Below are 72,089 nucleotides of genomic sequence, written 5' to 3'. Positions count from 1 at the left end.
AAAGTTCTTAGAACTTTACTTCCCATTTATGTAATCAGAGTCCCTACAATTCAAGAAAGGAGATGTGAGGCAAATCATAAAATAAATTTAGAGGCCATAGTTGGAAGATTGACCGCATTTCAGCTAGACAACTATGACAACTATGTTCCAACAACCAAGAATGTTGATTCTACATTTGAAGCCAAGCTTTCACTCAAATAAAAAGGGAAAAAGATGAACGAACCACAATTAGAAAGTGATGAAGAATTAGAACAAAGTTTAGATCAGATCATTGGTGATAAATCAGAAGGAACAATGACAAGAAATAAGTTGAAAGACACTTGTTTACTTGCTGATTTTGAACCTAGAAATGTTAAAGTGCACTAGAAAATGAAATTTGGATTGAAGCTATGAATGAAGAAATAGAATAGATAGAGAAAAACAAAACATGGAATCTTGTACTTAGACCCAAAGATAAGAATGTGATTGGAACAAAGTGGGTATTTAGAAACAAACTAAATGAAGATGGTAAGGTATCAAGGAACAAAGCTAGACTAGTGTGCAAAGGATACTCTCAAGAGGAAGGTGTAGACTATGATAACCTTTTTCTCCTATTGCAAGATTGGAAGGTGTCAAAACCTTACTTGCACATGCAGCATTCAAAGGATACAAAGTTTATCAGATGGATGTCAAGTTAGCATTTCTTAATGGCATATTGGAGGAAGAGGTCTACATTGAGTAGCCTGAAGGTTTTGTTGATCCAGACAAGAAGGACATGGTATGCAAATTACATAAAGCATTATATGGTCTGAAACAAGCCCCTAGAGCATGGCATGAAAGATTGCATAACTATCTTATTCAGATTGGTTTTCAAAGAACTAATGAAAATAACAGTTTGTACATAAAGGAAGGACCAGATAATAAGATTGTTTTGGCAAAAATATTTGTAGATGATACTTTTTTTATAGGAAATGATGATCTTTGCAAAGAATTTTCAAAACAAATGAACAAGGAATTTGAAATTTTGATATTTGGTGAGATAAAATTCTTTGTTGGTCTTCAAATTCAATAGAATAAGAATGGCATCTACATCACTCAATCTAAATACATCAAGGAGATACTGAAAAAGTTCGGTATGGAAGATTGAAAACCAGTTGGGACTCCTATGTGTACTGGATTAAAACTCACCAAGGATGATGAATCAAAGGAAGTGGTTCAGACATTGTATAGATCTATGATTGGAAAATTGAAATATGTAGTGCACACAAGACCAGACATTGCCCTTGTAGTAGGAATTATAGAAAGTTTATCAGAAAAACCAAAATAAAATCACATGATGGCAATCAAAAGAATCGTGAGATACTTGAAAGGAACAGAAGAATATGGATTATGGTATAAACTTGGAGGAAAATTGGATTTAAAGTTGTTTATTGATGCAGATTGGGTAGGAAATATTGATGACAGAAAAAGCACAAGTGGAGGAGCCTTCTTTCTTGAAAAAAGGTTGGTTTTTTGGACATGCAAAAAGCAGAATTGCACATCTCAATCCACATCAGAAGCTGAATATGTTGCAACAACAATAAATTGCTCAAACATTGTGTGGTTTAAACAATTATTGAAAGGTATGAAGCAAGAAATCATAGAACCAGTTGTTATGTTTTGTGATAACACTAGTGCAATTAAAATCTCCAAGAATCCAATGATGCATTCAAAAACCAAACATATTGCCATAAAGTATCACTTTGCTAGAGAATTGGTGCGAGAAAAGGAAATAAGATTAGAGTATGTGCATACAAAGGAACAAATTGCTGACATATTCACAAAGCCTTTACCTAAGGATGCATTCTTGTATCTAAGAGGTAAGTTAGGGGTCATTCCCCTATTTGAAGCTCACTAAAATATAGTTTTAGTGATGCATCAACAGGAATAGAATTGAAGATCTATCAATTGATGCAGCAAACCAATGAAGACATTGCATATGAATCAATACATCATGTACAATGCTATTTAGTTGTTTTGTCTTTGGCATGTGTTGTCAAAGAGGGAGAATATATTTTATCATATCTTTCTGAAATTTACAAATAATAAGAGTTTGTATAAGAGGGAGAGATTATATGTAAGAGAGAGTTTTGTCATTAAAAAGACTTATTTTCAAATTTCATTCTGCTATGACATGTGTTTCCATCAATGCCAAAGAGGGAGATTGTTGGATACAATTGTTCAATTATGTGTTGTCTTTGATGTCACACAAATGTTATATCAGTCATTAGACAGTGTCTACCGAGCTTAGAAGGTCAGCAAGGCAATAGATAGTGTCTACCGACCTCAGAAGGCCAGCAAGTCATTAGACAATGTCTACCAAGCTCAAAAGGTCAGCAAGGCAATATACAGTGTCTACTAAGCCCAAAAGGTTAGTAAAGATAGCTTGTAGTGTCTACCAAGTAGACAACTAATTATCAAGCCTTCAAGGTAATCAAAGAAATTCAATTCTTACCAAGCTCACTTGGTAATCGAAGAAAATATGATAAGAGCAGCTCTTATTGAGCTCACTCGATAATTGAAGAAAATATGACAGAAACAGTTCTTACCGAGTTCACTCGGTCATCAAAGGTAATTTGGTAAAAGTATTTCTTACCAAGTAAACTTGGTAGCCAAAAGATTTTAAGATTTTGTAATGTTAACCAAGTCAAGAAGGTTAACTTTGGAAATCCCTGGAAGCAGTATTTACCAAGTAGGGTTGGCTAGTAAAAGACATTTATTTGTTTAAGAATAATATCTGTAGCTGACTGATTAATGGTTTATTGGTAAATATAACATGTAAATGGGCTGACTTGAAAACTTGAATGGTATAAGAATTCAAGTTGCGAATTCAAAATATGATATGGAGATATGAAAAGTTAATGTGATATGAACACTGATTATTGTGGAAGTGAATTTGAAGAATGACCAGAGATCATTAAGGAGCAGCAGAGTCGTATTTAATCAAGGAGAATCTAATGATGCTGAACAGAGACTTGTATCTAGAAAATTTAGTTACATCTTGTTCAGGTCAATTCATTGTTTCTTTCTAACCATTGTAGCAGTGATTCCAAATCTCTTAATAGAGTTGGTTTAATAGCCATTTTGTAAATCCTCTAACAAGGTGAAAGTTTAGTTGAATTGTTATAAAGACCTCTAGCAAGGCCACTCCTAATAGGGTGATTAAATCCTCTAACAAGGTCACACCTAACAGTGTGTATTGTAACCTTTAATAGGGTTGGCTCCTAACAGGGCTCACTTCAGAAGAGTGAAAATTGGTGACTAATTACTTGGTGGTTTTTCCCATATTGGGTTTCCATGTTAAATCTGGTGTCTCTTGTGTTCATTTTTTTTTCAGCTACATTTATGAATGATTAAAGATAAGTAATAGCTTAATCTACTGAGTTGCAACATTTTTTTACCAAGTATTAGTAGTAACTAGTTCATTAAGACATCTAAGGGATTTTTGGATTAATTTTTGTAAGTAACTAATTCACCCCCCTCTCAGTTACTTTATTTTTAATTCCAACACTTCTATCCTTTTCTTGAGGCTTATCTTCCTAGCTATTAAGCTAACCTAGCAATGTAGAATTTCAATATCTAATACAATGGTAAGAAAGTATTAGAAAGGTTTTGGCCTGATAAACATTGCAACTCTAACCTTGCAGATTTGATATCACTCTTTGGTTCTTTTCTTTGCTTGGATTTTCTTCCTTGCAGTGTTGATAGCTTGTCCACCCTTCAAGATCTATCTCCTTGAGTTCTTCCACTCGTTATGCCAATGCACTCTATGGTCACTTGATCAACTCAGAGTCTTGATGCTCTATACTTACTCCTCATTGTTTCCTCTTCTTGACACTTCACACTAGCCTTCTCTTGTCTTCTTCGCATGACCACACTTATGACCAACTACCCCTACAGTTTTGATCTCTCACCTATAACTCCTTATAAAGAAGTTTTGTTCTTCATTTATCACTCAAATCTTCTCGCTCATCAATTTGATTTGATCTGGGAAAATGATATTATTTTCGCTCCAAATTATTTCTTCGAGAAACTTCATAATAAATCCATCAACATTCACCTTGAATTGGTTTTCATGGTTTACATAAAATTTTGTGACATCTACTCATCATCCTTATCATCCAACTAATTCACAAAATTCAATGTAACAAACTTATCATTACTTATCTGGCGAATCTTTTGACTTATCAAATAATGTAGCAACTCAGCATCATTGGTTTACTGATGCTCAGCTCCTTCTGTGTTACTTGGCTTCTACTACATTTACTGATGCTTGAAACCATCTAGTTCTAGATTTCTTGGAATCCTCTATAGTTTTTTCTTTACCCGGAACCTGAAGCTTTCCTATATTGCTTCACTTCTACTACATTTAATAATCCTCAGCACCTTCTATGTTACTCAACACCTAAAGGATTGCTTGGCTTCAATTAAGAATTTTCTTGGTTCTAACTAGCTTGCTCAGCTCTCTCAAATGAACTTAGTTAGGCTTTACAAATGACTTAGTTAATCCTTACATCTTTGATATGTCTCAGTGTGTCCATCCTCTTAGAGTATGTCATCAATACACTATTTTATCAATGGCTTAGCTGATCCTTATACTTCATCATAACTTCAACCTTTCTAGTTACATCTTATTGATTGCCTCCTCCTTCTTAATCAACCCATTCATAGTATTTGGATCACTTAGGAAAATTTCATTCCTACAAGTAGCAAGTTTGACATCAATGAAAAAACAATGATTGAAAGCATTCTTTACCAGTTCTATCATTCTTTATTCATGATCTTTTCAATCATTTTCAACAATCTCCCTCTTTGGCATTGATGGCAAACCAAACTGATCAATTCATTGAGCTGATCAACTTAGTTACCACCAAAATTATATACCAAATAGAAAAATTTTTGTCATTACATATCTTCCTTTTTGTATCATGTCTCCCTCTTTTTTTGATACAAACTGAATCCTTTGTTCTACTTCTTCCTCTTGATTGTTGCATCCTTACTCTATATTCCTGATCCTTCCTTCATAGCTACTTGCTGATCAGTTTCTTATCTCTTCTGAATCTCCCTCTTTCATCTCTCCTTTCATACATTCTCATAAATCTCCATATCTTTACCTTTCATTGATCAATTTCTCATAAATCTTCCTCTTTGACATAAATGCCAAAGATGTAGCATCTTCAACATGCTAAATATAAGCTTTGCATATCATATTATCTCCCTCTATCACCATGCTTGTGATTGATCTAGAGTTTCTACTCCTATTAATATCCTCTACATCATTCTTCTGATATTTCAATGATCTATTCCTCTTTGATGTACGATAGCTCCTTGTTTGCTTTAGACTGATTGAGTTAGGGGCATTACCCCCAACTTTCCTCTAAGATATTCATAGGTATCCTTGGGCAAAGGTTTGGTGAAGATATTTGCAATTTGTTCCTTTGTGTGAATATACTCCATCTTCACTTATTTTTCTTCCACCAATTCTCTAACATAGTGATACTTGATTGCAATATGCTTGGTTTTTGCATGCATTATTAGATTCTTGGATATATTTATAGCACTTGTATTATCACAATATAGTATCATAGGTTTGAATACCTCTTGTTTCATTCTTTTCAATAGATGTTTGAGCCACATAATGTTTGTGCAATTGACTGCTGCTACCACATATTCTGCTTCTACAGTGGACTGGGATGTGGATGTTTGTTTCTTACTAGTCCAAGTAACTAGCCTTTTACCTAAGAATAATGCTCCTCCAGTTGTGCTTTTCCTATCATCAATGTTGCCTTCCCAATCTATGTCTGTGTATGCATTGAGCTCAAACTTCTCATTCTTTTTGTAGTGCAGGCCAAAATAATTAGTTCCTTTGAGATACCTCATTATCCTTTTTACTGCTATGAGATGATTTTCTCTAGGATTAGAAAAGAATCTAGCCATTATTCCAACTATTAATGCTATTTCTAGTCTACTATGTACAACATATTATAGTTTTTAATTCATGGATCTGTACATTGTTTTATTGACTTTAATTAATTCATCATTTTTGGATAGCTTATGTCCTATTGCCATCGGTGTGTTGACAGGTTTGGAGTCTTCCAATCCAAACCTCTTGAGTATCTCTTTGATGTACTTTGATTGTGTCATGAAATACCATATTTTAGTTGATGTACTTGCAATCCAACAAAAAATTTGATTTCTCCAAACAGAGACATCTCAAACTCATGTTTCATTTTGTCAACAAAAATTTTGCAAAGTGCTTCCTTTCCTCCAAAAACTATGTCATCCACAAAAATTTTAGATACAAGAATATCCTTACCTTCTTTTGATTTGATGTACATGTTGATGTTATCATTATTTCTTTCAAATCCTATTTGCACTAAATACTTGTGAAGTCTCTCATACCAAGCTCTAGGTGCTTGCTTTAATCCATATAGAGCCTTATGCAATTTGCATACCTTATTTTTGTTATTTTCATCAACAATTCCTTCTGGTTGCTCTATGTAGACTTCCTCTTCAAGTATACCATTCAGAAATGTGGACTTAACATCCATTTGATAGACTTTAAATCCTTTGAAGGCTGCATATGCCAATAAGGTCATTACTCCTTCCATTTTGGCAACTGGAGCAAAATTTTCTCCATAGCCTAGTCCTTCTTCTTGTGCATACCCTTTATAGACTAGTCTTGCCTTATTCCTTGTGATTTTACCATTCTCATCTAACTTGTTTCTAAACACCCACTTGTTTCCAATTACATTCTTGTCAGTTGGTCTTGAGACTAAGGTCCATGTCTTGTTCTTTTCAATTTGTTCTATTTCTTCTTTCATAGGATTGTACCAATCATCATCTTTTATGGCTTCACTTACTATTTTTGGTTCCATTTTTCTAAGTAGATATGTCTCACTTCTGATTCTATTCCTTATCATTGGTCTTGCCTCTTTGTTTCCAATAATTTGATCTACAGGATGATGTCTTATTACATACTTTGCCAATACCGATTCTCTCCTTGTTTGCATGTTGTCTCTTTTAGAATCTGAATCTTCATGTGTATTTTCATCAGATATTTCTTCATTTCCTTCTTCTTGACAGTTCTCAAAATTTGAATGAAAATTATTTGTATTCTATATCTTAGCTTCTGAATGTGTCTATTGCTTGGCATTCACTATCTGTGACTTGGCAGATACTAGATTTTGTTGCTGATTATCATTCTGAGTTGCAACTTCACCATTATTCAGTATACCTTCATAAAAGTATACAAAGGTCTTGTATTCTTCTACTTTCTTGGTGTTCTCAACACTTTGAACTTCTACAAGCTCATTAGATTTCACATTTGTGCTTTCTACTACTTTGTTAGTGTTAACATTCAAGCACTTATAAGCTTTGCTTCTAGTAGAATAACCAAAAAATATGCCTTCCTCACTCTTTGCATCAAACTTTCAATTTCTATACTCTTTATATATATAGCATTTGCATCCAAATATTTTGAAATTTTTTACATTAGGAGAATGCCCATACCATAATTCAAAATGTGTTGCATTTGTACCTTTCTTGACTTGAAGTCTGTTGAGTGTGTAGACTACAATACTTACAGCTTCTCTCCAGTACTTGAGTGCAACATTTTTCTCCATCATTAAGGTTCTGGCATAGTCAATAAATAATCTATTCCTTCTTTCTGCTATAGCATTCTAAGGTGGAGTCTTGGGTGCTGATGTCTACCTTTTCATTCCTCTTTCATTACAGAATTCTTCAAATTCTCTCAATGTGAATTCACCTCCTCTATCAGATCTGATACATTTTAGGCTCTTCCCAGTCTCTTTCTCAACTCTAGCCAAGTACCATTTGAACATTTGGAATGCATCTAAATTTTGTTTCAATAACATGATTGTCATCATCCTTGAATAGACATCTACAAATAGCATTATGTATTTTTCACCTTTGTAGCTTTGCACTACAATAGGACCACACAAGTCAGTATGAACTAGCTCTAATACTACATTAGAAGTATAAGCCTTTCTTTTGAAAGTTGACTTGGTCATCTTCCCTAGTTGGCATTGTTTGCACATGGTGTTATCAAGCTTCTTCAACTTTGGTTGACCTCTAACTTTCTTCATTTTTCTAATGCTTATTAGATTGTCAAAATTTACATGACATAGCCTCTTGTGCCATAACCATACATCATCAGTTTGACAAATGAGACAAGAAGCATCTTCCATGTCTAGGTAGAACAAATTACTCCTAGTTTGGTCACCTTTTCCTATTAGACTTCCTTGAGAATTATAGATCTTGGCAACTCCATTTTCAAATTCAACCTTACAACCTATGTTGCCTAACTGTGAGACACTTAACAAGTTATAGTTTAGGCCTTCAACATAGTATGCATTATCACATGATATATTTTTAGTAAGCTTGATACTACCTTTCCCTTTGATTTGACATGGTGCATTGTTATCAAATCTAACACTATTTCCTTCATATCGATTAAAGGAAATTAACTTACTTTTATCTCCAATCATGTGATGAGAGCATCCGCTATATATGATCCATTTTTTATTCGTGTTCATGTAGGTTACCTAGGTAGTTGCTTCATCTTCATCTGATTCATCTTTCATAGCCACATAGACTACTTCATCATAATTCTTGTCAGAGTCTTCTTCAACAACGTAGCATGTTTTGCCTTGACCTCTGTAGTCCTTGTTGTCCTCTTTCTTGTTCTTGAAGTTTCCTCCATCCTTGTAATTTTTCTTTTGTGTGCATCTGGCTGCAATGTGACCAACTTCATTACACTTGAAAAAAATGATTGGTAGCTTACCTTTGAATTTGCCTCTTCCTCTATGAAATCTTCTTGCTAGTAATGCCTCCAATTGGTCTACATCATCTTCATCAATGTTTCTATCACTAGATACATACTTTCCCTTTCCACTCTTTCTCTTTGTTTGCACCTCCTCATTGTCTTTTATTGTCATCTTGGCTTTGAATGTAGATTCAAATTTTTCTTGCTTGTAGTTGTAAAAGTTGGATAGCTCAAAGGTAGTGAGTCTTCCAATTATTCCTTCAAATGAAAATGTGTTGCCTAGTACACACCTTAGCTCTTGGATGGATGATACTCTTATAGCATAGATGGGAAGCAAAGTTCTTAGGTATTTTCTACATATTGTTTCTTCTGATAACTTTCATCCTAGGCTTCTTATGGAACTTAACACTTCTTTCATCCTTACACCATATTGAGCAACATTCTCTCCTTCTTCCATTTTCATGTCATCAAACTTTCCTCTTAGGATCACTCTTTTGGCTCTCTTGACATTATCATCTCCTCCATAGATTCTTGATAATGTTTTCAACATCTAATGTGTAGTACCACATTCTTTGATGTCATCATACTCGACATAGCTTAGTGCTGAAGCAATATCTAACATTGCTTGATTGTGCTCCTTCTTCTTGCTCATGTCTTCTATAGTGAGGGCTCCCTTAGGGTCTACATGATCAACTATGATTGAGGTTTGTGCATTGTCACCTATTGATCCAAGGTGCAACTTCATCAAACTTTTCCATGCAACAAATTTGTCTTTGTTTAGCTTGGGAACTTCTCTCCTTGACATGATGATCTTCCTACTGCCATTACCTTGAAACAAATCAGCAGTGGGCTTTGATACCAACTGTTAGAATTCTTTAGAATAACTAAGAGAGGGGGTGAATTAGTTATTCAAGGTACAATAATGTCCAATACAAATTTTCCTTTCTAGCCTTTTACTTTCTTGTCAAATCTTTAATGGCATACAATTGAAATTATCATACATGCAGTTAAACATTAAACAATCATGAAAAGTAAACATGCATCACACCATAACACAAAGGATTTTGATGACCTATATACCCTTCAAGAATAAAAAGGTAAAACTAGGGTGGGGATGATACCTACAAAATAACTGTGCAATTTATTTCAACCACTTCTGATGGTTTTCCCTATTAAAGGCTTTACACACTGTAAGATGTGACCTTGTTAAAGAATTTCTACACCCTGTTAGGAGTGTTCCCTATTAGAGGACTTAAGAACATTCAACTTAGAATGCCACCCTATTAAGGGATTTACATAGAGCTGTTAGGCCCACCCAAGTCCATGGGATTTATAGTCACCTTCTCAAAAGAATCTTTTATCCCTCTCTAAGGATCTCCTATCCTTCTCTTGAGGATATCTTATCCTTCTCCTGGGGATCTTCTATCCTTTTCTTGAGGCTTATCCTTCTAGTTGTTAAGCTAACCTAGCAATGTAGGATTTCAATATCTAATAAAATGGCAAGAAAGTATTAGAAAAGTTTTGACCTGCTAAAGATTGCAACTTTAACCTTGCAGATTTCATATCACTCTTTAGTTCTTTTCTTTGCTTGGCTTTTCTTCCTTGCAGTGCTGACAGCTTGTCCACCCTTCAAGATCTATCTCCTTGAGTTCTTCCACTCGTTATGCCAATACACTCTATGGTCATTTGATCAACTCAGAGTCTTGATGCTTTGTACTTACTCCTCACTGTAGCCTCTTCTTGACACTTCACACTAGCCTTCTCTTGGCTTCTTCGCACGACCACACTTATGACCAACTACCTCTGCACTTTTGATCTCTAACCTATAAATCCTTATAAAGAAGTTATGTTTTTCATTTCCCACTCAAATCTTCTAGCTCATCAATTTGATTTGATCTAGGAGAATGATATTATTTTCCCTCCAAATTGTTTCTTCAAGAAACTTCATAATAAATCCATCAACATTCACCTTGAATTGGTTTGCATGGTTTACATAAAATTTTGTGACATCTACTCATCATCCTAATCATCTAACTAATTCATAAAATTCAATGTAACAAACTTATCATTACTGATCTGACAAATCTTTTGACTTCACAAATAATGTAGCAACTCGACATCATTGGTTTACTGATGGTCGGCTCCTTCTGTGTTACTCAACTTCTACTGCATTTACTGATGCTCGACACCATCTAGTTTTGGATTGCTCGACATCCTCTGTAGTTTTTTCTTTACTCGACACTTGAAGTTTTCCTATATTTCTTGGCTTCTACTATATTAATTGATGCTTGGAACCTTCTATGATAGTTGGCACTTGAAGGATTGCTCAGCACCTTCTGTGTTACTCGGCACCTAAAGGATTGCTTAGTACATACTGAAGTTGAACTTTCTTGGCTTCAACTAAGAATTTGCTTGACTCTCTCAAATGAACTTAGTTAGCCTTTAAAAATGACTTAGTTAATCCTTACATCTTTGATGTGTCTCAGTGTGTCCATCCTCTTAGAGTATGTCATCAATACACTATTTCATCAATGGCTTAGCTGATCCTTATCCTTCATCATAACTTCAACCTTTCTAGTTACATCTTATTGATTGCCTCCTCCTTGTCAATCAACCAATTGATAGTACTTGGATCACTTAAGCAATTATCATTCCTGCAAGTAGCAAGTTTGACATCAATGATAAAAAAATGATTGAAAGCATTCTTTACCAATTCCATCATTCTTCATTCATGATCTTTTCAATTATTTCCAACAGTTTCCCTAGATCAAAAGTCTAGATATTGGCATGTGGGACAAAAAGGTTCCTCTCTGAAAACCATTTTTTGAACAAAACAAGACCAGTCTGTGAAGTTGTTGCATCCCTAACCTAGTTTCCCTTGTCATAAAGCCCATCCGCTATTCTCAACCTAGAGTTTAATGAAGTTAGCTTTTTAACTTCTACAGATTCAATGAGCGAGCAGTTCAAGCAAATCATCATGGTCATTCCTATCCAAATAGTTCTCTTGACCAGAAAAAACCTTCTGCTTTGGAGCCATATTTGATTAACTCTTGAAGAAACCTAAATAGTGCAAGGATTATAGTGCAAATACTTACTTTGAATTCCACTCTAGTTCTTCTCAGTATTCTTGCAATCTTTCTGCGAACAAACTACTTCACAGTCTTACCAAATTCAGCACGATCTTCTCAATAACTACTTCTTCTTATAAAATCTTGTGTTTTATACTCTATTTTTTCTCACATGAAAAGTTTTCATTTCTCATAAAGGCATAGCATGGAATCACCTTCTACATTCAAATTTACACCGTAGATTTTTGAAAAATCCTACGATCCAAGGATGCAAGAAAAGATGACTCATGTTCCACTTGAAAAGTTGGCAATCAACCCAATGAAAATTTTCCATGTGTACCTTTCCTTCATTTTTGGCACTTTTGAACTAGACCCATAGAATTCTGAGGACACATGTCGTTGAATTTCTATCTCGCTATACATAAAAAGTGAGCACCTTGCCATAGCGAGATAGTGACCATCATTGATTCTACATTGATTTTGTGGGAAAAATTTGATGCTTTACTTAAGAGAAATATGGTGGGCCCCTTTTTGCTATGTCACTATTCGTAACCTTCGTGCAACTCACCATAGCAAGATAGTGACGATCGTAGATGTGAGATTGATCTGACGATCAGAATATTTCATATGTTTCATGAATTAGGGCATGGGTCTAGTTATTGATGACATGAGAAAACCTTGCACCGCTGGCATATAAATTCATATTTTAAAAACTTGGCCATATTACCACACTGCTTGGGTCCCACCGCGTGTTTATTTCCCAGCTAGGTGCTATGTCACTAACGACAAGAAGAACAAGTTTCCCGATAGAAATATAGCAACCTCTGGTGCCATCACTTTTCTGAGTGTATATGTGTATCCCACTAGATGCCATCATGTGCAAAAACTTCATAACTGATATCTAATTGAGCATTGTCTGGGACCCACTTTCTCTAAAATGTTACCACAGTATTACTTTCTGTCTGGGCACTATGTCGCTAACTGTTGAGAAACACAAATTTTTTGATAGTGACATAGTGACTTCCAAAGACTTATCAAAATTTGGGGCCAGAAAGATAAATGCAAGTGAAGTCATAACCACCCTCATTAATGCTTCTGACATAACAATAAAACTGCACATCCATCACACAGCTTGGAAAACTTATGGTCACCAGAAAACTTAAAAGTGACTATTGGCCATTACTTTCGGTGAAGGTTCCATGTCGCTAACGACAAAGCACTCAATTTTTTTGATAGCGACAAAGTGACTAATCAGAAAAGTTGAGATTTTTGTTGACACCTTTTGTACTTCAATGTTCTAACCCCTTTTCAGGTTTTGATAGGTCTATCATAAAAATGTGATCAAATATTTTTGAAGCAATACAATCTCTGATCACCGTATCTCCATTTGATGGGACCTCTCTTCAACTTAGCGACAGTTGCTATGTCACTAAGAGTAAAACACTTGCATCTTTTCATAGTGAGATAGTGATCATCATAGATCTTTTAGGGATTGGGCAATGAGAAACAGAAAGAAATGGGGAGACTCGAGGCGCAAAAAGTTTGAAAAGGATGGAGAATATTTTCATATTTTAAAAAGGTTTCGCACCTAAAAAAATAAAAGGAAGTGAGACCTAGGGCTTTGACAAGAAAATTCAAATGCTACCAAGATTTTGCAAGATTAAAACAAAAACCCTAGTCTCCACTTGACAAATTCAATTCTGATTTTTTTTTTAAAAGGAAAAATATCTTGCAAAAATCAGACCAATAGTGGCTCTATCTAGGGACATTGAATCCTCTAGATTGAAATGAGGGCTCAAAATTTTTGGGAGAAGCAGATCACACACCTGAGCTTTAAACTAACAACTTAGAGAGAGTAAGAACACATAACAAAAGAATATACAAGGACTATACAGAAGAAAGAAAAATTATACAAAATGTACAAAGAAACCTAGACTACTGTTCATGGAGAAAATAAGTATTTTTCAAGAAAAATACCTCTTCAAGAACCATCCATGAACTGGCATTTCAAGAATGTTTCTAATAGATCTTTGATAATATAAGAATCTTCTCCCCATGTGTTTTCAATCAGATAGGGACCTAACCATATGGAAGCAAACTTACCATGTTTTTCTTTATCGTCTATCCTGACATTCCACATAAGGACCAAATCTCCACTTTCAAATTTCTTTCTCACTATCCTCTTATCATAGAGTGTTTTAACCTATAGTTGCAACTTTTGGTTTTTGATTGATGCTTATTTCCTAGTCTCAGTTAGCCCAACTAGTTCATCCAATCTTTCTTGCATATCATCAATGATATCCTCATCATACATTTGAATGTAGTTATACAAACCTACTAGGTTGTTCTAAGGCATTCTTGCTTGAATTTCATACACCATATCAAATGGAGCTACGCCAATGGATTTCTTCACAATTACCCTATCAACCCATATTGCTAATTGTAACTTTGAATCCCATGCTTTCTTGTTATCATCCAAGGTTCTCTTAATAACTTTTAATATGATCTTATTTGTGGATTCAACTTGTCCATTTCCTTTTGGATGATAAGGAGAAGATGATGATCTTGTTATTCCATATTTATCACAAAATTTGATGAATTCCTCAGACTTGAAGCACATTGCATTCTCTGTTACAATTTTCTGAGGACAACCAAATATGGAGATAATATTATTCAGTAGGAAATTATTGACAACTTTAATTTTTGCATTTGTTATGGGGATAGCCTCTACCCACTTTGTAAAGTAGTTAGTAGCCACTAGAATCCAAGAATAACTAGTACTAGACTTGGTGGAAATCTCTCCTATGAAATCCATACCCCATTGTTGAAAGGGTGCTTGGACCTCCACTGGCTTCAATGGAGTATTACCTGAGAACTTCAGTTTTCTAGCAAACCTCTGACAAGTGCCACATTTCCTAATCATAATTTGATCATCCTTAAAAAGAGAGGGCCAAAAAAATCTATCTCTCATCACCTTATGTGTAGTGGTCTTGGCCATATAGTGTCCTCCACAAACTCTTGCATGCATTTCGTTTAAAACTTCTTTTGCCTTTTCTTGATCAATACATTTCAGTAACACTCCCTTAAAATTTCTCCACCATAGACCACCTTTGACAATTATGTATTTGATGGCTTGTAATTTAGTATTCCTTTTTCCATTTTCTATCAAATGGGAAGGGGCTTCCATGTGTTGAAGATAATAGATAACATTTACATACTAATCACAATGATCCATGTCACATAAGTTAGATCTTAGGTCATCAACTACTACATTTATTTGATTAGCATCCAAATTAGATTCAGCCATGAGTTTAGCCAAACCTTGACCTCTTACTAAATTAGTTATCTATATTCCAATATTGAATTCTTGAATCCTATTGATCCATCTACACCTTCTTCCCGACACTTGTTGCTAAGAAAATATGTCTTTAACAGTAGCACTAGGCACAAATGTAATGAAAGTAGCACCTATGAAGTAGCATCTCAAACCCTTAATAACCTTTACTAAAGCATATGCTTTTTTTTCATTTATGTCATATTTCAATTCAGTAGGTTGCAGTGACTTACTAGAAAAAGCAATGGGTTGTTCATATCCTTCTTCATTTTTCTGCAACAAGACTACAGCTACAATGTGAAAGGATGCAAAAGAAAAAATGTGCATAGGCTTTGTATAATTTGGGGTTCTAAGGACTGGGGTATTTTTTATGGTAGTCTTAATATCTTGAAATGACTATGAAGGTTCTCCATTCCAGTCAATAGCAGCTCCTTTTTTGAGCATTTTAAAAATAGGTCTACTAATTTCCGCAAAGTTTGTAGCAAACCTCCTCAGAAAATTAACTTTCCCAAAGAAAGACTGTATTCCTTTCACATTTTTGGGCTTAGAAACCTTATCAATGGCTGCCACTCTTTTAGGGTCTATCTTCACACCATATTTAGACACTATATGTCCTAGTAATCTACCTTCTGTCACCCCAAATGTACATATTCAATGCTGCTCCATATTCCAAGGCTTTGATAAAAAATTTCTCCAAATGCCTACAGTGATCCTTAGCCTTCTTAGAATAGGTTGTAAGATCATCCTAGTATACAACCATAAATTTGTTGATATAATAATGAAATGCCACATCCATGGCTCTTTGAAAAGTAGCTCTTGCATTGATCAAGCCAAGTGAAATCCTTACATATACATAGGTTCCCCATGGGGTTGTGAAGGCTTTCTTAAATTGTTCATTTTCCTTTACCAAGACTTGGTTGTACCCAGAGAAACCATCCATCATGGACATTAGCTCAGAAGCAGTTACTTGCTGCAACATGGCTTCCATATTCGGTAATCCATAATTATCCTTCAAGGATGCAATGTTCAAATTCCTGAAATTCACACATAATCTTATGTCTCCATTTTTCTTTCTGATAGGTACCAAATTTGAAACCTAGATGGAATGTCTAATTGGTTTGATTATCCCCCCATCCCTTAATTTCATCAATTCTTCTTGTATTTTGGAAGCTAGGGTAGGGTTTACTGGTCTATGTTTCTGCCTGAAAGGTTTTACATTATCATTTAGTGGTATGACATGTTGGAACAAATCTTCCCTATAAGTCTTAAGGTCATCATATGACCATACAAAAACATGTCTATACTTCCTAAGCAAGTCAATTAATGGTTTTCTCATTTCAACAGGCAGATTTTGGCCAATATAAACCTTTTTGAGAGCTTCATCTACACCAAGGTTTATCTCTTCTAATTCCTGAGGCTTATGGTCTTTAACTCCTAATTTGAATCTATCTTGATTATCAAAACTACTTTCCAAAACCACTAACCCTTTAGGCACCTTGTTGGTTTTCAACTGCATAATCTCCTGGCCAAACATGGTTTCCTTACCATCTATAGTTTCAATTAAATCACTGCAATCCATTTCTTGACCATCGTATTTTTCTTCATTTAACAAAAAATTTATAATGTCTTTGTCATCTTCAAAGACTTGCCAATTTTCAATATTATCAGGTATTGAAGGTCTGCTCTTTACTTCAATTTGAGAAATTCTTGCAAATGATATCTCCTTAGGTTTGATTGCTACATTTGCCAATAAATTTGCCATCTTATTCTGATTCCTATCTCTCCATGAGATACCAAATGCATCAAAAGATTCTATCTGATCCCACACAACATTTCTATACTGTTTCAGCCTTGTGTTCTTGGAAGCATATGTTCCCCTTACTTGTGAGATAATAAATTATGAATCATATAATCAATTATTAATCACCTATAACATGTAACTTCTTGATTCCATGATGTGTAGCCACTTTCAATCCTAATAGCAAGGCTTCATACTTGGCTATATTGTTGGTGCATGAGAAGATTAATGTAAAAGAGTATCTAAAAGTGTTTTTCTCAGGAGATACAAAAACTACCCCTACCCCTGCACCTTCCTTAGAATTGGCCCCATCAAAGAACATTGTCCATAACTTTGGTGAATTCATACAACACTCAACTTCATGTTCAATTACAATAGGTAAATTCTCAACTTCTTGGATAATCAATTCAACTCTGAATGCATTCACACCAATATCTAAAAATCAAGTAGCATCTTTATCAATTTCTTTACCCAAGATGTGACTAACCCTTGGCTCTTTGTCTACTTTTACAGCCTTATCACCTATGTGGAAGGTTGCATAAGTTAAGTCACATTGTAGGCTACCCCCCATAGTGGCACTCCATTTTCTAGAAAGAAAAATTCCATACTGTGGAGGTATATCAACTACAAGGACTAACATGGTCAACTCTACCTCAAGATATGTAGCTAGTTTAAATGGCAAAGCATTTATAGTACCTATGATTGGGACTTCCCTAGCATCCATACCTCTGAATCTACCCTGCTTAGTGTCTACTTTCAACCCTAAGGCTTCCATTACTTTGAAAGACATCATGGTGTTAGAGCCTCTTGAATCTATCATGCATTTTTTTAGGGTCTTTCCATTTATGATCAGACTAAGGAAAAATGGGTCAATATCTTCTATATATGCCACTAAGGAATCATCTAAAAACATTATGGAAATCTGAGATATGATACCACTATCTTCTACTACCAATGAGTTTTTCTGGATAACACTTTGTTCTACGATACTAGTGTTGTTTCCTACCCCTCCCAACCATGATAAAGCCTTTCTTTTATGCTCTTCAATTCTAAGAATTTTAGACGAAGGCACTTTTATAGTTATTTGGGACAACATGGATATCATATCAAAAGGTTCAACAATAGTGGGTTTTACAAGAATACCTAGAGTTGAATTTTTTGAATAATAGGCACCATTGTTTGCTTGATAGTATCAGGTCCTAACTTCTTTCCTTGCACCATTGCTTTTTTTGTTTCATTTGTTTGAAATTGGACCTTCTTTTTTGGTTCCCACTTCTTAGTCTTGTTATCTTTTATCTTAGGCACATCTATATTGACCTTCTTACTTTCATCATTCATCTTATGGGTAATGTCTTTAATGAATACACTAGATGGCATTCCTATATCATTATTTTCTATTCTATTCCTCAAATTGTAGTTACTATGAACTTGGGAAATCATTTCTACTATGATTCTATCAATTTCCTCTTTAGAGGACATTAGGACATTCTTAAGCTTATATGACCTACATCAAAAGATGTAACACATACCTTATCTTCATCATAACCCTCATCATCTAAAAGCACTTGTTGATGATGTAAATGATAAGCAATTCTCCAACAGGTAATATCATTTTCAAGTTCTTTAGAATTAGAATCTATAAAATCATCACACATGCTTACCATATTGCAACTTATATCATCATGGCTTTTCTCTTCATTTTCTTCTTCAAGTTGCACACCTTGATCCAGGGAAAATGATTGAGCAACATCACAATAATCAAAAGAATGAGGTGATTGACATACAATGCACCATGGTACATCATCATTCATATTTATAGTGTTCCTTTGCAGGGGGTCTGGGGTACCTTATCCTTCACATTTTGTGTCTGGTTAGGGACTGGCTTACCATCTTTCCACTAGGTCGTGTAAGGGTAATTTTGCATTCTAGGTTTCCTATTGAAACTATTGTTATTCACAGGGGCCTTTTCTCCAACATTAGGCTTATATGCATTGAAATTAGTTGGGTTCATCTTTTTCAGCAACTCTAGCACTTGACCTATTGTAGGTTCTTCAGATTTCTTTCCTGCAAGAGTTTTATCAGCTTCTTTTGTATTATTATTTTTTGGATTAAATAATTTTAGATCATCCCTTCTCCCAAGCTTGCTCGAAGCTTTCCTATTATTCTCAATATTTACTGTAACCTTATAAGAATCCCTCAAATTTTTAGGATCTTTCTCTCTCAATTGATAAGCCATTTTTCTATCAAATGCATTAAAATATGTTGTAAGGCAAACATCCTCATTCAATGTCATGACCTGAAACAATTTATACATACCTTTCTAGAATCTTACATTGAAATCAAATGTAGATTCATTAGGGTTTTTCTTGATGTTATTAAATTCATTCAAGATGAACCCATCATTGGTATTATCTCTATACTACTCTTTAAACAATCTCTCCAAGTCACTCCATGAGGGGATACTATCATTAGGCAACCTTTTGAACCAATCCCTTGCATCCTTAGTTAGTGAATGAAAAAATAACTTAATTATCATGTCTTCATGTTCAACTTCATAGTCATTTAGCATATCTATGAAAATTCTCAAATGTTCTTCACTAGTAATTGCGTTATTTCCAGAGAACTTGACAACCTTATCTCTCAAATCAAAAGATATGGGATGTGGAGCACTAGGGATACTGGCAAACGAAATTTGTCTATATTTTTCTATGTATATAGGATTCTTCTAAAAATCAACAACATTTGAGGTACTTTCTACATTGGCTTGGTTAGGAAATACATTTTGAGTTTATTGATGTTGGACAGAGGGGACTTGGATGCTAATGGTGGATGATGAGGTAGGAGCAGATTGAGATATTCCCTGAATTGAGATTATTGGACCACTAGCTAGTGCAAAAGTTGTAGATGGGATAGACAAATTTGGCCATGAAGGTAGTGTAGAATTAGATTTTATAAATTGGATTTTTCTCCTAGTTTTTGCAGCTTGAGCTTCATTCTCCACTTTCTCAAGCTCTTTTCCAAGATCTTCCTTCTCCTTTCTAGCCTTTCCCAGATCTAGATCCATTTTTGACATGGAAATGTTTATAGATTTGATTGGTAGAGCTTGAGGTTCATTTATTTGGATTCCTATGGCTTTGCCTTTTCCTTTATCTGTAGCTTTCATGGTGGATTCTACAAGGTCTACCTAAATAGGTTTATAAGTTTGAACTTGAGTAATAATAGGTTCTTGTTGCTGGCTTAAGAGTTTTTTTTGTTCTTGAACTTTAGATTTCAAAGTATCTACATCTCCAAACACATTAGCATGAAGGACTATAGTCCTCTCTTCTAATTTCTTATTTTGTTCTTTTAAAATAGCCATCCTTCTAAGTAGAGTACCTCTTTCTACTATATAATTCAAGATGGCTTGTTCTCTTTCTTTTTCCAAATGAATATGCTTAGCTTCTTCCTCACCAACCCATTTCTTCAGAACTCCTATCTAAGATTGCACTTCTTTAGGGTCTATAGAAGTAGCCTCTGAATAGGCAAGATTGTCTAGATCTATAAGATTGGGCTCTATCTATGAGGCTACTCTAGGATTAAAAGGATCATCAAATGAACTCCTAAATCCTAGCCTACAGTTCATATTTGCTATGAGATCTGGCCTTGGTGAAGCATTTCATACTAGTGTCATGTCCTTGTCCTAAAAAAATCTCTCATCTAGTAATGCGGTACTAAATATTCCTCCTAAGAGTCTTGTGGTTTCTAATTTAGAGCTAAGTGAAGAAGATTATCTCCCTACCACTGGTTAGTATTGGGAATTGACTGATGCATTACTCCTTAGTTTCTAGGTAGGATTTGGGTCTGTCCTTTTCTTATTCAGGTTCTTCCTACCACCTTGGGGTAAATTAGTATACATTGGCACATCAGGATTGGCTCTCATGTAAGCTTTGTGTTCTTTCTCTTGTCAATCATATCCACCTTTTGTTAAAACAAGCACTAGCTTCAAAACCTTGATTGAGTTGCCACCCTATTCTTGGGAAAATACACAATGAAAATTATTCTTGACTTCAAGGAAAAAACACACAAATAGAAAAGAAACATCTGACATAGATGGACCAATCATTGAGATTATAAGACTACAACTCTTTCTCATTAGATAAGACACTTGGAACGGCTAGATACGTTAGTGCATCTCTATGGCATTTGGGTTTTTCTTCTTTCTTTTTTAAATTCTCAAAGCTTGTCACTAAAGCAGCCTCTTAAAACCCACCAGCAGTACTAATTAGTCTGACACACACGTACACAGTAGGAACAAAGAGAACTGCAGTTCTTTTCATACAAACGTTGGGATGCTCCCAGTAGAGTCGCCATTTTGTTGGAGTTTTAAAACTACTAAGAAAAAAAATGCTTAATACCAAAATGATATCACTCACACAATCTAAGGATTAGCCAATTCCTATTAACAATTATATGTGCAAACATTTGGACCCAACTTCAACAAATTCCAAGGGTGGTTTTCTACTCTTTAGGCTCTGCAAAACCAGGGTGGGTATACCTAGGGATGATTCAAGACTAGAATACATTGTATGAGAATTATTTTAGTTTAATTTTGATTCTCATCTAAAATTCTCAAATATGTGCATAATTGTTGACAATTTGATAAACACATCCCATATAATAGATCTGGCCAAAATTCTTCTATAGATCTACACGTGTTCTCAGTAATAGTGGCTAACTGAAGCTAAAATATTTCATGCAAACAAGTACTGGCCAACTTTGAAGTTCTTTAGGAAATAAAAGTAAAATTGATTATAATTCTACATTTGAAAACCATTTATGACATACTTCTCTTCCAGCTAAATCAATTCGACCAGAGCCTAATCCATTAGGGATCAGAGTCCACTACAAATCCATAGATCTAATTTGTTGCCTTACAAAAAATACTATCAGCAATTCTTATCATAATTCATCATTCAAAAAGAATCCTTCCTACTACTATAACAACCTTATCAAATTCATTAAAGCTTTTACTTAATCCATTGAACTAATAGCAGTGGTGAACAGATATACAACCTAATTGGATTGCATTCAATTGCACAAGCCTTTACTCATACAATATCAAGATGACCAAGTAACTAAAAGGAGACAAAATTCAGAAAGAACTGATATGGGGGCAACTCATAATTTGTATTCATTTTCTTTTAAAATTGTATACATTTGTAGTAAACTCAGAATGACATTAGGGAAAACACAGAGATCAGTCTATATTAATGTATTCTTAGGAACTAATAGAGATAATACATCATAAAACATGCTCCAAACATTGGACCAAAAACAAACTAAGTATATCACCTAAGCATTAGAGAATTGGGCCTTTCTCTAGCCCTGAGATCTCACTTATATAGTATGAGATGCAACAAGCTTTAGGCTAAGAGAAAATTGATAGGTGTCTCTTTCAAAAAGATATTTTCAAACACCTGTCACAAAAGACAAAATTGTGAGTAATAGAAAGACTTATACATCAAACATTCCTTTTTGTGGGTCCACTTCTGTTACATCCTCTATGTATTCAATTTCCAAGCTAGCCAATGATGAATTTTTTTATCATGATTGCACATTAATCTCGACCTGTGGGTTTTCACCATCTTTATCCTGTATGGTAGGAGTAACTTCTACTTTTTTCTCTTCTTCAATTGTATCAACATCCTATGGGCCTGGGCCTGCAAATGAAAGTGACTAATTATTCTTGTCTTCTTCTTCCTATTGGGCTTGTGTATTGATAGTGTCAATTATTTGGATCTACTCACCCTGCACCTCATCACTGCTAGTTTCATCTTCATCAAACTGTTCATTGGGAGCTATTTCTACCATCCACTTGTCAAACATTGTCTCATCTGGCCAATTAAATTGCAAATATCACTCTGCCTCTTGAGTACATACTCAGCCTCATTATCAATAGCAACAAATTCATGTTTTAAAGAATCAAAGAATATTTGGGCCTTCACCATTTCTTCTATTGTGGTAGCCCACCATGCATGCCCTGTTTCATTTATAATTCTATTCATCCTTAAACAAAAATAATCATCAAGTTTCTTTGCCCATTCATCTTTGTTTTTCAAATTATTATTTTTATCTAGGGCATGATGAAACAAACAGAATTTTTGGGTTTGTACTTGTTCAAGTAGCTTACTATTATTCTTTGTAAATGAATCCTTTTATTGTCAAAATCAGCAAGATCAGAAACAATATCAAAGGTTTTTTTAAATTTGATCATAAGAATTATTTATGATAGGGAAACACAAAAATGTCATTTCTTTCTCCCTTCTCACCCATTTATTCATGATAGGCTTTAAAGCCTCATCGTTGGCTTTCAACTCCTCCAATATATTGATCACCTTGACCAACTGATCATAAACTAGTGGCCATTAAACTTTATCCCCCAAATACATGAGAGCTTTTCTTAATTTATCTTCATATTTTGCCTCCAACTCTACATGTAAGGCCCATAGTTTATTCTTTTCTTCTTCAATGTCCTCAACAGTGTAGTACTGTGGCCTTTGGGGTGTATCTAGTATTTCTATGAGGTGGGTGGATTTGAAGGGTTCAACTGGGGGATGAGGGTATGTTATTTTAGGCCTAGTGGATCTTCCTAATAGCTTGTTCTCAAGCTCAATTCTCTTTTTTACTTCTTTATTGTAGGCATCCACAACTGCCTCATATTTTTTCTGTAATTCCATCATTTCCTTTTCTTCCCTTTTTGTAGTAGCCAAGGCAAATTGAGAATAATCTACATTCATGTGGGCTGCCTATAAATGTGAGGTATCAGCAACTCTCCTTACAATGATATTCCCTATTGGTCCTGAATCATCAGCATGTAATGATACAATCTTGAATCCTCTTCTTAGTGACCACATGAGAAGAGCAGCTTGGTCATTACTAAAAGTAGTCCCTACAAACTCCTTTTTATTTGGGTCTTGTAACTCCAATTTATTAGAAACAAAATTGAAAATCAATGCATCTGCAATATCCCAATTAAGCAACAATAGTATGTTAGAAGTCTTTACCATTTGCCTTCCTTCTGCAGGGGTAATGTTCTGGAACTCTTTCATCATTTGTTTTTTTTTTTTTTTTTGGATGGAGGCTTCATCCATTTCTAGATGCTCTGTTTTCATATTCTTACACCTTTCCTCAAAATTGCTCATATTTTCCCTCCAACTAAACTAGTGGAAAGCCCTAGACTTTACAAAAATACCATCTGACAAAAATTATTGACTAGCTTGTTCCAAAATAGGATCCAATTCCCTTCCCCTGAAATCTACTACAGTCAGCTCAAAGCTTGGCACAGGTGGCTCCTAGGGATTCTCTTCATCAATCTCTGCTTGGGTAACAAAAACTCCCCCTTGTGACCCAATTTGTTCAATTTTCTCATCAGTGAGTTGCCCCTCCTCAATTCTCAAAGGGGTTGATGAAGGTGAATACTCCTCAACATGAGGATCCTCCTCCCTTATTATTTTTCTCCTCTTAGGTGAGGGCTCAAAAGGCCTCTCTTCCAAAAGATTACTAGTGGACTCAATTATTTGTTTGCCTTCCTCCACAGTATTCCTTTTATTTTGAATAACAGTATATCCTAGCCTTTTTTGGATAGTTAATTGACCTGCCCCAATATTGGGAGTAAAACCCAATCTTTCCATTACTTCCCTAGCCTTATGCGGGTAAAACCTAATAAAGAATTGCTTCTTCTCATTCATTGCCTCTATTATTTCAAGAAAAGTATTCATATGTTTTCTCATCTTATCTACATTTGTAACTGCATCATCCAAAGGACTATAATCTGGATCAAAACAATGAATGAAATCCAAAATTTTAGCAAAGACTCTCCACTTTTCTTTTCTAGTCTCTTGCTCTTGCAAGGAGTACTCATTCCTTATTAAGTCTTCAGGAAAATAAAATTCATACTCGATTTTACCAAGCTTAATTCTATGCCTCAGAGCCAACTAATAAAAACCTCCAGAATCACAAAAATGAGGGTGAGAAGTAGCCATGATATAAGGATTCAAAATCTTGTGTAGAGAAAGCTAACCCCCTTTTGTGATTACAAATTGATGAGCCATTATGCAAGTAGGAAAAATTGACCCCTTTTGTCTCTTCAATAGAAGGGTTTCCTCCACTCCTCCTAGCTGCCACAATATTTTAGCTACTCCTACCTTCAAAGGCACTTGGTAAGGTAGTACATGAGGGCTTCCTTTAAAACCATATACTCTAAATACAATAGAAATAGAGTATGGAATAACATCTCCCCAATTATGTGAAACTTTCATATTATGGGGTTTATCTATAGACCTAACAAGGTGCATTAGTGCCTTAGGGATCTTGGGATAGTCACTAAATATGAGGCATCTTAGCTTTGAAGCGAAATACCTATCAAACCTAACAAAATTGGCATTCTCTACAACCCATGTCATATCTGCACTCCACAAATGAATTGGTAGTGCTTCCCCATTCTCTTCTCTATTTAATTCCATTTCTTTACCAAAATATGTAACTCCCTTGAACATGAACATGTGCATCAACAGAGAATAGTGGCCAAAAATTTGTTCCACCTTGCCCTTAGCAATTCCAATTAGTCCAATGTGAATCTCCTCAGTTAAGTAGGAAGAAAAATCAAAAATTATATCAACACCAAAAGAGGAAATATGAGTAATCATATACATAGAATCCACAGGCATAAACTCCTCTTCATCTCTCCCAAAAACTTTGCACAGGGAGCTATATATTTCTATAGGCCTGGAATTGAAATAAGCCCTTTTAAAAGGTTCCTTGGAGGATGTTGTTATTGCTATTAGGGTTCCAATTTTACCTATGTGTGCCCTAAGCACACCTTGCCTAACTACATCTTTCTTAGACATATATTTGTTCTCTAACCCATTCAAATCAATGGGCACATTATAATCAGTGATAGGCCCTAAACTGAAAACCTCCCTAATTTCCTCTAGGCTGATTACAATCAAGATTTTTCCATCAGCTCTCCTCACTACTCTAAGGGCTTTGTTTTAGTTCTTAGCTATAGCTTCCAAAAGATCATAGTCCATGAAAACATTGGGAACCACAAGTTTCCCTAGATCAAAATTCCATATATTGGCATGTGGGGCAAAAAGGTTCCTCTCTGAAAACCATTTTTTGAACAAAACAAGACCAGTCTGCGAAGTTGTTGCATCCCTAACCTAGTTTCCCTTGTCATACAACCCATCTGCTATTCTCAACCTAGGGTTTAATGGAATTAGCTTTTTAACTTCTATAGTTTCAATGGTGGAATGAGGGAGCAGTTCAAGAAAATCATCATGGACATTCCTATCCAAATAGTTCTCTTGACCAAAAAACACCTTCTGCTTTGGAGCCATATTTGATTAACTCTTGAAGAAACTAAAACAATGCAAGGATTATAATGCAAATAGTTACTTTTAATTCTGCTCTAGTTCTTCTCAGTATTTCTACAATCTTTCTACGAACAAACTGCTTCACAATCTTACCAAATTCAGCACGGTCTTCTCAATAACTACTTTTGCTTAGAAACACTTGGAATATTTTTTTGCATAAGGTGGAATTAAGAAAATATTCTATGTTATACTATATTTTTTCTCACATGTGAAGCTTTCATTTCTCATAAATGCACAACATGGCATCAACTTCTACATTCAAATTTACACTGTAGATTTTCAAAAAATCCCACTATCCAGGGATGCAAGCAAAGATGACTCATGTTCCACTTGACAAGTTGGTAGTCAACCCAATGAAAATTCACCATGTGTACCTTTCCTTCATTATTGGCACTTTTTAACTAGACCCAAAAAAATTTGAGGATAGGTTTTGCTGAGTCGCTATCTCGCTATACATAAAAAGTGAGCACCTTGCCATAGTGAGATAGCGACGATCGTTGATTCTGCATTGATCATGTGGGAAACATTTGATGCATTACTTAAGAGAAATATGGTGGGCCCCTTGTCACTATGTCACTATTTGTAACCTTTGTGCAACACACCATAGTGAGATAGTGACAATAGTAGATTTGAGATCGATTTGATGATCAAAATATTTCATATGTTTCATGAATTAGGGCATGGGTCCAGTTATTGATGACATGAGAAAACCCTGCACTGCTAGCATATAAATTCATATTTTAAAAACCTAGCCATATTACCACACTGCTTGGGTCCCATCATGTGTTTATTTCCTGGCTAGGCGCTATGTCGCTAACTACGAGAAGAACAAGTTTCCCTATACCAATATAGCAACCTCTGGTACCATCACTTTTCTTGATGTATATGTGTATCCCATGAGATGCTATCATTTACCAAAACTTTATAACTAATATCTGACAGAGCATTTTTTGGGACCAACTTTCTCTAAAATGTTGTCGCAGTATTACTTTCTATCTGGGAGCTATGTCACTAACGATGAGAAACAAAAAAATTTTGATAGTGACATAACGACTTCCAAGGAATTATCAAAATTTGAGGCCGGAAAGATAAATGCAAGTGAATTCATAACCACCCTCATTAATTCTTCTAACATAACAATAAAATTGCATGTCCATCATGCTTCTTGGAAAACTTATGGTCATCGAAAAACTTAAAAGTGACTGTCGGCCATTACTTTTGGTGAAGGTGCCATGTCACTAATGGTGAAGTGCTCAATTTTTTTGATAGTGACAAAGTGACTAATTAGAAAAGTTGAAATTTTTTTTGACACCTTTTTTACTTCAATGTTCTAACCCTTTTCAGGTTTTGACAGGTCTATCATAAAAACTTGATCAAATATTTTTGAAGCAATACAATCTTCGATCATCGTACCTCCATTTGATGACACTCCTCTTCAACTTAGTAGCAGTCACTATGTCACTAAGAGTAAAACACTTGCATCTTTTCATAGAAAGATAGTGATCATCGTAGATCTTTTAGGGATTAGGTGGTGAGAAACAAAAAAGAAATGGGGAGACTCAGGGCACAGAAAGTTTGAAAAGGATGGAGAATATTTGCATATTTTTAAAAGGTTTCATGCTTGAAAAAATAAAAGGAAATGAGACCTAGGGCTTTGACAAGAAAATTCAAATGCTACCAAGATTTTGTAGGATTAAAAAAAAAACCCTAGTCTCCACTTGACAAATTCAATTTTGATTTTTTTTTAATAAAAAAAAGGGGAAAAATATCTTGCAAAATCAGACCAACGTGTTCAATGGAATATGGACTTCTTGTTACTTTCATTTTGGGAGGTATAAGGAGGTGTGTGAAGAAGGAAGTCATTGTAAACCTCAAAAGGGCATGTTGAGAATGAGAATATGTGCATATTGTGAATTATAGTTTGGAAATCCTGCTCATGGTGAGATCCCACCTTCACCCTATAACTTGATTCAATTGTTGAATCTTTGCGCAAGCCTTGGGATGGGTTGTATTGTGTTGTGTTGAGATGTTTTATTATGGTTATGCATGGTATGTGAGCTTGAAGTGTGAAACCATTTGTTCCTTTTTTCCCTGAGCTTAGTGGGTGGCCTCCTTGAGGCTTAATTTGGGAGGTGAGCCTCCATGGTTCCCCATTTTTGTCTCTCTTTTGTAGGTTTTTACTTGATGAGCTTGGAAGCTTGGAGTTTCATGTAGTTTAATCATTGCATAGGATAGAAAACTCTATTGTATTGTGTTGGAATGGAGAAATAAACTCCATCTTGTTATGTGATTATATTGTGTTGTGAGAGTGTTGTCTTGTCCTATTCCATTTTTCAATAGAGAGATTGAGAGTCACCCATGTAGTGAGAAAAAATATTTCTATTATGTATATATATTTTAGAATAATGCCTTCACCACCCTATGTTCATGTATGGCAAGAATGTAGTATGGAGGAAATGAAAGAACCTTAGAAGAAAATTATGTTGAATTGTAATTTTAGTTCCATTTTCTTGGATATGATCATGTTGAAGAAAAGAATTAAGCATCATGGTAGACATTAGAAGGATAAATAGGAGATTATCATTTTTGTTTTCTTATTTCCTCAAGTCTTACTCTTGAATCATATCTGGTGTAGAATTTGTTACTAATTGATAATGAGTTCGTAGACATGAGGAATAATTCACAATAAATTTTGAATAATGGAAGTTCATGAAGTTACAAGTAAAGGATTGTATTGTGTGTGATGCAAAGTATCTTGCAATTTAATTTGAAAGTTTTAATGCATTTGTCATATTTCAATCATGGATTTCATTATGTGGAATAAGCTTCAAATTCATAATACAAAGTTCAAATTAAGTTAGTTCAATTTATGAGTTACCATATATAAAATTGTAAAGAAAATAAGGCAATAAGCTACTTAAAAGATAAACAAAGAGCCTATAGATGAATATTAGTTTCTGGAAAATGTATGGGCAAAACCAAATAATGTCTCATCCTATTATAGTCCATCAAAATAGTAGACCCTAAATAAAATATTAATATCTTGAAAATTGATGAGTTAGAAATAAATCATTTTCAAATATTTCCCATTAATAAGGTGTCAACCATGAGTTCTGATGTCCTTAGACCATGACAGGACATTGTACAAACAAAATATTAATAATTAAAACAACAAATTTAAAATATATTAGTCTAGGTCATAAGAAAATATAAGAAAATATAAACCTTGAAAGCACCTTAAATGCTCCCACTTAATAACAAAGTGCTTTAATTATAAAAAAATGTATATGACCACCTACCAAGTGCTTGCCTTGTCTTGTAAGCTTGGGCATAGGAATCAAGAAAATCATGGCAAAGGAAAAAAAATGTCAAAACATCATTATCACAAAACAACCCCAAACACCTTGTCAACTTCCTCCTTGGATCAAGGAACTTTTCCTCCATAGAATAATGTGCCTCCATACCAAGTGGGACTCTCCTTCCTAGGCACTAGAAGGTGGAGTGTTGGATTTTTTTTAGATAAAAAAAGGTAATCCCAGGTGAATGCAACAAGGTGCCTTTTATGGAGCATAGGGATGGTTTCCAAAAAGGGGCTACTTGGAAGGTGGCATCTTGACTCATGTGTGTTACATGCAATTTGGAGGACCATGCCTCAGAATGAGTGAGGGAGTTATGTGTTAGGAGGAAGGGTGCTAAGGAGAAAGGAAGGGTTGGAAGATTAGTATAATAGTTAGGTTTAAAATTGAAATGTGGTTATGAGTGATGGTTAGTGTTCAAATATAGTTAGAGTTAAAGTTAATATATGATTTTTTGTTAGTAGTTAGTAGGTAATTTTATAAGATAGTTATTAGTAGTTAGTGATATATTACATAGAATTTAGAATTAATTTAATTTATAGTAAGTTAAATTAGTCCTTGATCTTATAATAATATTAAGAATAAAGTTAGCTAATAAAAAAAAAAGTCGTTAGTAGTATTATGGTTATTAGGTGAAGTATAATAGAGTAATTATTTGTAAGTATATTGTGATATATTTTAATAATAAAATTACATGCATATATCTTAGATGTGAATTATTGCATAGATTTAATAATGATATCATATATGTGGTTAGAATATATATCTTATATCATGGGGTTTAATATTATATGATTGAAACAAAAAATGTATAAGACTAATATTTTCTTGGGGCTTTCATTAAATATAAATGTGTGTAGTATAGTATTTAATTATTTTCTTGTTCATTGTTATGTTTAGTAATGATCTTGGGTTGATGCACAATTCCATTATCAGAAGAACAATTAAATTTTTTGTAGCTGACAATTGAAATCAAACCTCCTAATAGTATCCACCCCATCTAGGAATGACCCATATGTTTCTAGATCATAATATTACCTAGACCTTAGTTAGAAAGGTTAATGTAAACACACCAATAGCTAGTAGTTTTTAATTGCTTGGCTATCAAAAAAATGTTTATGTATACCTAGTCTCATGGAGATTCTTAGTAAGTGTTTTTAAATTATTACTTATATGATTTTATTAAATTACCTCATAAGTAAGCATAAATTAAATTTCATGAAATGAGAAATCTTGTGGAATTAACATATGCATAATTGAACTTAAATAATATATAGTTAGGGAAATTAACTTTAGTCTCCTTCAAGCTAATCAAATTATTGAGATGCCCTATAGAAAAGTATGTGATTTTCAAGAAAACTATTATGTTCCACCACCCTCATAGAATATATATTGTATTGTTAACAAATCCCCTTGTGTATCTAATTTAGAAGTAAGGACAAGACCTTCACCATATTGTTTAGGATCAATTCATTTAAAGATTTGAGTTTCTGATGCAACCCCAAAACCATAACATATAGGTATTCCTAACTTTTAGTCATGATAAACTAGTATAGTAAAGTTCCAATCCTTATATTTTATCCTAAACATTATCACAAAACAAAAACTATATATATATATATATATAGGTGTGTTTTGCCTTGTAAATTTTTTGGCATGACAAGCATATAGGATTCACATTTTATCTTGAGTCCTTTTCATTGTGAACTATTCATTCAGTTAGGGTATTCGTTATGAAAAAGATAGTAAAAACTATCTTGATATGAAATATCCATAATGATTCCTTGATCGATATCCACTTGAGACACTATGATCTTCCATTGATTATCAGTAGTGATTTTGTTATCAAATCTAATTTTATTGTTAATACCAATCTCATTATCAACTATCATCTTAGTTAGCCTTTTCCCTCTCACCAACTTCATTGGTTGAATCTCTAGATCAAATTCTTGTAATGTAGTCATCTATTTTCTCTGTCTCTCACCTAATTCATTATGTATGAGAAGTGTTTTGACTAGAGGGTTAGGCACAATAGCATAAACCTTTCTCTTGAGTATGTAATGGAAAAATTTATCACATGCTTTTATCAAGGAAAAATATTGCTTATAAAGATTGGAATAGTTCAATTAATAATTCTTTAGTGGACAACTCATGAATGTGATGGGTCTTTCATCTTCTTTGTCTTTCTTATGAATGATAATTCCAACACATTAGTGCTTTGAAGGAAAAGAGTAGATTTTGAATGGAAGATCATAATCTAGACTCACAAGTACTAGAGCCCTAGAGATGGCTACTTTGATGTCTTCAAAAGTTTTCTTTATTTTTGTAACCCATTTAGTCTTTGCTCCTTTCTTGAGAAAGTCATAAAGGGGTAATACTATCTCAGCAAACTTTCTAATGAACTTGCGCACAAAATTAATTTTCCCGAAGAAAGATTTGAGTTATTTGTGACTATGAGGAGGTGATAAGTTGAGAATTACTTCTATTCTCTTAGGATCAATGGGTATCCCTACTTCAAAAATGATAGGACCCAAAATCTTTCCTTTTGTGATGCCAAATGAACACTTCTTGGGATTAAGAGATAGGTCATACCTTTGACATCAGTTGAATTTTTTTCTCAAATAAGCAATATGAGTATTTTGATCTTTCAAAAAGATAGTTAAGTCATCCATATAGATAACTATACATTTTTTTATCATCTCTTTGAATGATTCATCTATCACTCTTTAGAATGTGGCTCCCACATTGATTAATCAAAAAGAAATCCTCTGGTATGCAAAGGTTTCTCATTTCATTGTAAATGCAGCCTTCAACCTATCTTCTTCATCTACCATTACTTGGTTGTATCCAAAATATCCATCTAGAAAATACATCATTTTAGACCCATTCACAATTTGGAATACTTCACCAAGCTAGGGAAACTGGTAGTTACCCATCTGGGAAGCTAGGTTCAAATTGCAAAAATCCACACAAAAGAAAATTTCTCTAGGCTTTTTCCTTATTGGAACCAAATTAGAATGTCATGTAGAATGTTGGATTGGGAAGATGATTTTTTCATCAAGTAAATTTTGGAATTCTTTCATTATCAAAGGCTCAATAATAAGATTCACTCATCTTTGTCTTTGATGAAAAGGTTCAGCATCAAGCTTCAACAAAATCTCAAAAATGATGATTTAAGGATCATATGTCTTCAATTATTCATAACTTCATCCTATGACATATTTTTATTCTATAAGTAATTGAATCATACTTCTTAGTCTTGATGGTTGCATGCCTTACCAATTCTTATTAACTCCAGATCTTCTTTCAAAACCAAATTATATGAATCACATTCTTCAATCCTCTTTTTTTCAACATTTATATTACTACGTGTTTATTCATCTTGATCAAAGATATGTTTCAACTCTACCATCCCCTTAGGAATAGTATTGGTCTTTAGATTTAAAATCTCATCTTCATCCTCTAGATCATCATCCTTAGGTTTGTCATTGGGAGTATCATCAATCTCTTGACCTTTGATAAGGCTTTTGCACATAATGAACTTGAGAATTGTTGGTCATCTTGGAAGACTTGGAAGTTTGTAATTTTCTCTAGAATAAATAGGGCCGCAACAAATTCAACTAAAAACCTCTTTAGTTTTTTTTTCTTTCAAAACGTTGTAATGCACTTGCTAAAATATAAAGGGCATTGATACCATATTATTCTTCCTCAGAATGGACCTTATGTTCAAGGCCTCAAAATATTCCAATAACTCACAAACATTTTTTTGGTATGTAAGTAATCTTCTATCATTGCAAGAATAAATTGATTTCACCTATCTAACGACCAACTAAGAGTCTCCTTAAATTATGAGTGCTTTGACATCTTTCTCTAATGCGAAAAGAAGTCCAAAAATCAAGGCTTCATGCTTTGCAACATTATTTGTACATCTAAATTGTAAATGATATGCTACATAAAAAGACCTACCTTTGGGATTAATTAATTTAATACCTACACCAACTTATAATTTTAATTTAGAGCCATCAAACTTGAGTGTCCAAATTGGTTTTTCTTTGGGCTTTTTAGACTTGTGTTTATTCATTCAAATCTTTTCTTTCACCTAAACTTTGAAGGATACTTTCTCTAGGATCCATTGCAATCTTGCATGTGGTGGACTTGGAAAGTTTTTTATTTTTTACCTTTGATATTGGGGTTACCCAATTTTATTGTTGACTTTAAATGTCCCCAACTAGTTCAATGATTTTATCAATTTGGAGTTTAGGATGAACAACCCTTGAGGTCCAACCTTGACCTTTTACAAAATGTCTTCTCTTTTAGAATTTGATCATCCCTACCCACCATATGAAGAAGTGTCACTATATAATCTTCTTCTTCTTCTTAATTAATCCCTAGAAATTCAAATATGCCTGTATAACTTGAACTTTCCCTTTGCAACTCATTTGGAGTTTGACCATTTTTAGATACATAATCTAGGTGAGTACCCTAGCAACTCCTTCCTGTCAATGTGAGCAATCAAATTCCAAATGACTAACTTTGAGCAATGTACAAAATCCTAGAAGAAGAAAAACATTTGGCTATTCTTCTTCAACTAAACATTGTAGGCTTCCAACCATACTATCTATGAATTGAGTCACAATCTCTTCTTTTGGGGTAGGTATCATAGATTCTTTATTCAAATTTTTTGGTCTCTTAGCTGAAGTTATGTCAAGATCCATCACTTTTTAGGAACCTAAATCAACTTGAAAAATGTTGCGTCATTTGGTGCATTGTACTCTATGATCATAGTCTTTAGTTTTGGCTCTCAATATCAATCTTGATCTAATTATTTAGTCTCTTCCAAGGTAGCCATAGTTGAGTAAAATAAGTTGAAAACCGCCCTCTTAAGAATTTTTTCCATTCTCTACTCAGCAATAATCCATATATTTTTGAAATCTCCACCACATGTATATCTATGATGTCTTAAATTCTAGGGTTTTTAGTCAAAAGTATTTGAAAATTTTTCAATACCCCAATAATATTTACTTTTGTGTTGTCAAGTTGAATCACTATTTGATTCATGGGTTGAGGAGTAACTCCCAACCTTTGAGCTATCAAAAGTGGCATGAAATTACAAGAAGCTCATGAATCAATGAGACAATTGTGAAGGTCTCTTCTAAATATTTTTATGCTTAGCAAGAAAGGAGGAACTTCAGCCTTGTCTTTATACATTGTTAGCATTGCCTCATAAGTGTTGACTTCTTGTGATACTATCTTTTGAGGGACTATGTTTGCATTAGGCTTTGCCTTTGTATAATTAAGATTCTTTACTAGTGCTTCCCTTTGATTAGGACAATTTTGTAGCATATCAAACATGAAATATTAGCCTTGGTCCTCTTTAAATCTTCCATTGCACTATACTTTTCCAATGTCCCTATAGGATTTTTCAATATCATAGGCACATTCCCTTGATTTTGATTATGTTCCCCAACATAGGGTGCTCTAGTAGGTGCTATATTTTTATAAGCTCTTAGATCAAGAGATATTGGCTGCAAGGTAGGAGGAATCCCATTACTCATGGGTTCCCTTCGGTTCCATAAACTATAAGTATTCTGATTGTCATTTTGAAAAGCCAACATCTCTTCTAGTTTGGGATCCAATTCTTGACTAAATAGAAAAGTGAATTATTCATTAGTTGGTTTGTCCATTTCAAGATTTTCTTGAGAATCACAAGACTCTAACATCATAGCATTGTAGTACATAGGAGCCTCATGATTTATGCCTTGTGAATTCTTGTTCACTTCATGATTTGCATTGAAATATGAGCAACCATAATTAGGTACATTTTGATTGTTGTCATATTGGTTGATGTCCACAAATTGAGCATTGTTTTTTTAATCAACTAGGATGCTTCCATTCTTTGGATGGGTATTTCATTGTCAATTTTTCCTTTGGAAACTATTGTTGCCATCTAGAGGATTGTAATTGTTCCTTGCATTATTATTTCTACTGAAGTTCTTGTTGTAGTTCTTATTGTAATTATTATTGTAGGGACCTGCATATGTTCTTTGAAAGTTACTATTATGTCCTTGTGACAACCTCAAATGGGTTAGGTCATTAGTAATTTGAGGTATGCTCTTTTTCATTTGACCAATCTTAGATACTAAGTTGTTTTCTACTTTAGCAGATGCTGCTACCTTTTGCTCAAAGAAAGCAACTTTCGGAGGTTCATATCTTAGATAAGTTATGGCTGGGATTGGTACAAGTGGTGCCTATTACAGTGGAACTAGATTCATTGGAATAAATTGACTAAGCACTATTGGTGCTCTAGTAGGATATTATGGCATTGTTGCAATAGCTTGAGCTGGAACAATCAATCTCCTCCATTACAATTGGCTTGTTTGGTAAATGTAATTGCTTCTTAGAAGACTTTTTTGTGTCAATATTTTCAGGAAGGTATTCTTCATAGGAAAATAGAAGTGAGATGGTTTATAGAATTAACATAAATCTAGATTGCAAGTTCAACTGGTATAGTATAGGGTGTTTCTAACATGCAATAAGCCATGTGAAAGTGAGGATTAAAATGTGAAATAGTCTCCATGAGATCTCTCTTGATTGATATGAACTGATGATGTTTCCACATTCTCTTGTTGAACTTGATTTTGATTGCATATTTCTTTAAACACTTTGATATGGTCCTCAATTATTAATTGTTTCTTCATAGATGAACCTTGGGAAAAATTTCTCAAGATTCTTGGGAAGGTCATTAAGTTCACCTTGCAAGTTAATAGGTGAATCTACCACATTTTCAAAAAAGGCCATTGGATGAGGATTTGGTGGAAAGATGGGTGGAGGTAGGGTTAGAGGTAGAAATACATATGATAAAATTATGAATGGAAGTGGTAGAATCCTTGTTAATCCTTTTCACTACAAGGCTTGAAAAAAATGACTGAGTTCTAAGAACTCTAGTTCATTGTCTAAAGGTCTTAAAGCTCACTAAAATGGAGATGGTGGAATAGGATGTTCCAATTTGTGTCAATTCTATAAAAATGAACCTCTATAGAAGCACACTCTTTAAAAATAGTGCACTTGTGCACTAGCACACCTTCTAATAGTGTCACATGGAAAATTTTCTCCACTTCCAAAAACTACATAATTTCAAAACAACAAGTTGTTTTTCTTATCTAAATGGTTTGTAGACTCTCCTTCTAGCACAACTTCTATTGAGTTGTCATTTTGCAAGATGTTGAATGGTAGGAATCCTTTCAAATTCCTCTCTTGAAAAGCTAATTGGGGATCAAATCCAAGGTTTAGTGTGATCTTGAAACCTACTAAAATCCACTCAATTAAATATAAATTTGTATTTTCATGAGGAGGCCTTCGCTGGTTTGAACCAATTTTAGATAAGATGTTTAATCTGTTGTTGTTTGAAAAAGTAATCACAAAAGAGATAATGAAATTTATTAATGTAACTATATGAATTTCTATTTAAACCAAGTGTTAGAAAAGAAAATAAAAAATATAGGGTAACAAGAGATTTAAAGAAACAAACTTTGAAAGGGAAATTCTTAACTAACATAAGCCACAATAATAAAACATTTGCAAGATAAATCATTGAAAAGATCAGGTAGGAAACCAATAAAAATAGTATTAATGCTTCCTCAATTACACTAATGCATTTATCAATGGGAATTTAATGTGAATCGAAAGATGATTCAAATCTCATCATATTGCAAAGCCATTGTTACCATATCTTTTTCTTGATGTGCAAAGTTACCACCCAAGTGTCATTTTGAAACTTGAAGTTGAAGTTGAAGCCCAATTTGCTTCAAGTTTGAGTTTAGCTTCACTCTTTCCTTTTCATCTAGGCAAAGTGTCCTTCCCATCAACCTAGGTCCACTTTTTGAAGTTGAAGTTGAAGTGGAAGTTGATCCAATCTTCAACTTCAACTTCAACTTTGAGATTTTCTGATGTGTGCTTGTTTTCTTGCAAAAAGTGCATAGCAAGATTATAAAATCATCTTTATGAGTCAAAGGAATGGGTCCCACCTTAAGGTGATATCAAAGATGCAAAATCAATAATTATGATAATTATGAGAAATCGTGCCAAAGTATGGTTACTTTATGGAAAAAGGTGGTGTGTGGATTTTGTGACATCATGAAAGGTTGAGCTACATGCAGATTTGATGGGTATTAACTGCAAATTTCATTACAAGTCTTGTCAAAATAAAGGTGGCACATTTGAAATAGATTTTTTCCTTGCTCATATCTATTCTTGGGCTTTTGAGAAATCACTCCCTATAATAACCCCCCCATGTCCTGTAGGAGTGCTCATTTAATCATTTTGAGCTATCGATGCTGACTAGTAGGCAAGGAAGGTGGAAGTCTACACTCAACCAAAAATTGTAAGTGCATTATCTCCCACTTTGTCATTTTTGTGCTTGGCTTTGACTTATAGTGTTTTTGGTTTAGGTCTATAAATCTACATATTTTAAATTGAACCATGACACTCTTCTGCCCCAAAATGCATAAGCTTGAAAAATATTTCCTTTTGAGCTCCCTTCCTAAAATTTGGAATACATTCAAGGTAAATAAAAACTGAGGGGATGTAATTGAGCAAGCAAGGGATGTTTAGTCTGGTCCCATACATCAAAAGTTAGGCAGTAGTGGTTTGTTGGAAGCCACTCCCTTCCCACTAGCTATTGAATGCCTAGAACTAGTTGTTGAGTGCAAAAATCACTATGACCCTAACACCAAATGCATAAAGAAAGTTTTAGGGGAGCTGTTAGTAAGAATAAGTAGGAAAAGTATTAGTGCAGCCCTAAGAATCTGTCATAAAGAACCCTATGAACCATGGACCTTTGAGGAATTTAAGCATCAATATCATGATAGAAAGAAATATTATGACTCCATTGTGGCTCAAACTTGGTTGTTGAGACTACCTAAAGGAGGCTGAAGATTACTTAAGCCATTAACAATTGAACATTTCATTAAAGAAATAGTAGACATTGTGTTACTTCTGAATAGGGTCAAATGTAATGATTATGCCTTTCATTGGGAAATTTGGATGTATCTTTTCATTCTAAAGATTGTGGAAGGTGAAAAATTTATTGATTGGGCAGATTTAATAGCTAAGAACCTACATAGAAGCCTCATACCAATAGGTAATTTCAGCCCGTTCTTTCTGTATTCCTTCATAGTCTATATTTTAGTAGCATCCAAAGAATGGAAGGGACTTCTACATATGCCCTAGATAGAAGAGATGACTATCTACCAATGCTAAAAAGACCTTCATGCAATTGAATCTTGCAAGGAATTTCAGAGAGTTAATGATGTCTTTTTTGGGAGGTTAGTTTTTGAGCTCCAATGTAATGACAATCATAGGCTATTAGAGGAATCCATGTAGGCTATTAAAATTTATGGTTGTTTTTATATTCAATCCCCTAAATTTACATATCTCAAAATCGGGTTTTTTACTTGTGAACCACTTAAGTTGCCATGTTAATGTTTAGACAATATTGTTTGATCAAAGATATGTAGGCAACTAATTTCTATGTTTAACTTCTCTAAAAGTACAAAAAAGTTAGTATCATTCTTGTTCCCTATTGAAATTGGTCACTATAGATGTTCAAACTACAAATAGGCTAGGTTAGCACAACCTACATTGTCATGTTTATACCTCAAACCATATAATTCCAAAAAAGAGATTGATTATGCAGGATTTGCTAGGGATAATTTTAGGCATGTATCTTTGTTAACCTATGTTCCTCATTTGGAAGATTATTGGGAAAATTGTCCCAGTGAATTTGAAGTCAAAAAGAGATTATGGTCTAGGTTGATAGTCAATCAGATCAGTATGTTTAAGGTAGATCTAAATACCCATGGGATAAAAGAAGATGAAGCTAAGGAGGTGATTAACCCATTCTATGTTGAACAAATTGAATTCATACTTATCCCTAAGCTTGAATGGAATAAGAGGGAAGAAGACCTAATGTCCCATACTTTAGAGGTGTTGAAAAGAACTGAGAAATGGTTGAAATCAAAGAATGTTGAATCAACCACTCTCAAAGTCCCAAAAAAATACTTGAGAGCTAAGTGCAAAAAAGCATAGCCCAAACCTAAGGCCATCTCTAACCTTGATGTTTCTGACTCTTTTGCAGGTTCTCCTAAACTTGAAGCTAAATTTGAAGTCAAAGTAACTCCCAAGCCAATTCAACATCAAGTTTAAGAAGAGGTCCAAAATTTTAGAGTAACTCATTCTAGCACTAAAAAGGCAACATCAAGCAAAGAAAAGGGGATAGTCATAGTTGACCTAGATCCTACCAAAGAAAAGACAAGTTTGAAGTAGCCTCTCATTTCCATCATGGCTGATAATACCACAAATCCTCAAAAGTCTCCTAAAAACATTGGTTCTCAATCCAACACCTTGGCCTTAGCAAAAAAGTTTCCTATGGTAGGTGAAGAACCTACTACCCCCAAGTGGCTGGAAACTTCTGTTGAGAAGAAAAGGAGTTTTGAACTGGTCAATATCCATGCCTATTGATTACCTAGTTAGAAAATGCCTAGGAAAGCCTTCAAAAACTAAAAGGGCCAAAACTGAGTATAGGTTGAACTTTGATAAAAACTTAGGACACTGGACAACTGAAATAACCAAACCACCAAAAGGTAGTTCCCAGGAAAACCTCACTCCTTAGGACTATCAAGTATCAAAGATTGACCTTGGAAAGGAGAGTCGTGCTATTGATATGAAGATTTTTGAGGTTTCAAACAAAAAGATAGCATATAGAGTTTGGAAGGATGCTCAGGACAAGCAAGAAATGAAAGAGGCAATGAAAAGCATGGCACAATATATCAATGCCATCCTACATCTAGAAATCAAAGCTCTAAATGAGATGTCAGCAATGGTTGATGTATCCTCTTTAGCCAATCAAAAATTTCTTAACAATCTAAACAAGTGAAAAGTTGTTGAAAAAGCATCTAAAGAATGGTTGTAGTTCATCCTAAAGTAAATCAAACAACAAATTACACTTTTGGACAAGGCTTTGAAGGAGATTTTTGTCATTGTTAAAATGGTGGAGTCTAGCAATGAAGGTTTTGAAAAAGAAATAAATAATTTTGTTAATGTGGTGCTTTGGATTGAAGAAATTAAGGGATTTGGTTTGCAAAAGACTCAAGCTGAATGCCTATCACTGGCCTTGATGAGAAAACTTTACATGTGATTAAGGATTGCATCAAATGGAGGAATGAGGCACTAGTCTAGGCAGTCACCAAAATAAAAGAAATCTTGGATGGCCTTAGGCTCGTGGATGAAATCATTCAAGTTGATCTAAAATGGTTTGGTAAGCATTATGTAGGAAAAGAGAATGACTCTATTGTACCTATGGAAGAACTGATCATTGAAATCGAAAGGAAGTTCCAAGAGGTCTGAGACAAGAAGATACCATGTAGGCAAGATTTCTCCAATGTTGCTCATACTGAGGCTATGATGATAATCAATTTGAAGCATTTGGATATGCACATAGAGAAGATGATAGAACAAAAGAGAGAAAAAGAGATTTGGAAATAGAGGATGGCATATATCGGCTTACCTCATTAGTCCATTATCTCTACATTTTTAACTACATATGAGACATGGAAAAGCATGATAATTGTGGCCAGTGTGGATAGTTCCTCCTAATGTGTCACACGATCGATGGGCAGTTATTTTTCTTTCTTGTTTTATTTTTTAATGCTTTTCAGTTAACATGGTTGTGTTAATGTATAGACAATTTACTCTTGGTAGGGTAATTTTGGATAACTATCCAGCCCTATGCCTATATATATGTAATAGATGATATTTGATAGGGTTAACCTCTCTGTAGACTAAAGAAAAAATACTCTTTTTTTTGATACTCTGCAATTTTACATTTTGAAATAGAACATTTCAAATTTGCAACAATTGAAGTAAAGTTCTATAATTTCATTTTACTAAAACTTCTTGAAGAAAATACTATTGTTTGCTTTGTGGTGATATGCAATCTTGAGAGTGTGTCTTATTTTTGGAAGTTAAGTTATAATTGTTGCATTCTTTTGGAATTATCTATTTTGAATCTTGAAATTTGTGGGAGGTTAAATCTTTGTTATTTTAACATTGTTCCTTTATCTTAACATTCAATCATGTATATGATATTGATCATTAAGATTAAGTAGTTTTTAAGTATCAACATTTATTTCATATTTGTGAGATGATTTTGATCTTTGAAGTATTGTCAATAAAATACTTCTTGGGAAGATTTTCACTCGATACAGGAAGAATGATTATCTTTTCATAAAGGTTAGTTGTACCTTGATTAATATTGAGTAAATCCTTAAAGAAAAGAATTCCTTATCAATACATAGGAATTCAATTTGTTAGTTTGCATTTTTCTCCCTTGTTCAAATTTGCCAAAGATCTTGGAAAAAATTGTTGAATAATATTTTTTGGCAAATCTGCTGGGGACCTTGGAAGATAGAGTTGTCCTTTTTAGGTTCCTAAAAGTTCTCATGGTTTTGCAAAATGGTACTTCCTAATTACAATCAGTTGCCTATTCTAAAACCTAACCTAGGGTTTCAAGATACACAAGAAGATATTGTCTCTGATCCCAACACTTGTGCTTGGGTTAATCGATCAAGTAACCAACAATACCTCCAAGTACAATTAGTACTAGAAAAAAAAGATGAAATAGCTGAGAGGATTAAAGGCTTGCCAGTCATTCAAGAAGAGGCTATTATAGAAAGAGTTGCTCATGCAAATCATTGATTAGGCTAAGTTGAGGATTCACCTTGGCTGCAAAAAGATATATATGGATTGATAGGTTTTCAAGCTTGATAGATGGAGACTTTAAAGCTTTAGCTAAGATCAACTCTAAACCTGATCTTTCCTTGAAAAAAAATATAACTAAAACTACTAGTAGACCATCATCACCTCCTAAAACTAGGAGCCGTATTATGTTTTACAATCTTTAATCATCCCTAGAACCTTAATCCCTTCTGCAATAACAATCATTCCTATGAGCTATAGATTAGTAGTAATGGCTCACAATCAATCCTAGGGTGCTACAATAGGACCTCTACAACTTGTAGGAAATTTGGGTAATTTACCTAAAGGAGCATGAGAAATCCTACCTAGATTTAGTAGGGATGGGAAAAAATCACCTAAAGAACATTTAAATGCTTTTAACATAGCATGTGGAGTCCTGGTTGTAGCAATAGAAGATGTTGCCGTAAGGTTTTTTACTCAAACTTTGATAGACTTAGTAGTAGATTGGTTTCATCACTTACCTAATGCATCCAATACTTCTTGGGATACTATGAAAGATGCTTTTGAAGCTAGATTTAAATTCGTCGAAGATGCAAATTCTTTGCTTATGCAATCGAGTTAGATGAAGAAGCAGATACATGTACCCATGAGGGAGTTTATGGCTTGATTCAAAAAAGAATTGCATCAAATATCCATGGAAAGTGTACCAAATGGTGAAAATGAAAAAGGTTTCTTTTTAAACATAATGCCCCAAAATATTGCATTCCCATTGAAAAGAGAAAATTATCAAATGCTCGTGGCTTCCCAAACCCTTGCTATAGAATTGTAGGATGATCTCATTATATCAAGAAAATGGAAGAGAGAGGTCCAAGTACCAAATTCTCAAGCCTCTACATCATCTTCCAATGATTCACTTGTTTAGAAGTTAGTCAATGATCTTATAGAAATTAAGAAGAAAATTCCCAAAGGCTCTTTTCAGTATCAAGATATCTTAAGAAAGTATCAAAATCATAATGCTACTTCCCAAGGGAAACAACTCACTTTACCCCCTAGCCAAAAAATATTGAAAATTAAGCCTCCTCCCAACAAAAATTACATGTGTGTCTTTCACCTTTCTAATGATCATGAAGGAGCCATTTGTCCTGAAAGTATAAGACACTAGCAGCTTGAAACTAAAAGGGAAATAGTAGTGAATATGGTAATATAGAAAGCACCTTCCAAAGGACCTGGAAACTCTATAAAATGCTACCTTGAGTATGAATCTGACTGTGATAGAGGTAGTGATATTCCTTGCTTCATGTTCAGTACTCATTAGAGGATAGAGGATGGAGAAAGTTGATTCTCAGCCCAAAAATGCTACAAGCTTAGCCCAAGCAAAGGATTTTAAAGAAAGAGAGGAAGGTGAGACTAGGACACCTCAATCACAACCTCATATTCCTCACATTATGAAAAGGTCTAACCCTAACTCTGCATTTAATATAGTTGAATTTTGTAAAACATCTAGAATTCAAATATCTCCTACTAAGTATTTGAGGATGAATCCTAACAAACTCAATAAGCTTATTGAATATGTGAAATGTCCCTTTACTGGTTTTGTATGATATTTCCAACCTCTAATCAGATATTTAAGATCAAACAACTAATATCACAAAGATCCACCAAATTTCTCAAGAAACCCCAAATCGGGTATGCTGAAAATAGTGTCAAAAGCTTCACAACTTGACAAATTATTAATAAATCTGAAAATGGACATTTTTACAGAAATTTTAGCACCATAACAGCCTACAAAATGAAATTTATAGATCCGTATATCCTTTACACAACAGTTCACAAATGTAGGACAAAAACTATGCTCATCGGGCTCCCGAAATTAACACAAAAATGCCTGGAAACACCACAAAAACACTAATAATCTATCTCAAAAGTTTAATCAAATCCCAATAAATATATTCAAATCTATTTTTAACACCTTAAAGTCTGAAATATAGCAGAAACCCAAACTGATATGAAATACTCAACTGAAAACACCAAACTCATACAAAAAGCACACCCGAAAACCCACAAATCTGCACTGTTCAGCACAAAGGAAAACTCTATATGAGCATGCACATGGAATGGCTTCAAATAACCATCCTTAGCCTTCCTAAAAACCTAAAAAATCCCATTCTTGGGTCTCCCTAGAAACTTGCAAACTCTCGTTCTTGGGTCTCCTTCTCCACAGGTTTGGCAACCTCTGAAGAATAACAAAGAATGAGCAAAAATCAAGTTCTGGAATGAGCCCAGAATGCCTCCAAACCCCCTAAAAGAGGGCATAACCCTAACTCACATCCAAGAGGGTTTAATAAAACATATTTTAATAATAATTTTTATTTATTAGTCCAGTTGCTTCCAAATATTATCCCCTTTTGCTAAAACTTCACCTTTTTGGGCCTGCCTGCCTTAGCAAAGATTATTATTTTTAATTATTTGAAAATGGGACATGACAAGTCCTCCCCTCCCAAATATTTCTTGTCCTCAAGCAATGGCTGAACAATAAACCAATCAATCCACCTGGATCCCAAATGTAGTCATGAACTATACTACTACCAATTAACACAGGCTCCTGCAATATCCTCTGCAATATGACCAAGAGGAATCCATAATCAAACTGACAATTATATCTCAACCAAACTCCAAAATGACCACTGCCACAGTCAAAAACCCATGAGACACAAACTCTTAGAACATCAAAATCCAAGTAAAGTGGACAGATCAAACTACCAACATAGTAAATACCATCAACGCATCCCACTGGCCTATACGGAATGTACAATACAACTCTGCAACAATGGTGAATGCTCTCAAATGAAACTATACCAATTATGGAGAATCCACATGCTGTACAACTCCTGCAGTCAGCACAACTCTACAAATCACTAGCCACTATCTCATAACCATAACTCCCATGCACTGCTAATGGTGAAAAGACATTACAAGATAAAGAGTAAGAAATGGAACCCAAACCAAATTTTCTTGCCATTAACTCCTCAAAACAAGGATCAAATGCTAACTGATGTACATACCCTACAATATAATGTTGATTAAAAAAACCAACTTTAGTCAACAGCTCACCATGAACAAGTGATACAACCCACTATGACTAATCACTAGCTAAGTCAGGAGATGTCATAGCCAAAGGAGTAGAATCAATAACAACACCCACTAAATAATCACTCCCAAACTCCTACTCTAAGTCACATATTATCAAACTGTCAACTGTAGAATCTATCACCATGTCATGCCCATCACAACTCTCATCTTGAGGCATCAAACTGTCCCATAACTGATGATAAGCACTAGGAACCAAAGCACATCTCTGTATCATCATCTCATCAACATGGTCATCAAAGGTAAATTGATGAGCGTACCTCACAGTGTAATACCAATAGAATGTGCCAATCTTAGTCAGTGGCTCAGACTATAATCTAGATGAAACTAGCTACAATTGATCATTAACCATGTTGGAACTGACTACTACCTCTGAAGATATCACCAAGGGAGTAGTATTACTAGTAGGAACCATGCCAACTGCCGACTCACCAACATCACACATGATCTTTGATACATCTCTAGTCTCCATGCCATCAGTACTAGAGGCCACCACCATGTCATGCATACAACAATCTGCTACAACACCCAACTCAATTGAACCTGACTCTAGTGGGAATTAACCTGATATGCCAATGTTAGTATCAAGGATGGATGCATCCCCATCTCCACTATCTCTGACAATCTCGACCATGGACATCCTTAGATCACAAAACACCATAGCTTGTGACTATATAGAATCAGGTAAAGACTGTAGTCACTCTAACTCCATGGTCACCTTAGGTAAATGAAATTGTGACTCCTTGAAAGCCAACTGTGTACTCTCAAGAATCTCAGAAGTCACCTCAAGCTGCTGAGTAAGCTCACTCACCTCATCTTCCTTGGCCAACAATGCATCATATGCTGTATTGCCCCACTCCATAAGATAATCTCTATCGGCTACCAACTGCATATAATCCTGTCTCAAAATTCAGATAGCCTCCCATAAAGAGTGGAACTCTGTCAAGGAAAGATAATTTCCTTCCTGCTCATCACTAGTAGGAGAACCCCACCATAAACTACTAACAACTAACGAGCAGCATCAAAATGCTGGAAAGTGATAGAAATGTCTTGGTCACTAACTCTCAATTGATTAGACACATGATGACACTGGCTTGACTATGTCCTACAAACCTCCTCTAATGCACTATCTAAAGGAGTATCCTCAAAGTTACTAGTCTCTAGAGTATTACCATCCATGTCCTGTGAATCAACTCTAAAGCTCATATCAACATACAGAGTATCAAAAACTATAGCACTGCTGTCCAACTCCTCTATACCCAAGGAAACTAAATCTTCACAACTACCCACTGCATCCTCCTACATGTCATCAATGCCAATATGATCCTGGGACTCGTCTGTACACATTGCCAAATATGAAAGATCATCAACACATTCCAGCAAGTATGGTCGACTAGATATATGAACAAAGCCCAACACTAGTGTATAAAAACTAATACCAACATCGGATAAGCTCTTGGCACAAGAAAAGACAACACCATGCAATCTGCTAATCAAATCCATGATAGCACCCAAACAAACACTGCTACCAAAAAGTGTTAAAGATCTCCAGTCAACTAAATCCCAAATGCCAATATCTCGAGTCCATATATGTAAACTATAATCATCTGGTAACTCAAGAAAACTCCTCACCTGAGTAATATGACCAATACCAACTAACTCCACATACCTGTCATGATGAGATAATGAAGTCAAAATACTGTCTTTGTTCACTTTCAGCTAGCTAGACAAATCATGTGAAGTACTACCAGTCTCAACCTCATGTGTCAAAGCATCTAACTATTCTTGATACTCTCTCTTAGAAAAGTCATGAATGCTTAATGTCTGCTCATCTCTACTAGGTATCTCACCATCATGCACAAAAAAATCCTCATAATCATCATCCTTGAGGTCAAATATATCTATCACTCTTTGACTAAAATCATCAAATGTAGTTACCTGATCATGACCTTGAGTAGTCTTTCCATGATACCACCAATCATAGGCTGCATCTTCCAAGTGTAGACTTGCAATTTGAATAGCATCACTCTCCTTCATGGGGTTAAGTGTGAAGAAGCTCTGTAATTTCTGTAGCCATGCTCTAGCTGAAATTTTATTTGTTCCATCAAAAGTAGGTGCTATAAACTTGCTTATTTTATTTTTGAGCTCTCTTCCACTTATGTCATGCTCCCTTCTGTACTCTTTCTTGGGCATCAAAGTGTTCATCATATCCACATATTCTCCAAAAGGAACTAAACTACAAAAGTCATCATCTAAACCATTGTAAGTAGCTCTTAATGTAATCAAGTTACCTGTAACCTCTTCCATGGGATTAAGGGCTGGATTTGGCACTGGTGGCTCATCTGCATGCAGAAAAATAGTTTTTGTTGATTGAGAGGGTGTGAGTTTCAGATTTCTTGACTCCTCTAAAGTGCTCACTTTCTCATTAATAGATGCAACTCCTTGCAATTTTTCTATCAATATTTGCAAAGCCTCTCTAGTTTCTGCCAAACTATCCACTATTTGCTTCTGAGTATTTTGGATGTCTTGAAGGAATTTCTTTGCCATCTCATCTAGATTAGCCATACTTTTTTCGTTCCTTGGAATTTATACTTTTACTTTCAACTAGAGGTTTAATCAAAATTTCTTTATTCTTTTCTCACTATAAATATCTCTTTCTCTTTCACTTAGTTGCATGCAACCATAAATTTTGACATGCAGCTGATTAGAAGCAACATGCAACCACAAAATTCACCAAGAACGAACATGAAAATTATTAGAAGTAGAATGCAATAATAAATTTTGACATGCAAAAAATTAGAAGCAACATGCAACCATAAATTATGACATGCAAAATCTGGGTAGTTGTCAAAATTGACATGCAAGATCTGGGTAGTTGTCAAAACTGACATGCAAGATCTGGGTAGTTGTCAAAACTGACATGCAGACTTCTACAAACCTTGAGGCTAGCAAGATCATGGCTCTGATACCACTAAAATGTCCCTTTACTGGTTTTGTATGATATTTCCAACCTCTAATCAGATCTTTAAGATCAAACAACTAATATCACAAAGATCCACCAAATTTCTCAAGAAACCCCAAATCGAGTATGCTGAAAATAGTGCCAAAAGCTTCACAACTTCACAAATTATTAATAAATCTGAAAATGGACATTTTTACAGAAATTTCAGCAGCATAACAGCCTACAAAATGAAATTTCTAGATCCGTATAGCCTTTACACAACAGTTCACAAATGTAGGACAAAAACTATGCTCATCGGGCTCCCGAAATTAACACAAAAACACTAATAATCTATCTTAGAAGTTTAATCACATCCCAATATATATATTAAGCTCTATTTTAACACCTTAAATTCTGAAATATAGCAGCAACCCAAACTGATATGAAATACTAAATTGAAAACACCAAACTCATACAAAAAACACACCCGAAAACCCACAAATCTGCACTGTTCAGCACAAAGGCAAACTCTGTATGAGCATGCACATGGAATGGCTTCAAACTCCCATTCTTGGGTCTCCTTGGAAACCTGCAAACTCCCGTTCTTTGGTCTCCTTCTCCACAGTTTTGGCAACCTCTGAAGAATAACAAAGAATGAGCAAAAATCAAGTTCTGGAATGAGCCCAGAATGCCTCCAAATCCCTTAAAAGAGGGCATAACCCTAACTAACGTCCAAGAGGGGTTAATAAAACATATTTTAATAATAATTTTTATTTATTAGTCCATTCACTTCCAAATATTATCCCCTTTTGCTGAAACTTCGCCTTTTTGGGCCTGCCTGCCTTAGCAAAGATTATTATTTTTAATTATTTGAAAAGGGGACATGACAATATGCTCATCAACCTTCATCTAATGTATCTATGAAAAAAAAAAGTGAAGCCTCTTACAATGAAGAAGCAAGAACTTCAAAGATTTATCATCACAAAAACTTGGTCCATCCTAATAAGATTAGTCCAGAGTTGATCTGTTGAGAAAAGCCAAATCGATTTTATGTGTCTCTTTACCTCCATAGTTTTAAGTTAAGCAATTGTATAATAGACTCTGGTGCTTCAAATAACATAATCCTAGTAGTAGTGGAAAAGGCCCTTGACCTTCCTTTAACTAAAACCTTTGGCAAGTTTTATTCAATGGACTCTAAACAAGTACCTTTAGTAGGTCAGATCAAAGATGCTCAGGTTTCTTTAGCAGCTTTCCTAGAAAAGAGAATGGAGCTCACCATTCTAGTAGCTGATATCCCCACTAGTTATGGCTTTCTCCTTAGCTAAACTTTCTACCAAATTTTGGGAGGAGAAGTCAAGATGGATTGGTCTCAAGCCATTATACCTGTAGGGAAAGAAAAAGTAACCCCACTCGCTGAAGCCAAGTCCAAATATATAATTTTTCCATCTGATGATCCAAAATCTCAAATTCTTTATCAAGAAATTGATTTTTCTAATTACTTGATTATGCTTGAAAATGAAGAAACAAGTATCTAGTCAGAGGTAGTGATTTTACCTTGGATATTGGAATTTTATGGAAGTTGTTGCCTAAGTGGGTCTGAAGCTAGTGTTGTCTTGATATCTCCTATAGGTCAAAATTTTCCTTCTTCTTTCAAGTTAGCCTTTGAAAACACAAATAATATAGTAGAGTATGAGGCTTTACTTTTGGGGTTAGAAGAGGCTAAAAAGAAACATGTTAAGCTACTAAAAGCCAAAGGTGATGCAAAATTGATAGTAAAACAAGTCATAATTTTTTCTCTATGAAAAATGAAAGGTTGAAACATTATAGGAATCATGTATGGGATGAAATTGAAGATTTTGAGGCCTTGTCAATAGAATCAATACCTAGGGAACTAAATTCTAGAGCAGATTCCTTAGTAGTATTAGCTTCATTATTTATCCCTCGTCTTGATTTTGCAATTGATAAATATTTAGTAGAGATCATTCATAAACCAAGTGTCCTGGATAACTATAATTCTTGGCAAGTATTCAAGGATGATGCACATATCTATGATTTCTTGCAAAGTATGGAAAAATTTGCTACTAATTATTTTGAAGTCTCTGAATCAGAAAGTAGAAAAATTTGTCCTAATTCAATAGATGGGAAAATAGAAAATATAGTGCAATTGAAAGGGAACATGATACCTAAAGGTCTAATTGAATTGGAGAAACTCTTCAAAGAGATGCTTTCTTAGCCCAAAGCTCAGTTCCCCAAGAAGTGGAGAATTACCAATATGAGAAAGTCAACCTAGGTGATAATCATAACCCCAGGATGATAAACATAGGAAGCTACTATGAGGTAGGACAAAAGGCTAGATTCACCGAATTGCTAATGGAGTATATCGATGTTTTTTGCCTAGTTTTATGAAGATTTGAGAAGATGTTCAAGAAAGTACAATTCAAACACTATATTACCTTGAAGCCAAATATTGCTCCTTTTAGGCAGAAGTTGAGAACCTATAATCCAAAGGTTTTAGATACAATTTTCAAGGAGATTGATGAAATGCTTAAGGCTTGTATAATATTCCCCATACATCACTCTACTTGGGTGGCGAATATAGTACTAGTAAGAAAGAGGAATGGAGAAATAGGAATCTACGCAGACTTTAGAAATCTGAATCAAGCTAGTCTAAAAGAAAATTTTTCTCTACCTATTACGGATTAGATCCTTCAAATAGTAGAAAGCTTAGAAATGATGTCATACCTTGACAGTTTCTCTAGCTATAATCAAATAGAGGTTGCTAAAGAAGATCAACATAAAACAACATCCATAATTTCTTGGGGTACCTTTGCTTATACACAAATGCCTTTTGGTTTGATAAATGTAGGTGTAACTTTCCAATGTGCCATGACCTCAAATTTTGGACATCTTTAAGAAAAGTGCATTACAATCTATCTTGATGATATGACTATCTTCTCAAAGAGGCAAAAGAAACATTTGAAGTATTTAAGGAAAGTCCTTGAGAAACGTAGAGAGCCTGGCATCTCATTGAATCCCAAAAAGTCAATTTTTGTTGTAGTAGAAGGAAAACTATTGGGACACATAGTTTCCATGGAGGGGATCGAAATTGACCTAGAAAGAGTAAAAGCTATTCAGTAGCTCTACCTGCTGGTTAACGATAATGGTGTAAGGTCTTTCTTCGGCCAGATCAATTTTCTCAAAAAAATTGTACCTGATTTTGCTAAGACCATACAACCCATGGCAAAGCTCCTAAGTGAGAAGAAAAATTTCAAGTGGGATAACTATGAAATTGAGTCATTTGAAGAAGTAAAGAAAACTATTACAAAGGAACCTACTCTTTTTTGTCCAAATTTTAAGGACTTCATAATGTATTGCTATGCATCTAATCATACTATGTCAAGTATGCTATGTCAAAAAAGTGAGAAAGATTAAGAGGTACCCATTTCCTTAATATGTGTTCCTCTTTAAAAACATGAATTGCATTATTCCCTAGCTAAAAAGTAGGCATTTTCTATTGTCAAGGTTGTAAAGGGTATTACATTCTGCATTCACATTCTCTAGTGTATGTACCATCTACAATAGTTAAAAGCATCCTTACATAGCAAGATGTAGTGGTGAATTACAAAGCAACCTAGGTGTTAAAGGTACAAGAATTTGACCTAGCTATCAAACCAACCAAACTAGTTCATGGTCAAGGTCTTTGCAAACTTATATCAGAAAATAAAGAGGAAGAGGCTTACCCTAGTTGCTTGATAGTGGGCTTGAAAGATGAATGGTATTTTGATATAGCATATTTTCTAACCTATGGGGAATGCCTTGATCATGTAAAAGGAAAATATAAAAGGAGTCTCCAACTCAAAGCAACTAGGTTTATGATTGTTGATGATATCTTGTATAAAAGAGCTATGGGTGGCATGTTCTTGAGATGTGTCGATACTGATCAATAAGAAAAGTTACTCAGAACTTTCCACAATGAAGCCTATGGTGGACATTTCTCATCCACAATAACAGCCTTTAAGATACTTTGGAGTGGATATTATTGGCTAGGTATTTTTAAGTCTACTTATAAATGGGTTGGTAGTTGTGAAAAATGTAAATTATTTACAAGTAAACCACAATTAGTTGCATTATCTTTGAAACCATTCATCATAGAAGAACCCTTCTAGCAATGGGGACTTTACTTCATCAGCTCAATCAATCCTAACTCAAGTGCTAGTCATACTCATATTCTCACTACCATTGACTACTTCACCAAATGGGTTGAAGTGATGTTTGTGAAATCTAAAACATCTGAGGTGTTCTATAAATTCTTGATAGAAAACATTCTGACACGCTTTGGGGTGCCTAGCAAAATAGTTACTAATAATGCTCAAAAATTTTCATCCTGAGAAATTTAGTTATTTTGTTCTGATCATGTTATTATATTATCACATTCTTCTAAGTACTTTCCTCAAGGTAATGGGTAGGCCAAATCAACTATTAAAAATTTGATAAATATCATGAAGAAGTTGGTTGATGAAAACGGTAGAGATTGGCATAAACGCATGTATGAAGCAGTGCGGGAAGATAAAACTTCTCCTTAAAGAACTATTGGTATGACCCCATTTGAGATAGTATATGGATTTGAAACACAATTATCTTTGCCTCTAGAGCTTGCTACTCTAGATCTACAAAAGAAAATTGAAGATGGAGTGTTCTCTACTGCTATTGAAAAATGGGTATTATATCTCCAAAAGATTGAAGAGGAAAGAAGAGAGATAGTGAATCACATCACCAATCATCAAGCTAGAGTAAAAAGGATTTTTGATCGAAAAGCTAGGGCTTGAAAGTTCATGATAGGAGATTAGGTGTTGCTATGGGACAAGAGAAGAGAACAAAAGGAGCTCATGCAAAGTTTGAAAGCCTCTAGAAAGGACCATTTGTTATATCAGCCGAGTTGGATTCCAATGCATTCAAGCTTAAATATCTTAATGGTGATGATCTAATCCTATAATACAATGGATAGGATCCTATGCTTTTCAAGTTCTAGGTCTGCTTTTTATCCTCATTGTAAATACCCATTTCCCCTGCTCTATTTTGTTTCATTTTTTTTGTTCTGTCTTTTCCTATTTTCTGTGTCTTTAGTTTAGGTCTGTTCTTTTTGGTCTGAAGAACCATAGTTTCTAAGTCCACCTATGATCCCTTCTAGCCTCATTCCCTAGTCTGAGCCAATTGTTACCATATCTTTCCCTTGATGTGCAAAGTTACCACCCAAGTGACATTTTACAATGTGAATTTGAAGTTAAAGCCTGATTTGCTTCAAGTTCAAGTTCAACTTCACTCTTTCATTTTTGTCTCAACAAAGTGTCCTCCCCATTGACCTAGGTCCACTTTTTGAAGTTGAAGTTGAAGTGGAAGTTGATTCAAACTTCAACTTCAACTTTGAGATTTTTTGATGTGTGCTTGTTTTCTTACAGAAAGTACATAGTGAGATTATAAACTCATCTTTATGAGTCAAAGGAATGGGTTCCATGTTAAGGTGATATTGAAGACACAAAAGGTAATAATTATGGTAATTATGAGAAATAATGCCAAAATATAGTTATTTAATGGAAAAGGTGGTGCATGGATTTTGTGATATCATGAAAGGTCGAGCTACATGCAGATTTGATGGGCATTAATTGAAAATTTCATTAGAAGTATTGTCAAAATAAAGGTGTCACATATATAATAGATTTTCCACCTACTCATGTCTATTCTTGGGTTTTTGAGAAATCACTCCCTATAATTACCCCCCTTGTGTTGTACAAGTTCTCATTTAATCATTTTGAGCTCTTGATGTCGACTGGTAAGCAAGGAAGATGGAAGTTTGAACTCAACCAAAAATTATAAGTGCATTATCTCCCACTTTGTCATTTTCGTGTTTGGCTTTCACTTGAAGTGTTTTTGGTTTAGTTATGTAAATCTATCTTTTAAATTAAACCATGATGCTCTTTCATCCCAAAATTCCTAAGATTGAAAAAAATTTCCTTTTGAGCTCCCTTCCTAAAATTTAGGATACTTTCATGGTAAATAAAAAACTAGGGGATGTAATTGAGCGAGTGAGGGATGTTTAGTCTAGTCTCGTACGTTAAAACTTAGCTAGTAGTGGTTTCTTGGAAGTTGTTGCCTTCCCACCAGCTATTGAATGCCTAGAACTAGTAGTGTGCAAATCACTATGACCCTAACACCAGATGCATAAAGAAAGCTTTAGGGGAGGTGTTAGTAAGAATAAGAAAGACAAGTGTCAGTGCAACCCTAAGAAATCCCTCATAAAGAACCCTATGAACCATGGACCTTTGAGGAATATGAGCATCTATATCATGAAAAAAAGAAAGATTATGACTCCATTGTGGCTCAAACTTGGTTGTTGAGACTGACTGAAGGAGGATCAAGATTGCCTAAGCAATTCACAATTGAACATTTCATTAAAGAAATAGTAGACATTGTGTTACTTTTGAACAGGGTCAAAGGCAATGATCATGCCTTTCATTGGGAAAGTTGCATGTATCTTTTCATTTTGAAGATTGTTGAAGGTGCAAAATTTATTGAATGGGTAGATTTAATAGATGAGAATTTACATAGAGGCCTCATAGTGGTAAGTAATTTTAGCCTCTTCTTTCTGTATTCCTTCCTAGTATATATTTTAGTAGCATCCAAAGAATGGGAGGGACTTCCACATATGATCTAGATAGAAGAGATGACTATCTACCAATACTACAAGGACCTTCATGCAATTGAATCTTGCAAGGAATTTAGGAGGGTTAACAATGTCTTTCTTAGGGGGTTATTTTTTGAGCTCCAAGGTCATAACAATCATAGGCTATTAGAGAAATCCATGTAGGCTATTAAAATTTATCACAATTTTTATATTCAATTCCCTAAATTTATATATCACAGAATTGGGGGTTTTTCTGTTGAACCACTTAAGTTGCCACATTACTGTTTAGATAGTATTATTTTATCAAAGATATGTAGGTAGCTCATTTCTATGTTTGACTCCTTTGAGAGTACAAAGAATTCAATCGCATTCTTGTTCCCTATTAAAATTGGTCACTATAGATGTTCAAACTACAAATGGGCTAAGTTAGCACAACCTGCATTGTCACATTTATGCCTCAAACCATATACTCTCATAAAAGAGTTTGATTATGTAGGATTTTCTAGGGATAATTTTAGGCATGCATCTTCATTAACCCATGTTCCTCATCTAGAATATTATTGGGCAAATTGTCATAATGAATTTGAAGTCAGAAAGAGATTATAGTCTACATTGACAGTGAATCAAATCAATATGTTTAAGGTAAATCTCAATACCCACAGGATGAAAGAAGATGAAATCAAGGAGCTTATTGACCCATTCTATGTTGAACAAATTGAATTCATACCTATCCCTAAGCTTGAATGGACTAAGAGGGAAGAAGATGACCTAATGTTCCATACTTCAAAGGTGTTGAAAAGAACTAAGAAATGGTTGAAATCAAAGAATGTTTAATCAACCACTCTCAAAGTCCTAGAAAAATACTCGAGAGCTAAGTACAAAAAAGTGCAGTGCAAACCTAAGGCGATCTCTAACCTTGATGTTGCTGACTCTATTGGAGATTCTCCTAAAGCTAAAGCTAAAGTTGAAGTCAAAGTAACTCCCAAGTCACTTCAACTTCAAGTTCAAGAAGAGGTCCCAAAGTTTAGAAGAGTAACTCGTTCTAGCACTAAAAAGGAAACATCAAGCAAAGAAAAAGGGATATTTATAGTTGACCTAGATCCTACCAAAGAAAAGGCACGTTTAACATAGTCTCCTATTTCCCTCATGCTAATAATACCTCAGATCCTCAAAAGCCTCCTAAAAGCACTGGTTCTCAATCTGATGCCTTAGCCTTAGCAAAAATTTCTCCTATGGTAGGTAAAGAACCTACCACCCCCAAGTGGCTGGAAACTTCTATTGAGAAGAAATGGATTTTAGTACCAATATCCATGCCTATTGATGACATGGTTAGAAAATGCATGGGAAAGCCTTCAAAAACTAAAAGGGTTTAAATTGAGTCTATGTTGAACTTTGATAAAAACTCAAGACACTGGACAGCTAAAATAGCCAAACCACTAGAAGGTAGTTCCCATGAAAACCTCACTCCTTGGGACTATCAACTATCAAATATTGACCTTGGAAAGGGAAATCATGATGTTGATATGAAGATTTTCAAGGTTTCAAACAAGAAGATAGCAGATAGAGTTTGGAAGGATGCTGAGGACAAGCAAGAAATGCAAGAGGCAATATAAATCATGGCACAATATATCAATGCCATCTTGCATCTAGAACCCAAACCTTTGAATGAGATGTTAGCATTGGTGGATGTATCATCTTTAGCCAATCAATAATTTCTTGACAATCTAAAGAAGTGCAAAGTTGTTGCAAAAACATCTGAAGAATGGTTGTAGTTCATCCTAAAGGAAATTGAGCAACAAATTAGAATTTTGGACAAGGCTTCAAAGGAAACCACTATCATCATTAAAAAGGTGGAGTCCAACAATGAAGGTTTTGAAAAAGAAAGAAATAACTAGGTTAAGGTGGTGCTTTGGATTAAAGAAATTTAGGGATTTGGTTTGCAAAATTTTCAGGTTGAATGCCCTATCGCTGGCCTTAATGAGGAAACCTTACATGTCATTAAGGATTGCATCGAATGGAGGAATGAGGCACTAGTCTAGGTAGTCACCAAAATCAAAGAAATCTTGGATGGCCTCAGGCTCATGGATGAAGTCATTCAAGGTAATCTAAAATGATTCGGTAAGCATTGTGCACGAAAGGAGAATGACTCAGTTGCCCCTATGAAAGAACTAATCAGTGAAATCCAAAGGAAGTTCCAAGAGTTTCGAGATAAGATGACACCATGTAGGCAAGATTTCTCCAATTTTGCTCATACTAAGGCTATATTGATAATCAATTTGAAGTATTTGGAGATGCACACAGAGAAAATGACAGTTCTAAAGAGAGAAAAAGAGATTTGGAAATAGAGGATGGCATAAATCGACTTACCTCATTAGTCTATTATCTCTACATTTTCAACTGCATATGAGACCTAGAAAGCCATGAGAATTGCAGTCGGTGCAAATATTTCCTCCTCATGTGTCACATGATCAATGGGTAGTTGTTTTTCTTTCTTATTTTATTTTTTGATGCTTTTCAGTTAACATGATTGTGTTAATAGATAAAATTTTTTCTCTTGGCAAGGTAATTTTGGATAACTATCTAGCCCTATGCATTCTTGAGAGTGTGTGTTATATTTGAAAGTTAAGTTATAATTTTTGCATTCTTTTGGAATTATCTTTTTTGAATCTCAAAAGTTGTGGGAGGTTAAATCTTTGTTGTTTTAACACTGTTCCTTTATGTTAACATTCAATCATGTATATGATATTGATTATTAAGATCATGTGATTTTTAGCATCAACATTTATTTCATATTTTTGAGATGATTTTTATCTTTTAAGTATTTTTAGTAAAATACTTCTTGGGAAGATTTTCCCTTGATAAAGGAAGAACAATTATCTTTTCATAAAGGTTAGCTACACCTTGATTAATATTGAGTAAATCCTTAAAGTAGAGAATTCCTTATCAATACATAGGAATTCAATTTATTAGTTTGCATTTTTCTCCCTTGTTCAAATTTGCTAAAGATCTTGGGAAAAATGGTTCACTAAAAGCCATGAAAAGTGCACTCAAATGAGACAAGACACTACGCAAGAATAATAGGTGATCTTTTCTCCAATTCATTATCTCAACATAATCTTTTAACATGGGACAAACCCTAGAACTAAAAGGTCACACAATCATAACAACATAATAAAACCATTAGCTCCATTATTATTCATAAACATGCACTCACAAAAATAACACACTTTAGAAATAATAACTATACTCAGAATGAGAGCACCAATAGCATATATTATTGCATTAAAATAATGGCCTGGAGTACATATTACATCCATGTATTTATAAGAAATCATCTCCTCCTTTTGTGTTAGGAGAGAGAGTTCTTAAAATGAAACTCATGCTAAAAACTAATAAAACAAATCATATTATTTACAAACTAACTCTCTAATTGGTGCTAAGTAGGTCTCCACCCTTGTTTATATTCATTAGTGGGTGCATGAGCCTTTACATGACACAAAAAGTAAAAGAATGATAAGATAAGAAGAGGGAAGCAACAAGATGATCTAGGAGTCTCTAGAAGCTCTAAAAATGGAAGCTTAACCTTCTCTAGACATTTATGGGAGTTGAACTACTGTAAAAATGCATTTTTGGTGTATGGAATGCTCTAAATTAGGAATTAGAAGTTAACTATCAGTGCACTTCTTCTTCTTCAAAATTTTCAGCACACCTTAGTTAAAAGTGCACCTACCCACCTTATTGACAGGTTCCAAAAATTCAAAATTTTGCTAAGTGTTAAAACTAAATTTCTAGCATATGGATTTTATTCCTCTTTATAGTAAAATGATTTCTACATATTTGCACTTTATTTTACTACCTTCTTTACTACTTGGGTGGCTTTCAGTAAATCAAGACCCTCATGCTTAATCTTCACTATTTACCAATAATTGCTCACCTCAATCCTTGTTTCTACAAAATCTTCAAGCTTGGTTTCCAACTCCAATAGTACTTTTTTAGTCTTGAAGGTTTAGCTAATGTCATCTTTTGATGAAGCTACTTCAAATGTACCTTTTAACTATTGAACAACTAATATCTACACAAAAAGCTTCATCTTTGACTCATCCTCAAAAATCTCAATGCTACTGGCATTGTAGTACCTCTCTTCTTCCAAAGACTTGTCTTGAGCCTTATTTTTAATAAGTAGGATTTCTAAATGCAATCCCTCCATAACCTTATTACCTACTGATATCTTCTCTATCTAGTCATCTAACTTATCAAGTTACTTAGCCATATATACCTCCATTAATGTTTGATACCTTTGACCTTTTATTGATTTAAGAGTGTGTAGGTCAGTTTCCTAGGTATGAACTTCCTCTATTAAACCAAAATATTCATTTACTAGGGATAACCACTCAACTAGATGTGGTGGAATAAACCTAGATTTCCTTGTATAATCAACACACCTCTTTCTTCATAATTGTCACGCCACTGCTAACATGCTTCAAAAAATGGATCTAACCATGTTTCTTTTGTGCCTTTAATTCCTCTCTAATGCTATCACAAGAGTGATCTATGGATCTTCCAAGTCTATGGAGCCCACAATTTCATATAGGTAACCTCTTAATATCTCATTTTTCTTCCAAAGTGCTATCAACTTAGACTTATCCCAGTCCATATGCTTGAACACCTCCTTCATGCCTGTAGTAATCATCACTTTTTTTGTGTCTACCATGGGCCTTCCCAACATGATCTCCTTGATTTGGTAATCTTTAGGAGTCATATCCTTAGTATCAGCATGATTATATCCTTAGTGTAAGCATGTGGACGAGGAATGGTTATATGTGTAAGCAAGTCCTAATCTTGGTTCTTCATTATGAAAGCCAATGTTTGTGCATCACTTAAGGTTTTATCAAGATCCTTGATTGCTTTCACTAATTCCTTCATTCCCTCCCTAGCTATTAGGTCCAAATATCTTCTCTGGTGAATCATGACTTCCCTCTTTAACCATGTTAGTGTGGTGCCCATGGGATACATGTATTTCACTAAAGAAGTTGTTTCTACTACTGACCACTTCCCCTTATCAATCCTCTCTAGAGTCTTTACTTGTTGAGAAAGATCTAAAATTGGATTCTATTTATTTGGTTAGGCTAAGGTCCTAGCCTCTATATTATGAGGAGTTTGTTCATTCTCTTCAGGTATTTTCCCTTCCTTAGATACTTCATCGACATGTAGTTTTTGTGACTTCAATTCTTCTATCACTTGTTTTTATGTTTTTGTAGCTTGAGGAAGTGGAGTCACTGAGCCTTTGTCCAAAAATGTCAAATCTAGAGATGGTGGTGGTGCTATGCCTAGATATCCTTGAGGTAGAGGTGGTACTAGGTTTCATTTCTCTCCAAAGGGTTGACTCGTGGGAGTATCTCTTATTTTCTCTCCCACAATTTGAGTTTCCACCAACATAAATTAAAAATTAGAGAGGCTGAAGATGTTAGTTTATTGTCCCTACATATCATCTATCCATATTTTTTCTTCATCTTCTAAAGTTGAGACCTAGATAGGCTCCCTTAGATTAGATAGGGGTGTCACAATAGATATTTCTCTCCTTTATTACTCTGTTTCTCTAGCTAAGAAGGTTCTTTGACTTAAGGAGACAAATTCAATTTCCTCTCCTTCTTCTTCTACTTCCAAGATAGTCTTAGGTACTTGTGGTGATGGAATGGTTTTCTTCTTTAATCAATTTTTTTATGTCTACACCACAATTGATTCAATTCTTTCCCTTTTGGGAGACAAGGGAGAGGATTCTTCCTCTTGTGAAGCCACTAGTGGCATGCTCTGCTCCTCTCATTGTTCTTTGTCTATCTTCTCTTCATCAATCTCTTCTAGCTAGGGAGGGACTTGTGGCTCTTAAGCTTCAAGCTTGGCTTGAGTCTCTATTTTTTCAAGCTAAACCTATTCTTGTTGAGGCTCTTGGGCTTGAGCTTCCTACTTGCTTTCTTTAGAAGATATTCTCTTCCATTTCATTCCCCTATTGGGTTCAAAGTACTCAATCTCCTATTCATTTTGGTGTACCATTTTTGGCCTTAGTAGGAATTGAGCTAGGAAGGTGGGTACTATGAATTTTGCACCTTTACCCTTAATTGGTCATGTTGTGCCTTGAAGATGAATAGCCTAAGGAACTAGATCAAGTCTAAAAGGTTTCTTGATCCATTACTTTGTCAATTGGACTATATGTCTAGCTTGATGATTTATATCTATATTTTCATCCCTCCCTATTTATGCCTTCATTATGGGCCAATCATAGATCTTTTCCCTATTCTATAAAGGATCCATAATATCTTTGGTATCCTTTACCAAAGCCTTTAGAGAGATTTTTTTTCTTTAGCACATGTTATGCTAAATATAGAGTCACTATACAATAGTCCCTTATATATACATCATAGTCATGTATTGTACTCATCCAATGAAACCTAACACATCCTCATGTACAAACTCTTTCCATGCCAAGTATTGTAGCATCCCAATATCGTCAAAGTATGGGTGATAGGAGTTGTACTCTTCCAAGGCATATTTATCTCACTTAGAATCAAAGGTGACAATGTCTTTCCTTTTTTTCACCTTGAAAGTGTCGATTGCGATGGGAAATACCCATGTCTTCTTGTGTTGTCTCCTCACTCTATCATATGTAGAAGTGAGTTGATGCACAATCACCAGAAGAATGAGCCCATCTAATAGATATCTTGGGATCTTCTTTGGGTTTTCTAGAGTAATGGCTATCCTTAGATACGTGAAGGTTTTAAATTGAATATAGTATGAACCAATCTCTATGATCCTAGTCTCTACTTCTACTCACATTATTTGTACATAATCACCCTCAATGAACCTGATTATTGTGAAGATGAATCTATCATTCACCACCCTATATTATGTAATTTTTAGTGGGAGTTTCTTCTTCACCAATTGTGGATATGCCACATAGGGCCAAGCATTAGCATCTTTCATGCTCCCCTTCTTGTATAGGCCTAGGTAGTCTATAGTTCTAGCTACCAATAATTACACCAAAAATATGTTATATAGAATTATGGATTAGTTTTGATGGCTACAAGTTTCTCATCTAAGTTGTCACTTAGGGTGGCAACCTAGTTAATTGGCATCCTCACTATTCTGGTAGTTTCTATAAAATGGACCATGCAAGTTTGAAGGTGTCTTGCTATAGGAAATCCCATAGCTCTACTCAAAAGCACAATTGCATAACCACTATCATCCTTCATATACCCCCTTTTCATATCAATTTTACTAACTCTATGGCCCATGGGTGTTTGGTCAATTATGAATGAGATGTTGGTGTTTTTTGGACTATCAAGTACTCTAAACCCAATATTAGGATGCATGAGATGAAAACAAGCCTAAGGATTAGCTAATTCCTATGTTTATCAATATCAATCTTAGCTCTAAACAAACTTCAATAGAGTACACTAGACTCTCTACACTTTAGACTCTATAGGGCCAACAGGGGTGCACATCAGGGATATGAAGGTAATTGGTTACAAGATTTTCTCTCTTCACACATTTACTCACTTTATACTTCTTCTTTCAAACCTACCCCTCATAGCATATTATGGTTATAAATTCTTCTTGGATTTAAAAATAGACTCTCTAATCATAAGAGATAGTTATAACTAGAAGGAGAAGTATTCCAAGCAAGTGATGACCAAAAAATTTAGTTCTTCATTACATAATTTGGTAAATTAATTTTGGTTGACATGATTATTTTTCAACTATAAGAGCCATCAACTTGAAAGTAATATCAATTGATCAATGCCTTATCCATTGTCATATAAAGTCAAAATTAGCAACCTTGGACCTATTTAATTAACTAAAATGTCAATAGTGAAATCTGAACTTCATTCTTATCATATTCTTCTCACATATCCAAAACCCTACCACTCATTGAAAGAAATTACTTAATTCCTTGAATAAAAGGCAACCAATAAGAGATATACATATTATCCAAACTGCATTAAATTGAAAGAACATTATTCATTTCAATCTCAAGATTATACATACACTAGAAGGAGACAAACCTTGGAGACACAAATATGCATAATTTCCCTTTTGTATTACTTTCCTTGAAAATGAACACAATACTGATATGGACTAAAAATACAATGCAGAACTTGAGAACTATATCATTCATATGCACTTTATCATCAAGTTTACAAGACTAAAAATAATCATATAATTAACAAAAATGGATAGACTGTAAAAATGAAATAGAAATGAAAAATCTATAGATATTTGCCCCTAACTCCTCATCCAAGAAATCCTTGAATAAGATTGCAATAAGCTACAAATGGGAGAACCTATTAAATATGATTGAAAAGTAGAAGAAAGCCTACAAAGATTGTAGAAGATATTGCATTTAATAAACTTTCCATCACATGATCGACAAATTCAATTTGGACCTCCATGATGTTATGACACATAACCTATCATGAGATCGGGAGACATGAATATTACCCTTGTGACTAGTTTCCAAACCTAACATCATAATGTTAGGACATTTGAATAACATATGGTTTCCCACTCTTGGAAAGAAAAATTAGGGCAAGGGTATGTCTGATCGCAAAATTCAACTAGATTTTTCAATGGAAAATGGTAAAAACACAATCAAGTGACATCAATATAAATCCCTTAAGGAAAAAATTTCAAAATTGGGATAGGGCACAAAACTTGACTATGGTTTCTCTAAAAATATGGAACAAATCAAAACATAAGCACTAACCCTACGTAACAAAAATCAAACATTTTCATAAAGGATTTTTAATTTTAGGTATAGTGAAAATGAGGGCTATCAGTGGCTCTATCTAGGGATGATGGATACTTGTATCCATACAAGATTTTAGAATCTTTGGTTAAAGTGGACCACATACATGAAAGCCTTGGGACAACTTTTTAAGACTATACAAGGGTATATACATATACATAGAAATTACAGACATATGTAGATGAATTTACAAATTCACAAAGATATAAAAACCTCACTATTGTTTATAGAAAATAAATACCTTCAACAGAATTATTTTGTCAAGAATTGTCCATGAACTGGCAATTCAAGAAGGTTTCTTGATAATTCATTGATGCAATATGAATCCTCGCCCTAAGTAGAAGAAACCATATAGGGACCAAGCTAGATAGGATCAAATTTTCCATGTTTTCCCTTATCCTCTATCCTTGCATTCCACATTAGAACAAGATCATTTGGTTCAAACTTTCTTTCCACTACCCTCTTGTCATATAAATTCTTTGTTTGTAATTACAACTTTATGTTCTTGGTAGAGGCCTCTTTTCTTGTTTCAATCAACCCAGCCAATTTATCCATTCTTTCCTGCATATCATCAATAATATCTTCATCATACATCTAAGTGTAACTATATAGGCCTATCAAGTTGTTTTGAGGCATTCTGTCATGAATTCTATAGACAAGGTCAAAAGGTGCAACACCTTCTTGTTGTCATCATGAGTTCTCTTTACAATTTTCAACAAGCTTTTGTTTATGGATTCATTCTATCCATTTCCTTGTGGATGGAAGGGTGATGAAGCTGACCTGGTAATGCAATAATTATCACAAAAATTGATAAATTTATTAGATCTAAAACACATAGCATTATTAGTTAAAATTCTCTCAGGGCATCCAAATCTTGTAATGATATTATGTAGCAGGAAATCATTTGTCACTTTACTAGTAGCCTTTCTTGTAGGGATAACTTCTACCCACTTGGTAAAGTAATTATTTTCAACTAAGATCCATGAGTAGCCACTATTGGACTTGGGTGAGATTTCACCAACAAAATCCATCTGCCACTGTTGAAAGGGTGTGTTGGGACTCAACATTGCAGCCCTAATTTTGAGTACCATTGAAAAATCAAGCTCTTTAAATGCTTTTTGATGCCTATGTACCTGGTTGTACTTGAGAAACTTATGAGGTGTTTAACATTTCTAGAACCTTTCATTCAGTGAGTCTATGTGTTCCATGAAGTTAAATTGACAGTATGAACTATCCCATGAAGTCTTATTTTGATCATTTGTCAATTCTGCATTTTCACCTACGTGTCAAATAGTGACAATTTCTTGTGTTTGCAATTGAGTATCTCACACCTAGTAATGTTTCATGACTCACCGCTTTACAAGTATTTAGTGTCCATACTAGAGAACCTATGTTTCATATTTTGAGTCATTTTGATCCGTTTGACTAGGTTTTGAATCCCTTAAAGTTGGTCTTTTAATGTTGTCATGCTAATGTGAATTGCTCAAAATTTTGGAAGGCCCTATTTGACCTATTATAATTTTGACCCAATAGACTGAAATGATGAAATTCCTTTTGCATTGCATTTTAGTGGTCAGAGACTTTCTATATTTCAAGTTTGAGCTTATGATGAATCCATGTGGATCAGTTTTCAAATGCAATTTCAAATGCAATTTCTAACTTTTTATTGATGTAAGCATATGCAAATCTGTTAGTACCCCTGTTCATGATGTCATAACTTAAAATCTATGATAGGTGAGATTTAATGGATTGTACCATTGTGTTGTACTCTAAAAATACTTTAAGTGTGTCAATTTTCAAATCATGACGAATCCATCTCCGCACTTTTCCAGGTCAATTCCATTTGCAAAAAAATGCTTTTCTGTTATTGTTTCTAGTGATCAAATTTGAGTAGCCCACTTTGACCGCTCACCAAATGCACCCAGTTATTTTTCATGAGCCCAAATCATAGATTTATAGTCTCCCCATGACATTAAACCAACACCCTAGTTTTCATTTTTTGAAGTGTTAGTTTGCCTTGTTTTCAAAGCCAAATCCAAACACAAATTATATGTTTCTGACATGTTTACTTGTAGGTAATTATGAGAGGGAAACTTTAACAGTCAATATCTTTTGATTGAGAATTCTTCATGAGATGGCTTCTAACAAGGTGCAAGTATGTGGAATAGAGAATCAACATGTTTGATTTCAAAGCTTGCTCAATAGTTTTGGTTAGTTTTTAAGGCCAGTGAAAGGACCTCCTTATGCAAAAGTGACAGTTTGCATATCAATGGTAAAATGGGTGTAAAATGATCGATCAGTGGTCAAACTTGGTTCTAATCAGTATGATGGGTTTAATAGTTTAGTTATTCAAAAACAAAACAAAATTTAGTAGGACCCACTTTTGGGGCCCAACTAATTCTATTAGATTATTAAGGCATTGGGATTTTAAAATGTTTTAAAAAGGGAAGGAAAATATTATTACAGTAAGGTTTCTTGTGCTATAAAACTAAATAGGTTGCATCTTGGGTAAAGGTGGTAGTATTATCTCAAAAATGAGGAAGAGAACAAGAGAAAACATTTGTATAATGTCAAAAGACAATCTACCTATAATTATCACAATTAGATGGTAGGGTGATGAAGTTAACCTGGTAATGCAATAATTATCAAAAAAATTGATAAATTCATTAGATATAAAACACATAGCATTATTAGTTACAATTCTCTCAGGGCATCCAAACCTTGTAATGATATTATGTAGCAGGAAATCATTTACCACTTTACTGGTAGCCTTTCTTGTAGGGATAACTTCTACCCACTCGGTAAAGTGATTAGTTTCAACTAAGATCCATGAGTAGCCACTGTTGGACTTGGGTGAGATTTAACCAACAAAATCCATCTACCACTTCTGAAAGGTTGTGTTGGGACTCAAAATTGTAGCCCCGATTTGGAGTACCATTGAAAAATCAAGCTCTATACATGCTTTTTGATGCCTATGTACCTAGTTGTACTTGAGAAAGTTATGAGGTGTTTAACATTTCTAGAACCTTTCATTCAGTGAGTCTATGTGTTCCATGAAGTTAAATTGACATTATGAACTATTCTGTGAAGTCTTGTTTTGATCATTTGTCAATTCTGCATTTTCACCTAAGTGTCAAATAGTGACAGGTTCTTGTGTTTGCAATTGAATATCTCACACCTAGTAATATTTCATGACTCACCACTTTACAAGTATTTAGTGTCCATACTAGAGAACCTATGTTTCATATTTTGAGTCATTTTAAGTCCATTTGACTAGGTTTTGAATCCCTCAAAGTTGGTCTTTTAATGTTGTCATGCTAATGTGAATTGCTCAAAATTCTGGAAGGCCCTATTTGACCTATTATAATTTTGACCCAGTAGACTAAAATAATGAAATTCCTTTTGTGTTGCATTCTAGTGGTCAGAGACTTTCTATATTTCATGTTTGAGCTTATGACGAATCCATTTGGATCAGTTTTCAAATGCAATTTCTAACTTTTTACTTATGTAAGCATATGCAAATCTGTTAGTACCCCTGTTCATGATGTCATAACTTAAAATATGTGATAGGTGAGATTGAATGGATTGTACCATTGTGTTTCACTCTAAAAATTCTTTAAGTTTGTCAATTTTCAAATCATCATGAATCCATCTCCACACTTTTCTAGGTCGATTCCATTTGCAAAAAAATGCTTTTCTACTATTGTTTCCAGTCATCAAATTTGAGTAGCCCACTTTGACCACTCACCAAACGCACCTAGTTATTTCTCATGAGCCCAAATCATAGATTTATAGTCTCCCCATGATAGTAAACCAACACCCTAGTTTTCATTTTTTGAAGTGTTAGTTTGCCTTGTTTTCAGAGCCAAATCCGAACACAAATTATATGTTTCTGACATGTTTACTTGTAGGTAATTACGAGAGGGCAACTTCAACAGTTAGTATCTTTTGATTGAGAATTCTTCATGAGACAACTTTTGACAACGTGCAAGTATGTGGAATAGAAATCAACGTGTTTGATTTTGAAGCCTACTCAATTATTTTAGTTAGTTTTTAAGGCCAATAAAAGGACCTCCTTATGAAAAACTGACAGTTTGCATATCAATGGTAAAACGGGTTTCAATTGATTGATCAGTGGTCAAACTTGGTTCTAATTAGTATGATGGTTCAATGGTTTAGTTGTTCAAAAAAAAAAAAAAAAAATTGGTCGGACCCACTTTGGGGCTCGACTAATTCTATTAGATTAATAAGGCATTGGGATTTTAAAATGTTTTAAAAAGGGAAGGAAAATATTATTACAGTAAAATTCTTGTGCCATCAAACCAAATAGGTTGCATCTTGCATAAAGGTGGAAGTATTATCTCAGAAATGAGGAAGAGAACAAGGGAAAACATTCGTATAATGTCAAAAGAAAATCTGCCTAAATGTGCCACTAAAAATGGTGAGCTTGTTCAGATTGTTGGAGAATTTGATGTTGTAAAAGAAGCTTTAGTTCAAATTTCATCTAGGCTAAGAGCCAATATTTTTAAGGATAAGGATGGTGGTGCAAGTGATAGTTCTATAGTTCTTTGATCTTTATCATTTCTTAATATGCCCAGTGGAGTTCCTACCTCTAGCTTTGGAGGGCGGCAAGATTTGGGGTCACTTGGTCAAATGTATTCATTCTCTAGTTTAGATTTACAAGGAATAGTTGGAGGAAGGCTTTCATTTGGCTATGGAAGTTATGGAAACTTGTAGACTGGTGGAGCTAGTGGTTATGGGGTGCTATCTAGCTATTCAACAAGCCAAGCATCAATTGCCAGATCAAATAATTTAGCACTTCAAACTCCCAACATCAGTGCTAATGTTTACTTACTTAAGTGTAGTGATAATCAATGAACAAAAAATACATTGGATACCCGCATGATCAGAGGGAGTAGTCAACATTGAAGTAGGGGAGATGCCATTGCACACAAAGCTCCATGCTAGGGGACCATAACATATGAAGGTAGCACTAAAGGAACTTCCTTGATCTCCTAGCATTATAATGTCTTTATTCATTCAAATCCCACCCTTTGCGTTCTTGCCAACACCAATCATTTTGAAGTACACATCTACATATATGGCTATCTTCACGTTATGATTGGCTTTACCAATTACACTTTAAAACTCTAGTGGCATTCTCTATACTCTAAAGAAAATAAAAAGAGAAAGCTATTTGAAAGAGCAACCTATAGCTTTAGTCTTTGAAGGAAATTAGGCCATGGAAGCCATAGCACCAAGAAAGCTCCACATTTTAAAGTTGGAGCCTACAAATAATTACCCATGTAAAAGACAAAGGCAGAATATAGAAAAGAGGAAGCGGCTATAATGGAGGAATATGGCATGAATAGGATGCAACCACAAGCAAAGAAGTTGAGAGAAAAACAAATAGCACGAGCATGGGAATAGAAATTTCATCTTTTGGTCTAATGGATCCTCTATCCCCGATGAGAACAATGAGGCAGATGTTGGACACAATGGACCAATTATTCAAGGACTCATTCATTTTTCCTTTGACAAGGCTAACTAGTGAATCATTTGGGGTTCAAAGCCCATGGGACATGATGGAGAACAAGAGTGATCTAAGAATGAGATTCAACATTCTAAGGTTGTCAAAGGAGGATGTGAAGGTTTGCATCGATGATGATCTTTTGGTAATCAAGGTAGAGAAAGAGAGCAAGGAAGAGGAGGACTCATGGTCTTCTAGAGGGTATAGCTCCTATAGTACTAGACTTTACTTGCCCAATAACTATGAGATGGGATAGACTATTGCTTGCATGGTAGTCTTTGCATCGAAGGGGCAAGTAGCAAATGGGATATGGGCCCCCTTGTAATTTTATGGTAATTATACTACAGGAAATTGTCTCTTCATGTATAATTTTATGGATTTAGAGTGTGCGAGAATGCCAAGAAGGATGAATGGATTTTCCTCTATAGTAAATAAGCTTCTAGGACTGATTTATGTTGTAGGAGGATTCTAACAAGTTTGGGGATCAGTTATGCTTCAATGCTTCAGTTTCTACAGTTGCAAAGGGACCTTGTTCATTCATTGGGTGATATTATTCTTGAAATAAATTGATAGCCAACTTATCATCATTAGTTTCTTCCTGAATATGATAATGGCATCATCAATGGTCTTCCTTACAATCCATATGGTTCCTTCAAAGTGCCAAGGAAAATGCAAAATAGGGAAGAGTTTCCTTTTAAAACATATATCCCACATTGCCTATGAGTGTGTTTTTATATGTATTTAAATACTCCTACACACATTATGTTATGTGTCTTAAGAGACACATGGCTTTTGAAGCCTAGCCCATGCGTGGGGACCCCACCACTAACTTGGACAGTTGGAGGTGATGAGATAGAAATTTTAAATGAACCCACAATTGAAGCTGATGATGTCAGCATTGTAGGTCGCCAAAAATTTGCAAAATCTAGCAAGGCGCTATGTCACCACAAAAAAATGGCAAAGTTTTCTGGTAGTGACATAGAAACCTACTAGAAAACCTTGGAATCTGATAAGAGTTGTTGTGGGTCCCACGTAGTTGTAGATAATAAATTAGGTAATGACATGTAGCAGCTGGCAATGTGTGTACAGGATGACTTAGCAATGATGTAGAGTTTCTAACCAACCACAAGTTAACACATGGCATATAATTCAAGGTAGACTATGCTGTGGCAAGCAAATGTCAATGATGCAACAGATCATGCCACATGGCAAATTTGATAGATAACTGTTATGTCGCTAAAGCAAAGTTGTATGCTAGTTAACATAGTGACATAGAGACACAATAGAAAATTGACATGTGGTAGTGACATGGTGTGAGATGGACAAATCTGAGGATGACATGTGGCACCCTATTGGAGAGGTTTGACAACTATGCAATAAAAGAGATAATCATGTGGTGAAATGTGGCACCTTGGTCAAACCAAGTTTGACTTAGATGGAATATGTGAGGGGAATTTTCAAAAGATTATTTTTTAAAATATATTTCCTTTGATTTACGTGCAACCTAGGTTTAAAATCTAATTTGAAATATTACATAGTTCAAACCTTTGAAAAAGGTTGAATATTTAAAATGCAGTCTTAAGTGAGAGCCTAAACTTCAAAGAGGCATAATAGTGGCATTTTTTCATTGAAATGAACACTCCAATATATACCATTGGAATTAGGAGGAAAAAATCTTTCCAAATATGGATTTAGTTTTTGCACAGCTATTTACTAGTTTGAGTTATAAGTAGATTTGCAATTTCTGGGGCCTTCTTAGTAAAACAGGTAATTTTCACCAAGGAGCATCAAAATTGGTCATGGGGTAGACCTGAGAGCTTGTCAAATCTTGGATATGGAGAAAAATGATTTTGAAAAGTTTATTTTGACTTTTGAGGTCATTTAACTAATTTTTTCTTTGGCTTTTAGTTCCAAATTGGGCATCAAGATCTATTATCTTTTCAACCAAATATCTCAGATATTTTGTGCTTTTTGGAGGCCGAATGATGATGATTTGATTTCTTAGTTACAGAGAGAGGGTAGACAGAGGTTTTTAGCTTCTTGGGAAAGAATTTTGAGGGGGCACTTGTTAATTTTTGATCAAATCTAGGATTTCTTTCTTGCTATATAACTCTTTTTCTTTCTCTTGGTAAGGGTTGGTTCTAGTTTTCTAAGAAAACCTTCTCACTACTAAGACACCATTCTTTAGAAATTTCTTCTTGTATTGAGCAGCATTTAAGTTTTAATGCAGATAGTTCTCATCTGTTATGTGATTTGTGAGTTATTTTTTGTACATCTTTCATGTTTTCCTTTTCAAAGAGAATGTATAAAACATAATAGAGGGTTTTAATTTCAATTTGAATCTTGTTTCCTACTCATGGATTTATAATCTTTTCTAGTTTGTGAACAAAGAACATAAACTAGGTTGCATTTTATTTAGGAATGTATGTGGTTGAAGTATCTTGCTGATGGAACAAATAGCCAT

The 72,089-nt window shown here is 34.5% G+C and overlaps 1 pseudogene; it reads left to right on the top strand.

The window, feature by feature from the left end:
- The first annotated feature begins 43,853 nt into the window (after positions 1 to 43,853).
- LOC149562742 (uncharacterized) lies at positions 43,854 to 68,973 on the top strand (annotated as a pseudogene).
- Positions 68,974 to 72,089: the final 3,116 nt, after the last annotated feature.

The sequence above is a fragment of the Cupressus sempervirens genome, chromosome 4 (assembly GCF_028749045.1).
Source record: "Cupressus sempervirens isolate cs-2001-9-10 chromosome 4, ASM2874904v1, whole genome shotgun sequence".
Lineage (NCBI taxonomy): Eukaryota > Viridiplantae > Streptophyta > Pinopsida > Cupressales > Cupressaceae > Cupressus > Cupressus sempervirens.
Note: the sequence above shows the minus strand (reverse complement) of the source record. Positions and strands in the feature narration are given on the sequence as shown.